The sequence below is a fragment of the Somniosus microcephalus genome, chromosome 4, assembly GCF_052327205.1.
Source record: "Somniosus microcephalus isolate GS21.2 chromosome 4, FLI_Smic_1.0, whole genome shotgun sequence".
NCBI lineage: Eukaryota > Metazoa > Chordata > Chondrichthyes > Squaliformes > Somniosidae > Somniosus > Somniosus microcephalus.
The window spans coordinates 70389911-70461999 of NC_140990.1; the positions used below are offsets into that span (position 1 = coordinate 70389911).

The window sequence follows — 72089 nt, forward strand, 5'->3', positions numbered from 1 at the left end:
CCTTCGACCATCACTCTCTGCCTTCTGCCACTAAGCCAGTTTTGGATCCAATGTGCCAAGGCACCCTGGATCCCATGGGCTCTTACCTTCTTGACCAGTCTCCTGTGCGGGACTTTATCGAAAGCCTTACTGAAATCCATGTAAACCTCATCCACTGCACTACCCTTATCCACACACCTAGTCACCCCCTCGAAAAATTCAATCAAATTGGTCAGACATGATCTTCCCTTGACAAAGCCATGCTGACTATCCCTGATTAATCCTTGCCTCTCCAAGTGGAGACTAATTCTGTCCCTCAGAATTTTTTCCAATAATTTCCCTACCACTGATGTTAGGCTCACTGGCCTGTAATTCCCTGGTTTATCCCTACTACCCTTCTTGAATAATGGTACTACATTAGCTGTTCTCCAGTCCTCTGGCACATCCCCTGTGGCCAGAGAGGTTTTGAAAATTTGTGTCAGAGCCCCTGCAATCTCCTCCTTTGCCTCACACAGCAGCCTGGAATACATTTCGTCCGGGCCTGGGGATTTATCCACTTTTAAGCCTGCTAAAACCGCTAGTACCTCCTCACTCTCGATGCTAATATGTTCAAGTATATCACAGTCCTTTCACACTCTGACTATCCCAGTTAATATTGGGGAAGTTGAAATCCCCCAGTATTATTACCCTATTATTTGCACATTTCTCTGAGATTTGCCTACATATCTGTTCCTCTATCTCCCCCTGACTGTTTGGGGGCCTATAGTACACTCCCAGCAAAGTGCTTGCCCCCTTTTTGTTTTTAAGTTCTACCCATATGGCCTCATTAGAGGAACCTGTTAATATATCATCCCTCCTTACAGCAGTAATTGACTCCTTAATTAATATTGCGACACCCCCTCCTCTTTTACCCCCCCCCCCCTCTGTCTTACCTGAAGATTTTATACCCCGGAATATTGAGCTGCCAGTCATGCCCCTCCCTCAACCATGTCTCCATGATAGCAACAATATCTTACTCCCACGTGTTCATCAACACCTTCAGTTCATCCACCTTATTCGCAAGACTCCTTGCATTAAAATAAATGCCATCCAGCCTTGCCCTACTCCCTTGTGCCATTACATATTTGCTCTGCCTTCCAAGCTGACTTGTTTTTTCCTCTATATTTGGCTGTACATCACACCCTAGTATAGCTCCACTTTGTATCCCATCCCCCTGCGAAGTTAGTTTACAGACCGGTAAGCCTGACATCAGTAGTGGGGGGAATGCTAGAGTCCATTATAAAGGATGTAATAGCAGAGCACTTGGAAAAAAGTGACCGGATCGGACAAAGTCAACATGGCTTTACAAAAGGTAAGTCGTGCTTGACTAATCTACTGGAATTTTTTGAGGATGTAACTGGTAAAATAGATAAGGGAGAACCAGTGGATGTGGTGTATTTGGATTTTCAAAAGGCTTCCGATAAGGTCCCGCATAAGAGATTAGCGTGTAAAATTAAGTCACATGGGATTGGAGGGCAAGGTATTGACTTGGATAGAGAACGGGTTGGCAGACAGAAAGCAAAGAGTTGGAATAAACGGGTCTTTTTCCGAGTGGCAGGCAGTGACTAGTGGGATACCACAGGGATCGGTCCTTGGACCCCAGCTATTCACAATATATATTAATGATCTGGACGAGGGAACTAGATGTAATATCTCCAAGTTTGCAGACGACACAAAGCTGGGTGGGCGTGTGTGCTGTGAGGAGGATGCCGAGAAACTCCAGGATGATTTGGACAGGTTGGGTGATTGGGCAAAAGCATGGCAGATGCAATATAACGTGGATAAATGTGAGGTTATTCACTTTGGTGGCAAAAACAGGAAGGCAGATTATTATCTAAATGGCAATAGATTGGGAGAAGGGTAAGTGCAACGAGACCTGGGCGTCCTTGTGCACCAGTCGCTGAAAGTAAGCATGCAGGTGCAGCAGGCGGTTAAGAAGGCAAATGGTATGTTGGCCTTTGTAGCAAGACGGTTTGCATAAAGGAACAAGGATGTCTTGCTGCAGTTGTACAGGGCCTTGGTGAGGCCACATCTTGAGTATTGTGTGCAGTTTTGGTCGCCTTATCTGAGGAAGGATGTTCTTGCCATGGAAGGAGTGCAGCGAAGACTCACCAGACGGATACCTGGGATGGCAGGAATGACATATGAGGAGAGATTGGGTCGATTGGGCTTGTACTCGCTGGAGTTTAAAAGAATGAGAGGGGATCTCATTGAAACTTATAAAATTCTAACAGGACTAGACAGACTAGATGCTGGGAGGATGTTCCCAATGGTCGGGAAGTCCAGAACCAGTGGTCACAGTCTAAGGATAAGGGGTAAGCCATTTAGGACAGAGATGAGGAGGAATTTCTTCACCCAGAGAGTGGTGAACCTGTGGAATTCTCTGCCAAAGAAGGCCGTAGAGGCCAATTCATTAAATATATTCAAGGAGGAGTTAGATATATTTCTTAAGGCTAAAGGGATCAAGGGATATGGGGAGAAGGCAGGGACAGGGTCCTGAATTTGGATGATCAGCCATGATCTCATTGAATGGCGGAGCAGGCTCGAGGGGCCGAATGGCCTACTCCTGCTCCTATCTTCTATGTTTCTCCATGTCCACCCTATATAGCCTTTTCATAATCTTAAAGACCTCGATCAGGTCACCCATCAGCCTTCACTTTATTCTAGAGAAAAGAGCCCCAGCCTGTTCAGCCTTTCCTGATAAATATATCCTCTCAGTTCTAGGATCAACCTTGCAAATAATTTTTGCATCTTCTCCAGTGCCTCTACATCCTTTTTATAATATGGAGACCAGAACTGCTCACAGTTCTCCAAGTGTGGTCCAACCAAGGTTCAGTACAAGTTTAAAATAACTTTTCTGTTTTTCAATTCTATCCCTCTAGAAATGACCCCAGTCCATTGTTTGCTCCTGTTATGGCCTCATTAACCTGCGTCGCTGCTTTTAGTGATTTGTGTATCTGGACCCCGAGATCCCTTTGCTCCTCTACCCCATTTAAACTCTTATTTTCAAAATAGTGTGTGGCCTCCTTATTCTTCCTACCAAAACACACCACCTCACACGGATCTATATTGAAATTAATTTTCCAATTACACTCCCATTCTGCAAGTTTGTTAATGTCTTCTTGAATTTTGTCGCAGTCTTCCTCAGTATTAACTTTACCTCACAATTTGTTGTCATCGACAAAGTTTGAAATTGTACCTCTGATTCCCGAGTCCAAACCGTTTCTGTAAATGGTGAACAGTGGTCCCAACACCGATCCCTGTGGAACACCACTGCCCACCTTTTGTCAGTCTGAGTAGCTACTCCCAACCCCTACTCTCTGTTTTCTGTTTTGTGACCAGCTTGCGATCCATAAACAGTCTGTAAGATCGACAAGATGACCAAGGTCAGGCCGTGTGGAGTGAAGGGCCAGGCAGCAGAATGGATGGAAAGATGGCTACAAAACAGAAATCAGAGGGTTGGAGTTCAGGGAAGTTTGTAGCAACCTTTGTGTGTGTGTGTCACAAATAGATTTTGTACTATTTTGAATAGAAATACAAAAGCTCTACTCGACATGTTAAACTACTAGTTATTTAATCAGCTGCTGAAAGGTTGACTGTACTGAGGTTTGTGGCCAGAGCTGGCAGACGTGTTGTTCTGAAGTCTGATGTCTCACACCTGAAGAGTCTGTTTATCTCGTGTTGTAATGACCTTTTTCTGTTGCCTGGTGTCAGAAATGGAAATCAAAGGGAGATGATGCCCCATTCTGTTAATCAACTCTTTGACACATTTCCATGCATTTCCATTTCTTAATTTACAAAGATCACAACTCCATTAGTGAACAATTGATTGCCAGTCTGCCACTTTTTAGTGAGGCTTGAAAGGATTCGCTGTGAAGCTACACCTGCCCATCTGTCTGTGTGTCACTGTGTTTGGATTGTGTTAGACAACAGTCCTAATATCGCGCCTACATCCATTACAATTTTTGAATGTTAGATTGTACTTGGAAGAAGTTGAGTTTGAATCTGACAATTCTGAAATTGGGAGCTGTTAATGATTTCTGTTTTTCACATAACTGTATAGTGGTGTGATCAGTCAAAGCAAATTAAAAGATGCTGCTATTTACTGAACACAACTGAATAATTCTACAAGGATGTTATCACAGTCTTCCTCAGTATTAACTACACCCCCCAATTTAGTGTCATCAGCAAATTTTGAAATTGTACCTTTGATTCCCAAGTCCAAATCATTCATTTAAATGGTGAACAACAGTGGTCCCAGCACCGATCCCCGTGGAACACCACTTCCCACCTTCCGCCCATCTGAGTAAGTACCTTTAACTCATCCCGTTACTATAACTGGACTTGTCTCCATTCCCGTGCCGAGGGGATTGCTGTACCAGACGGGCGGGGCAACACTTGGGGACTCTCGATTCTCCACCAATTCCCATTCCCCTTCTTTCTGGTGGATAATGGAGGTGCCACTGTGTGTAATGTGCAAGTCAGTAAGAATTGTCAGCGAGGATAAATCTGCACTTTCAAATTGGAGATGTTAATCAGTGGAACCTTTCAGGCACTGAATTGTAGATTTTATACTAAAGATTAATATACGATTGAAGTAAAAGTTCATAATTTTATTGTAAAATAATTCAGGGACTCTCATCAGAAATTAAGGGGAAGATCAGACAGCGGTTCTTAAATGAACACTGCAGCCTCGACAAGTCAATCAGCTATATGTCCAGAATATTGATCTCCAGCCAAGTTATAGGGGTTATTAACATCAGCAAAAACAAACTCCGACTGTCAGAATGAACATGGTTCAGTCCTGGATGTGATTAACAGCAGCAATAACAGCAGAATCCAACCCCTGCACTCACTTGTGAACTCGCTGGTGTCTCAGCAGGTTGGATGACTGATTGAATCCCTTCTCACACACTGAGCAGGTGAATGGTCTCTCCCCAGTGTGAACTCGCTGGTGTGTCAGCAGGTTGGATGACTGAGTGAATCCCTTCCCACACACGGAGCAGGTGAATGGCATCTCCCCAGTGTGAACTCGCCGGTGTGTCAGCAGGTGGGATGGCCGAATGAATCCTTTCCCACACACGGAGCAGGTGAACGGTCTCTCCCCAGTGTGAATGCGCTGGTGTCTCAGAAGGTCGGAGGAATTAGTGAATCCCTTCTCACACACGGAGCAGGTGAATGGCATCTCTGCAGTGTGAATATGCTGGTGTATCAGCAAGGTGGATGAATTAGTGAATCCCTTCCCACACACAGGGCAGGTGAACGGCCTCTCCCCGGTGTGAACTCGCTGGTGCGCAATGAGGTGAGATGACTGCCTGAACCTTTTCCCACAGTGAGAGCAACTGAACGGTCTCTCCTCTGTGTGAACTCGCTGGTGTGTCAGAAGGTGGGATGACTGACTAAATCCCTTCCCACACTCGGAGCAGGTGAACGGCCTCTCCCCAGTGTGACTGCGTCGATGAGTTTCCAGCCGGGACGGGGAGCTGAATCCCTTCCCACAGTCCCCACATTCCCACGGTTTCTCCATGGTGCAGGTGTCCTTGTGTCTCTCCAGGTTGGATGATCTGTTGAAGCCTCGTCCACACACAGAACACATGTACGGTTTCTCCCCGCTGTGAATGGTGTGATGTTTTTTCAGACTGTGTAACTGGTTAAAGCTCTTTCCACAGTCAGTGCACTGGAACACTCTCACGCGGGTGTGTGTGTCTCGGTGCTTTTCCAGTCACACTGATCTGTGAAATTTTTTCCCACAGACAAAACAGACAAACATTTCTCCTTCCACATTCAAAGGCCGATGATATTCCCTGTAAAAGCAGTTTACAAAAGACATCACTGTAAGTTCAGGATTAAAATGCAGTACAGATAATTCCAGTTTCTATGGAACATTCTTTCCTCTCTTATTACCTAGAATTACATAGATTGTACAGCACAGAAACAGGCCATTCGGCCCAACTGGTCCATGCGGTGTTTATTCTCCACACGAGCCTCCTCCCATCTCCTTCTATTCCTTTCTCCCATGTGTTTATCCAGCGTCCTCTTAAATACATCCCTGCTCTTCGCCTCAACTACTCCCTGTGGCAGCAAGTTCCACATTCTCAGCACTCTCTGGGTGAAGCAGTTTAATCTAAATAGGACTTTCCTGGGCAGACAATCAGCGCTGCTGCCTCTTTTGTGCATTTCCTGGTGAGGCGAAACAGTTGATATTTTCTGATCAAAAAGAGCTGAGCTCGGCAGCATTAGTCCTGTTTTGCCTCCTTTGGAGATCAGGTGTACGAGCAGAGTGAGCGCAGCCTTCACAGCAACCGCAATAAAATTGTTACAGTTGTGAAGGAACTTTGTGTAACTGCACTGGACCACAAACAAAGTATGTGTGTCAATTATTGTCTTATTACACTACTGTAAAGTGCCTTGAGATGTTTTAAAAGCTCTATATAAATGTAAATTGTTATTGGTATGTAGAGTACTCTGTTGAAATATAGTGAAATGATCAATAACCAAGGAAGATCATTTCTTTGTTTGGTTCTGTTAGTTTTCACAGAATCATGGAAACGTACAGCACGAAGGAGGCCATTCGGCCCATCATGCCTGTGCTGGCTCTTAGAATGAGCACTCGTGCTTAGTCCCACATCCCTGCTTGTTGTCCGTAACCCTGTAAGATCCTCATCCTCAAGTACCCGCCCAACTCCCTTTTAAAATCATTGATAGAATCAGCTCATGACCTTTTCAGGTAGAGCGTTCCAGATCCCGACAACTCTCTGAGTTTTATTCAATTGTTACCACAGTTGCCTTCTGTGAAGGTTTAATAATAAATGCATTTTGGTATGAAAGCAATTAAAACACTCCTAGTATATAAATAGACAGATGCATCAAAATATTAAAATTGTGGGAGGGAGGGCAGTGCTCGCCAGGGCCAATAAACAATGGAATTCTTGTTTCCCAACCCAATGCTCAGAAGATGAAGTCCCAGAGCTGCCTCTGGCTCGGTTCCACCTGCCCTATTCTGACAAGGTGAGGTGTCGGTCAGTGCACTGTGATTGACCTGTGGGCAGAAAATTGCAAACCTAGAAATATGACCAAAATAACACATTTTAACCCCAAAGCTGTAAATCCCCATCCCACACACTCTCCCTCCTCCCTGTGCTGAAATCCAAACCCATCACACCATCTCCATTTCTTTCCTCCACTCCCAGTTTTCCCCCTCCCTCTACTCTGGTTGGGTTCAGTTCTGCACCCGCTGCGTGCAGAGTGAGAATAAAATCAATGAGTCAAATATTGTCTCTCCTGGTCACTGGGACCCTGAAGCCCCGCCCACTCTCTGTTCCTGCCAAAGATGGCCGCGCATGCGCCGTAATCCCGCCCTGTCCAAGATGGCGGCCAGTGACCCCGCTGACCTGGGCGGCTGGGCCTGTAACCGCGGGACAAACACGGGGCCTCTGGGCTCTTATTCGGGGCCTGATGCCTGCACCGGGTGTTTATGAAGCTTTCCAGCCCAGCCGCGGGTCCAATTCCTCCCCGAGCCCACAATCTCCTACCGCCTCCCGGAACCTTTAATTCCGCGTCCGACCATCGCTACCACTGGCACTGCGCGTGCCCACAGCACAGCCTGTCTTGCGCCTACGCACTGAGCTCCTGTGGTCATTGATGGGGCACATTCTGCCGCGCGGGGGATTCTGGGTAAACGCCCCACTATGGAAAGCCCCAATTGTAAATATTTGTTTACCATATACTGCACTCAGAAATTGGAGGTATATTGTCGCAATTTGAAGATGACGCCAAATTGGGCGATAAATAGCTAATAATTTTGACTGCGCAGAAATGCAGGAATACATAAACAGGCTTTCAGACTGTGCAGATAAATGGGAAATTCAATATAGTGAAATGTGAGGTGGTTCATTTTGGTGGGAGGAATAAGGAGGCCACCTATTCCTAAGAAGGTAAGAAACTAAATGGAGTAAAGTAGCAAAGAAATCTGGAAACACACACACATAAATTGCTAAAAGTAGTAACGCAAGTTGATAAGGCCATAAAGCGTGGAAAGAAAACACTGTGGTTCATTTCTAGAGGAATATAATACAAATGCAGGGAAGTAATGTTACATTTATATAGAACCTTGGTTAGACCACACCTGAAGTACTGTGGGCAGTTCTGGTCTCCATATAACAAATGATATTGAAGCACTGAAGAAAGTGCAGAATAGATTTACAAAGGTGTCACCAGAGAGGATGCAACTAGCAAGCAAGATTGAGCAAGCTGGGGCTCTTTACTCTGGTAAAGAGAAGACTAAGAGGAGACCTGTTAGAGGTCTTTAACATTATGTCAGGGTTCGAAACCGCGGAGAAGGAGAAACTTTCCATTTATCGGTGAGTCTGATAGTAGCTGCATTGTGGTCGTTGTCAGTATTTGAAGAAAACCCTTTAAAACATGACGTGTTTGGCAAAAGTAAAAATAAACTCCATTGGAGGTAAACACAATCAGCAGAATTTTTACCTGACCCTTCACCCTTTGATTAATTTGACATATACCTAGAATATTGAATTCCAGCCCAGTTTTTGGTGTTATTAATATCAGCAGAAACATACATCAACTGCCAGAATGAACATGGTTCAGTCCAAGATTTGATTAAGAGCAGCAATAACAGCAGCTTCCAACCCTTGCCATCACATGTGAACTTGCTGGTGCGTCAGCAGGTTGAATGAACAAGTAATTTATTTCCCACACATGGAGCAGGTGAACGGCCTCTCCCCTGTGTGAGTGTGTTGGTGTGTCTGCAGATTGTTTTTGCTTTTGAAGCTCTTCTCACAGTCCAGACATTTAAAAGGTCTATCACCAGTGTGAACCAGCCATGATCCTATTGAATGGCAGAGCAGGCCCGAGGGGCCATATGGCCTACTCCTGCTCCTACTTCTTATGTTCTTATGTCTCTCAATGTGCAAACATTGGGGCATGACTGTGTGAATCGATTCCCACACACTGTCTCTTTAAAAAATGACCTCAATCCCACAGGCAAGCAGAGGCACTCTACCTTTACCAAAAAAAACACACAACATAGAGAAGGGTTAATTATCCGCCCCACTATAATGGTGAACTCTCCGTCCTCTGCCTCCTACACTGTTCCAATGAAGCTCAACATAAGCTCGAGGAACACCTCATCTTTCTATCAGGAACTCTACAGCCTTCCAGACTTAACATTAACTTCAACAATTTCAGATCATAACCTCTGCCCCCATTTTTTCGGATGGTAATTGTTGCTGATGATTCCGATATTCCCATTTACACGTCCTCTAGACCCATCTTTTGTTTCTTTACTTGTCCCTTACCATCTCCTTTTGGCTTGCACCAACATCCCTTTTGTCATTTAATCTCTGCTGTCTTCCATCCTATCTCAGACCTTCCGTTTTGTTCTTTCCTCCCCTTTCCCTACCTCTAATTTCATAAAACCTGTTACATCTCCAACTTTTTCCAGTTCTGACGAATGTTCATTGACATGAAACGGTAATAGAATCATAGAAATTTACAGCACAGAAGGAGGCCATTCAGCCCATCCTGTCAGTACCAGCCAAAAAAGAGCTACCCAGCCTAATCCCACTGTCCAGCTCTTGGTCCGTAGCCTTGTAGGTTACAGCACTGCAAGTGCATATCGAAATACTTTTTAAATGTGATGAGGGTTTCTGCCTCGACCAGCCTTTCAGGCAGTGAGTTCCAGACCTCCATCACCCTCTAATTTTATACACCGCAATTAAATCTCCCCTCAGTCTCCTCTCTTCCAAAGAAAACAACCCAGCCTATCCAATCTTTCCTCGTGGCTAAAATTTTCCAGTCCTGGCAACATCCCTGTAAATTGCCTCTGTACCCTCTCTCGAGTGCAATCACATCTTTCCTGTAATGTGACCAGAACTGTACTCAGTATTCTAGCTGTGTCCTAACTAGTGTTTTATACAGTTTTAGCATAACCTCGCTGCTCTTTTGGGACATACAATGACAGGAAGGGAATCTTCCTCCACAAAGCAATGCAGATAATTTAATAATTGAAGCCGCACCATATTTTGTCGATAAAGTCACACTTGCTTTTTTTTAATAGGAACAGGTGCATAAAGCAGTTCAATTATCGTGTTAACATCAAATATTAAATAAATACAGCCCTTCATGTTCGCTGACACAACATAAACAGCCTTGTAAAGTGGCTGTAAACTAAACCCAAGGTTATGAGGATTTCAAACAGCAAGCTGTGAGAGTGACTGGCAATGATGTGACGACATGGGAATTTTGGCTACAGATCTAGTGGCCCTGTTGGAGACTAATAACCAAATGTAATGTTGCTCGAAGGAGGAGGGAACACCCACAGGACCACTGACTACTGGCAACCGAACAAGACAAATTCTATTTTACTACATGGGATTCTGGGAATGTTACCAGAGTTTTCAAGGCTGATTTCTGCAATTCATCCATTTTTTTCCTGTGAAAGCCATAAAATCATTTGCTATAATGTTCTTATATTTAGACAGATGGTACACATTGGCTATTAGCAGCTTTAAGAAGATGCCTGACTTACTGGCATCTAAAGCAAACAGTAGTTTATCTTTTCAATTCCTGGTGGAATATTCTAGATTTTGTTTGTACAAGATCACAGGATAGGTTTGGATGAAGATGGCCCTTCAGCCCATTTAATCTCCTTCTAGAATACCAACCAACCTTTCCATTACAGCATCTGTTTCTTAATTACTCCAGTGTCCTGGCATAAACCACCCTGCTGGCAACTCATTTCAGCTGTTGATCACCCTCTGAGTAAAGAAAGATTTCCTGCCATCTATCCTAAATTTGCTCTTCACACCCATGAACCCTGTGCCCTCATGTCCTGCTGCCCAGATGTATCTGAAAGTATTGTTCCAGATTTACTTTCTCTATCCAGGTAAGTATTTATCTATTAATGTTGCTTCTAAGACCTGTCTTCTTGAGGTTGAAGAAGAGGACTTGCTGATCAAGTTGTACATCATAACTCTTCCCTCTAACACCATGGATCACGGCTTGTTGCTTTCTTCTGGATTGCCAGTAAAGCCTGGATGGCTCCCATAATAGCACGGTGACCAGGACTATATGCAGCATAGCAAGTGCAGTGTGACCAGGGCGGCTTCGGCATTAGCTCTAGGTATTTGAACTGAACTGATTGGACCATATGATCCAGCATGCTATTTCCTTTGTTTATTGATGAGCCACACCTTTTAGGAATGATCAGTGATGACTCATCTAACACCCTAAGGTTTGTCTCAACTTCCCACTTGACAAGTTCTATCCCACCTGTTGTGTATGTAACCGTTTACCTTTAAGGGAACTATAGAATGTAACCGTTCGCCTTTAAGAGCACTACTTTAGGGTGGCACTATCTATTGGCTCATGTATACTGTAATACCGATAGTGACCACACCAGTATATAAGGGTTGTGATACGTTAACTAGGGCAGAATCGCCCGAGCCTCTGAATAGTAAAGACGTGTTTTATTTTGTTAACAGTGGAGTCTGTGATTATTTATAATACAACCCACAGACTTAACATTGGCGACGAGTCAGGATTTGAACCCTGCGGCAGTTGTTCCACGGCGGCTTCGTCCGAAGACAGGACGTTGAAGAGAGGTTTCAATCCTCACCAGTCTGGAACCGACAGGCTGGAAGCGACAGGCATTAGGACCCTGAAGCCTCCATAACCTCGTGGGTAAGCCGCAGCGTTGGCTGCAAAGACAGGGCGATCGCAATCCCTGATAAGAGCCGCGGTGAAACGCGCGAGCGGGTGAGCCAGAGGCCGGGGGCCGCTTTCAAGTGCGAGGCGCAGCCGGGCCATCGATCGCATCCGCTGATAAGGCCCGCACTCGGGCTGAAAGTCAGCGTCGGGGAACGGGTGATAACCGCCATTGAAGTGGGCGGAGAGCGCCGAGAAGCGCGGGAAAACCGCCATCGAAGTGGGCGGGGAGAGCGAGAAGCGCGGGAAAGCCGCCATTTTTCGCGGGGAAACCGCTGAAGAAGAAGGAAGAAGCGGGAAACCGCCATCTTGGAAATTATTAAGAATTTCAGGAAAGTAATAAGATTTTTCAGAAAGGCTGGTGTGTTCTCAAGAAGAGAGGGAAAATAAGTATAAGTACAGCAATACTTGTGGTGTTCTCAAGAAGAGAGAAGAAAATTAATAATAAGTAAAGTAATACTTGTACTGTACTCGAAAAGAGAAGAAGATGCCTAAGCGAGGAAATATTAATGACTTTAATGCTGAAATAGAAGACTGGGCCACGTATGTGGAACGCATAGAAATATATTGCGTAGCCAACGACATTGAGGATGACGACAAGGCAATAACTTTGTTAAATTCGATGGGAGCAAAAACATACGGGCTTTTGAAACATCTAATAGCACCAGTTAAACCAGTGGACCAGACCTTCGAAGAGATCGTAGCAGTGCTGAAGGATCACTTGAACCCCACACCGTTGATACTGGCTGAACGATTTAAATTTTACGCCAGAACCCAGAGGCAAGATGAAAGCAATGCGGAATACTTAGTCGAACTGCGTAAGCTAGCGAAATACTGCCAGCTTGGAGGGAATTTGACAGAGGCGCTGCGGGACAAGTTCGTATGCGGCTTGGCCAAAGAAGGAACGCAGAAGCGACTCCTGGAGGAAAACGACCTCACACTGGACAGGGCTGTCCTCATAGCTTCATCGCACGAAGCCGCAGTGAAAGGAACGGCGGAAATGCAGCTAAAGGCGGCGGCACTCGGGGTGGACCAAATGACTGCAAGCATTTCCAAATGCTACCGTTGTGGAAAGACAACGCACGACCAGAATCAGTGCTGGTTTAAGAATCAAGAGTGCAGGAAATGTGGCAAACTGGGTCACATCGCGAAGGTATGCAGGTCCAGAAAGAAGACCAACAAACAAAGGAAGCCACCACCACAAGAAAAGTACAACAAGGTGCATCAGGTGGCTGAAAAGAGTTCAGACGAACAAAATTCAGACTCAGACCCAAACAGCCAGGAGTTGGATAGTCTGAGAATCCACAATGTGGGTAAAGTAACTGATCTACAGACGATCTGGGTCACACTAAAAATAGCTGGAGTCCAAGTACGAATGGAGCTGGACACGGGATCAGCTGTATCAGTCATCAACCAAAAGGACTACCACTGACTATTCTCTCACATACCCTTAAGAAATAACAAGTTCGTATTACAGACATACACGGGGCATCGCGTATACCCCATGGGGAAAATAAGAGTCAAGGTGAGAGATAGGGGTAAAGTACACCCAAGAATGAATTTGTACGTACTACCTGAGGGAGGACCACCACTTCTAGGACGGGAGTGGATCAAGAAAATAGACATGGAATGGCACTACCGACAAGCAATGACGAGTGAGGACTCGGTGCAGACAAGCAGCTCAGACTCTGAGCCGGAAGACGATAAGTCCAGCTTATGTATGAAAAACAAGGTTAACATTAACTCATGGACTAAGGTTGGAAAATCGATGGCGTGCATAAAGACAGAGAATTCTGAGTCTGTTCAAGCTACAGACATATGCATTACGGAGGAACACCGGGCTCGAACTCAACGCTATTTCAAAGTACAACAACAATTAGAACAATTAAGTTACCGCCTCGTACAAGAGATGAAAACAATGAAAAAGTTCTATGACACCGAATGGGAGAGTCTGGAAAGACAACAGAACCTACTGGCTCAAGCAGAGAGCGACCATAGAGCCATCGTGACCAATTACCGATCACATCTCCCTGATGATGTTCAGGGGTTAGAATATTTGCATGATCTAGAGATACAGCAGAAGGGCAAATCACGCTGCACTGAGGATTTTGTTCTGCAATTAGAGACGGAGCTAGTGCAGGCAAAGTTAAGAGAAGTTGAATCACAGGGTGCTCTTAAGGAGATGCAGAAACAAATCTTGGACATGGAAAAGAGAAACGCTTCTTTACCTGATGAGAATAATGTGGCCATGTTGCAAGAGGAGCTTATAGGGGCGAAACTGAAAGAAGCTAAGCAAAGGATGTTGGAACTTGAAACGCAGAACCAAATCAGCGGTAATCAGCTATGTCAAGCAGAGAAGGAGTGCAAGGGTCTACATGAGAAGGTGCAATATCTCTCAGCCCAAAATAAGGGACTACTCACTCAGTTAAATGAAAGTAAACGGGAAATGGCTGAGATGGACTGCAAGAATAAAGAAGAGTTGATGGCAGTGAGACTTCGAGAGGCAGATAGCATAGCAGCCTTGGCTGAACTCCAACAGGAAATTGCGAAAGAAACAAATGAAGAGGAATCTTCAGGAAGCCAGGATTTTATTCCAGTTCTTCTCTACGACTCCTTACAAGCAGAGTGCGAGAAGTTGAAAAAACAGTATGAACAGGCCCAGACTACAATTCTGGAGGGGGTTAACTCAGCAACCTCCGAAAAGCTAGTTTCGTTGGAAGTATATGAGCAACTAAAGGTTGAACATGAGCAAGAAGTCCAAAGGCTGCAGGAAATTCTTGAGGAGCTCAGGGCCAAGACAGACTCATCGGTAGAAGTTCCATACATAGATGAGGATGTAGAGGTGAAAGACATGGCAGAACTCATAAAAATATGGAAGGAAGCCCAAGACAAATATGAGGCGGCAATTACCGAGGTTGACCGACTTGAAGAACAGTTTCAACTGGGAATGGGCCCTGAACATGAGCTAGAGAGCATCGAGGCGCAACTTCTCCAAGCACTGGAAGCCAAAGTACAAGAGGAAGAGAAGATGAAAGCATTGGAGAAAATGATGGATGAAATGGAGGAGTACGCTGAATTACGTCCAGGGGAACAGGAGAATGGGGAAACAGCTACTTCAGTAGAAGGATTAAATAGCCTGATAACGAAATCCCTGAAGGAAGGGAAAGGATTGAACGCACAAATGAGGCCAGGAGGGAAGGAAGGGCAGACATCCGAGGAAGAGCAGGATGAATATGATTGCTTGAAGAAGGGTTTTGACCTGTTGAGTGACACCGAATGTTATGAGGATGTGGTCTGCCCAAATTGTGATGGGAACTCCCAAAGTGCTGAAATCCTGAGGAAGCACTTAAGGTCTAAGGAACATAGAGAGTTGGTGGCGCTACAGATGGCAGCTGGGAAAAGAGCTCGGAGAGTTTCAAAAAGGCAGAAAAGAAAAAGAAGAAGCAGAAAATAATAACTGTTTAAAATATTATTACTTCTACTACCTCAGTCCGAACACTACGAAAGGTGCTAAATTTGTAAAAAAAATCCAGGGACATTATCAAGACAGCCAGTGGGTTGTATAAGTCCGCACTGCTGGTTCAACAGGACGAAAGTACAAGCTGTTAAAAAAAAAAAAAGGCTATGGAGGATGCTGTCTGGAACGAATTAATACCAGAGACTGAATTTATGAACTGTTCCCACAGAGACTGAACCTGTAAACTGATTCCACTGAGAGTATGTTTGTAAACTGTTATATGACGTTGACTCCATTGAGAGTATATCTGTAAATTGTTATATGACGTTGACTCCATCGAGAGTATATCTGCAAACTGTTTATATAAAGTTGAAGATTGTATGTTTAACGGGATTCTGTAAGTAATAAGCTAGGAAGGGAGGAGTGTTGTGTATGTAACCGTTTACCTTTAAGGGAACTATAGAATGTAACCGTTCGCCTTTAAGAGCACTACTTTAGGGTGGCACTATCTATTGGCTCATGTATACTGTAATACCGATAGTGACCACACCAGTATATAAGGGTTGTGATACGTTAACTAGGGCAGAATCGCCCGAGCCTCTGAATAGTAAAGACGTGTTTTATTTTGTTAACAGTGGAGTCTGTGATTATTTATAATACAACCCACAGACTTAACACCACCCATTTCTATTTTTCCCTAATAAGCAGTATCTTGCCTTTTTCTATATTGAGTTTCATCTGCCAATGGTCATTCTTTGAAAGCTCCCTTTATAAGATCCTAGTTGCCTTGTCTGAATTCACATTCTTTCCTAGCTTGGTGTCATCTCCAAATGTAACTGTTTTATATTCTGATTATGATTCCAGGTCACCTTTGTAGACCAAGACCAGGAGGGATTCCCAGCAAGGACCCCTGGGGTAACCCACTCAGTATCCTCCCTTTGCAAACCAGCTTCACCTCGACAGTAATTAATCAATATGCAAGGAAATGGCAGAAACGTTAAACAAATATTTTATATCTGTCTGCACAGTAGAAGACACAAAGTGCATACCAAAAATGGTGGGGAACCAAGGGTCTAATGAGGGTGAGGAACTTAACATAATTAATGTAAGTAGAGAAAAAGTACTAGAGAAACTAATGGGACTAAAAGCCAACAAATCCCCTGGACCTGACGGCCTACATCCTACGGTTCTGAAAGAGGTGGCTGAAGAGATAGTGGATGCATTGGTTTTGATCTTCCAAAATTCCCTAGATTCCGGAATGGTCCCAGTGGATTGGAAGGTCACAAATGTAACACTACTATTCAAGAAAGGAGGGAGAGGAAAAACAGGGAACTACAAGCCAGTTAGCCCGACATCAGCCGTCGGGAAAATGCTGGAATACATTGTTAAGGAAGTGGTATCAGGGCAATTAGAAAATCATAACATGATTAGGCAGAGTCAACATGGTTTTATGAAAGGGAAATCGTGTTTGACAAATTTATTAGAGTTTTTTGAGGATGTAACTAGTAGAGCAGATACAGGGGAACCAGTGGATGTAGTATATTTGGATTTCCAAAAGGTATTTGATAAGGTGCCACACAAAAGGTTATTACTCAAGATTAGGGCTCATGGGGTTGGGGGTAATATAGTAGCATGGATAGAGGATTGGTTAACGGACAGAAAACAGAAAGTAGGGATAAACGGATCTTTTTCAGGTTGGCAGGCTGTAACTAGTGGGGTGTCGCAAGGATCAGTGTTGGGGCCTCAGCTATTTACAATCTATATTAATGACCTAGATGAAGGGACCGAAAGTAATGTTTCCAAGTTTGATCTTATTGAATGGTGGAGCAGGCTCGAGGGGCCGTATGGCCTACTCCTGCTCTTATTTCTTATGTTCTTATGTTCACCTTGAAACCTACTGACATTAGGTTGTAAAGAAGTCCCTCATGCAATACTTTATCAAAGGCCTTTTGGATGTCCAGGTACACTACACCATTTAATTTGGGATACGCCCCATTTAATTCGGGACGTCACCTCTTTCAAAATAAATGTAAGAAGTTGGTTAGGCAAGATCTATCTATTAACACTGATTTCTGCTCCACAGATGCTGCCTGACCTGCTGAGTATTTCCTGTTTTTATTTATAATAGAGTTATATAAAAAACCTGCAAGGGGACATCGACAGGCTAAGTAAATGGGCAGAGATTTGGCAGATGGAATAAAATACTGGAAAGTGTGAGGTTATGCACTTTGGCAGGAAAAATCATAGAGCAAGTTATTATCTTAATGGCAAGAAACTGGAAAGTACTGAAGTACAAAGGGATCTGGGGGTCCTGGTGCACGAAACTCAAAAGGTTAGTATGCAGGTGCAGCAAGTGATTAAGAAGGCCAATGGAATGTTGGCTTCCATTGTTAGGGGGATAGAATATAAAAATAGGGAGGTATTGCTTCAGTTGTACAAGGTATTGGTGAGACCGCACCTGGAATACTGCGTACAGTTTTGGTGTCCATACTTAAGAAAGGACATACTTGCTCTCAAGTCAGTACAAAGAAGGTTCACTTGGTTAATCCCGGGGATGAGGGGATGGACATATGAGGAGAGGTTGAGTAGATTGGGACTCTACTCATTGGAGTTCAGAAGAATGAGAGGCGATCTTATTGAAACATATAAGATTGTGAAGGGGTTGGATCGGGTGGATGCGGGGAAGATGTTCCCGATGATGGGTGAAACTAGAACTAGGGGGCATAGTCTTAGAATAAGGGGCTGCTCTTTCAAAACTGAGATGAGGAGGAACTACTTCACTCAGAGAGTGGTAGGTCCATTGAATATGCTGCCCCAAAAAGCTGTGGAAGCTACATCATTACATAAATTTAAAATAGAAATAGACAGTTTCCTAGAAGTAAAGGGAATTAAGGGTTACGGGGAGCGGGCAGGAATTTGGACATGAGTCTAGGTTCGGATCAGTCATGGCCCTGTGGGTAGCGGAGCGGGCCCAGGGGCCGTGTAGCCTGATCCTGCTCCTATTTCGTGTGTCTAATTCTGTTAGATTCAGGAGATGGTTCTGTGATAGTGGATTGGCGGTTAGGATCAGATCAGCCATGATCTTATTGAATGGCGGAGCAGGCTCAAGGGGCCGATTGGCCTACTCCTGCTCCTATTTCTTATGTTCTTATGTTCTTATTTTCTTATGTAAGGGTGAAGCTGTGTCTGTGCCTTTAATGACAGCTGCCCAGACACAGGGTGCTGTCCCTTTAAGACTGAGTGATGGGGACAATCCAGATACCTCTTTCAGGCTTTCTGGGGATGTCAGGAGCCCAGCGCGCAGGCGCGAGACAGGCTCTGCACAGTCGCTGGACAGAGCTGCAGGTCAGCGGGAGCGGGGTCGGGAGATTAATAAACTGCGGGTAGGCCACGCCGCAGGGGTTATAAAGTTGGAGAACGGCCTCAGGCCCGAATGAGATCCCACGGCCCGGTCTGTGTTCCACCGGCCAGCAGCGGTGAGGCTTTTCTCGGTGATAGGCCCGGGTTACACGCCACCATCTTGCTGCAGGAAAGACAGACCGGTTCCACCTGCAGCACGGCGCTGCGCGGCCATCTTGGTACAGGAACAGAGAGTGGGCGGTGCTTCAGGGTCCCAGTGACCAGGAGAGACAATCATAGACTCATTGATTTTATTCTCACTCTGTACACAGCGTGTGGAGAACTGAACCCAACCAGAGTCAGCACCTTCAGGGGAGGAGAGAGAGGGGAACCAGTGAGTGTAGAACTGAACCCAGCCAGAGTCAGCACCTTCAGGGGAGGAGAGGGAGGGGAACCAGTGAGTGTAGAACTGAACCCAGCCAGAGTCGGCATCTTCAGGGGAGGAGAGAGAGGGGAACCAGTGAGTGTAGAACTGAACCCAGCCAGAGTCAGCACCTTCAGGGGAGGAGAGAGAGGGGAACCAGTGAGTGTAGAACTGAACCCAGCCAGAGTCAGCACCTTCAGGGGAGGAGAGGGAGGGGAACCAGTGAGTGCAGAACTGAACCCAGCCAGAGTCAGCACCTTCAGGGGAGGAGAGGGAGGGGAACCAGGGAGTGTAGAACTGAACCCAGCCAGAGTCGGCACCTTCAGGGGAGGAGAGAGAGGGGAACCAGTGAGTGTAGAACTGAACCCAGCCAGAGTCAGCACCTTCAGGGGAGGAGAGAGAGGGGAACCAGTGAGTGTAGAACTGAACCCAGCCAGAGTCAGCACCTTCAGGGGAGGAGAGAGAGGGGAACCAGTGAGTGTAGAACTGAACCCAGCCAAAGTCAGCACCTTCAGGGGAGGAGAGAGAGGGGAACCAGTGAATGTAGAACTGAACCCAGCCAGAGTCGGCACCTTCAGGGGAGGAGAGAGAGGGGAACCAGTGAGTGTAGAACTGAACCCAGCCAGAGTCAGCACCTTCAGGGGAGGAGAGGGAGGGGAACCAGTGAGTGTAGAACTGAACCCAGCCAGAGTCGGCACCTTCAGGGGAGGAGAGAGAGGGGAACCAGTGAGTGTAGAACTGAACCCAGCCAGAGTCAGCACCTTCAGGGGAGGAGAGGGAGGGGAACCAGTGAGTGCAGAACTGAACCCAGCCAGAGTCAGCACCTTCAGGGGAGGAGAGGGAGGGGAACCAGGGAGTGTAGAACTGAACCCAGCCAGAGTCGGCACCTTCAGGGGAGGAGAGAGAGGGGAACCAGTGAGTGTAGAACTGAACCCAGCCAGAGTCAGCACCTTCAAAGGAGGAGAGGGAGGGGAACCAGTGAGTGTAGAACTGAACCCAGCCAGAGTCAGCACCTTCAGGGGAGGAGAGGGAGGGGAACCAGTGAGTGCAGAACTGAACCCAGCCAGAGTCAGCACCTTCAGGGGAGGAGAGGGAGGGGAACCAGTGAGTGTAGAACTGAACCCAGCCAGAGTCAGCACCTTCAGGGGAGGAGAGGGAGGGGAACCAGAGAGTGTAGAACTGAACCCAGCCAGAGTCAGCACCTTCAGGGGAGGAGAGGGAGGGGAACCAGGGAGTGTAGAACTGAACCCAGCCAGAGTCAGCACCTTCAGGGGAGGGAGAAAAGTTGGCTGAAAGGAAAAATGTTGGAGATGGTGCGATGGGTTTAGATTTCAGCACAGGGAGGAGGGAGAGTGTGTGGGATGGGGATTTACAGCTTTTGGGAAACAAGAGAGGAAAGAATGTTCCATTGAAACTAAAATTGCCTGTTCTGAATTTCTATCCTACTTGCAGTGATGACTTTTGTAAACTCCTTTTACAGGGTTTTAGAAGGGGAGGATTTTCAGACGGGAAACTCAAACCAATCATCAGGTCAAGATCTGACAGAGTCACTCCATTCATCAGGAGCTGAATATCATCGGCCTTTGAATGTGGAAGGAGAAATGTTTGTCTGTTCTGTCTGTGGGAAAATATTTCAAACATCAGTGTGACTGGAAAAGCACCGAGACACACACACCCGAGTGAGAGTGTTCCAGTGCACTGACTGTGGAAAGAGCTTTAACCAGTTACACAGCCTGAAAAAACATCGCACCGTTCACAGCGGGGAGAAACCGTACACGTGTTGTGTGTGTGGACGAGGCTTCAGCTGATCGTCCAACCGGGAGAGACACAAGGGCACTCGCACCATGGAGAAACCGTGGAAATGTGGGGACTGTGGAAAGGGATTCAATGCCCCATCCCAGCTGGAAACTCATCGACGCAGTCACACGGGGGCGAGGCCGTATACCTGCTCCGTGTGTGGGAAGAGATTCACTCAGTCATCCACCCTGCTGAAACACCAGTGAGTTCACACTGTGGAGAGGCCATTCACCTGCTTTGAGTGTGGGACGGGATTCATTCAGACATCTGACCTTCAGACACACCAGCGAGTTTACACTGGGGAGAGACTGTTCGCCTGCTCCGTGTGTGGGCAAAATTTTGCTCATTCAGCCAACCTGCTGACACACCAACGAGTTCACACTGATAAGAAACCTTATTAATGTTCTGACTGTGAGAAGAGCATTAAAAGCACAAAAGATCTGCTGAAACACCAACACACTCACACTGGGGAGAGGCCGTTCCCCTGCTCCGTGTGTGGAAAGGGATTTGCTAATTCATCCCACCTGCTGACACACCAGCGAGTTCACACTTGGGAGAGGCCGTTCACCTGCTCCGTGTGTGGGAAGTGATTCACTCGTTCATCCAACCTGCTGGCACACCAGCGAGTTCACAAGTGACTGCGGGGGTTGGATTCTGCTGTTTTTGCTGCTGTTAATCACATCCAGGACTGAACCATGTTCATTCGGACAGTTGGGGTTTAATTCAGCTGATGTCAGTAACCCCTATAACTGGGCTGGAGTTTAATCTGTATCAGTGCCAAGTAAATGAGCTTTGTTTCCCACACACGCAGTGTGTCGGGTACTTGATATCTGGACAATAAGACGAGCTGATTGAGGACTTGTTACAAACTGAGTGGAATCCATCTGAGAACTGAGTTCCCACAACTTGTTAAAAGATGGATCTACAAGATGTCCAAGTCTGACAGGACAGAAAATTCTATTATATCACAGGGTCCACTTCAACCCTCCAGGGCAGTGAGCCCCTGTAACATTGGATTTTAACCTATGGGAAATATTCTGATAATCTGTTATTGTCACGGGGCAAAGCAGCCTTGTTACTTTAACATCAGTTTAATCAAACTCAATGGGCAATCCGATCCCCAAAGGGAAACGTCTCCTTAAAGCTGACGGTGTCGACAGTTCTGCAGCTCATTTCTCAGTGTGAGCATGTCAGAATGAAAAGCTTTAACAACAGCCGATGTTTCACAAAGGGAGACCTCACCAGACCAAAGGCCATTGGTGGAGTTTAATGGGCTGTTTGTGTCACTGGGCTACAGGAGGCCATTTTTAACCGAAGGAAAACTGGTCACAGCAAACAGAGAGTTTAACAGACTGTCCCTGTTCCACTCGAACCCCACCTTCTCTCTCTCTCACTATTTATGGGCACTGCTGCAGTAATTGCTCCTCTGACCTTTCCTCTCTTGTCCCTCCTACACCCCTAATACACGGCCCAACACAATCTCCCTCCCCCTACATCCTCACTGTGCTGGAATCCACACCAGTCTCCCCATCTGCTCCTTGTTCTCTCCCTGGATCCTAAAACTACTGAACTCACTCTTCCCCTCCTGAAGTCTGCAGGCTCTGAAACTGAAGCTTGGTGTCCCTCAGTCCCGACTCCTTGATTTACCTCCCCTTCTCCCCTCCTCTTTCCCCCTTGGTTGTGTTCCACACTCTGGGCCTTGGGCCTTCCCCGGGGATTCTCAGTATGAACAGGTGGGATGTGTTTGGAGACAGGGTGTCCCGGCTCTCCACCTTTAAAGGGGCAAGGAGACGACCAGCTGGGCTGAATGGCCCTGCTTTATGACATCACTGCAGTGCCTAGCAACCAGCCTCCCTGAGCCCTGCTCATTATGGGCTGGGTTTAGCTCAGTGCTGTTACAGGAAGGGAAACAGGAGCAGGATTCGCCCCGTGTGGAGCCCAGGATTAATGGGGAGAGGTACAGGATCAATTTATACCTTATTGTGAGAACTGTCATTGTCCCGGACACTCCCTGTCCCTCAGCATCTGTGTCGGGGAGCAGCTGATGGATTTACTCTGTATCTAACCCGTGCTGTACCCGACTGGAGAGTGTTTGATGCTGACACTAGGGGCTCAGCTCCACGAGCACAACATTTAACCCAAAGATGATCTGATAAACCCATCAGCTTCTCCCCTAGACACAGGTCCTGAAGGACAGGGAGTGTCTCCTGATATTTTGGTCGGTGTCGTTGATCAAGTTTAAACACCTCGCTCACATCTCCTCTCACCCTGCTTTATTCTAATGAGAAGTGCCCCAGTTTCTCTCGTCTCTCCTCCTGGGAAAGAGAAGTTCGCCTCAGTTAGAAACTCAAACAGGTGCTTCACTGCAGACAGGTCATCATGAGGAAACATTTCTTTACCCAGCGAGTTATTATGATCCGAAATGCACTGCCTGAAAGGGTGGAGGAAGCAGATTCAAGAGTAACTTTCAAAAGGGAATTGGATAAATATTTGAAGGGAAAACATTTACCGGGATATGGGGAAAGAGCAAGGGAGTGGGACTAATTGGATCGCTCTCCCAAAGAGCTGGCACAAGTATGATGGGCCGAGTGGTCGCCTTTTGTGCTGTATCAATCTATGATTCTCTGATAACTAAAGCCTCTCATCCGTGGTATAACCTCAGTGAATTTATTCTGCAGCCTCTCTGTGGCCCCGACATCCTTCCTAGTGTAAGATGCCCAAAACTTATTCTAACTGCAGCCGAACCGATGGTTTTGTTTTCTACGCCCCATTTATAAAAAACCTCGGGTAACATTTTTAAACCACTTTATAAACTTGTCCTCCAACTTTTAAAGATTTGTGTATCTGATCTCCCTGTAGATTTTAGAGATATTAACATAACATGGTTAAAATACATTGACATCAAATGTCTGATATAATGTGTATTATGGGAAAGAGAAGTTTAGTCTGAGTTAGAAACTCAAACAGGTGTTTCACTGCAGACAGGTCGCCATGGCAACACTGATAAGATATTCCATTCACTGAATCGACTGGTTGGAATCTGTAATCAGAGCCGGGGAAAAAAAACAGGTTTTGTCTGTTACTAATCACAATATAAGCTTAGAATCATAGAATGGTTACAGCACAGAAGGAGGCCATTCGGCCCTTTGAGCCCATGCCGGCCCTCTGCAAGACCACTTCAGCTAGTCCCACTCCACCACCCTTTCCCCGTAGCCCTGCAAATGTTTTTCTTTCAGGTACTTATCCAATTCCCTTTTGAAAGCCGTGATTGAATCTGCCTCCACCACCTTTTCAGGCAGTGCATTCTAGATCCTAACCACTCGCTGCGTAAAAAAGTTTTTCCTCATGTCACCTTTGGTTCTTTTGCCCATCACCTTAAATCTGTGTCCTCTGGTTCTCGACCCTTCTGCCAATGGGAACAGTTTCTCTCTATCTACTCTGTCCAGAACCCTCATGATTTTGAAAACCTCCATCAAATCTCCTCTCAACCTTCTCTGCTCTAAGGAGAACAACCCCAGCTTCTCCAGTCTATCCACGTAACTGAAAACCCTCATCCCTGGAATCATTCTTGTAAATCTTTTCTGCACCCTCTCTAAGGCCTTCACATCCTTCCTAAAGTGCGGTGCCCAGAATTGGACATAATACTCCAGTTGAGGCCGAGCCAGTGTTTTATGAAGGTTCATCATAACTTCCTTGCTTTTGTACTCTGTGCCTTCCTTGCTTTTGTTGCCTCTTGTTGCTGGCTCCAGGCACTGGAGCGGTTCCTGTGTGTTCAGCTCTCAGGTTCAGTCAGTACCTGGGCTGGGCTCAGCACTTTACCCAGCACATCTATGTCCACGTTGTCATACTTGACACAGAGGGGCTGCGCAAGCTTCTCGTCCACCTCGGTCAGGGCGAGAGGTCCCGACCACTCGTGCAAGTCTACGGGCATGTTGCGGCCGCACTGCGGACAGCCCGGGCTTAGGCTGCACGAGCTGGAGCCACGTGAGCTACACTGGAGAAGGTTGAGATTCCAGAAATAGTGGGGAACCGAGGGGCTAATGAGTGAGGAACTTAAAGTAATTCATATCAGTCGAGAAACAGTACTTGAGAAACTAATGGGACTAAAAGCCGACAAATCCCCATGACCTGACGGCCTACATCCTAGGGTTCTAAAAGAGGTGGTTGCGGAGATAGTGGATGCATTGGTCATGATCTTCCAAAATTCCCTAGATTCTGGAAAGGTCCTAGTGGAATGGAAGGTAGCAAATGTAACCCCGCTATTCAAGAAAGGAGGGAGAGAGAAAACAGGGATCTACAGGCCAGTTAGCCTGACATCAGTCCTCAGGAAAATGCTGCAAACCATTATTAAGGAAGTGGAATAGGGCACTTAGAAAATGATGATATGATTTAGGCAGAGTCAGCATGGTTTTATAAAAGGGAAATTGTGTTTGACAAATTTATTACAGTTTTTTGAGGATGTAACTAGCAGGGTAGATAAAGGGGAACCAGTGGATGTACTTGGATTTCCAAAAGGCATTCGGTAAGGTACCACATAAAGGGTTGTTACGCATGGGGTTGGGGGTAATGTATTATCATGGAGAGAGGAATGGTTAACGGACAGAAAACTGAGAGTAGGGAGAAATGGGTCAATTTCCTGTTGGCAGGCTGTAACTAGTGGGGTGCCGCAAGGATCAGCGTTGGGGCCTCAGCTATTTACAATCTATATTAATGACCTAGATGTAGGGACCGAGTGTAATGTATCCAAGTTTGCTGCTGATACAAAGCTAGGTGGGACAGTAAGCTGTGAGGAGAACACAGAGTCTGCAAAGGGATATAGATAGACTGAGTGAGTGGGCAGTAAGGTGGCAGATGGAGTATAATGTGGGGAAATGTGAGGTTATTCACTTTGGTAGGAAGAATAGGAAAACAGAATATTGTTAAGGTGAGAAACTATTAAATCTTGGACCTGAAACGTTAACTCTGTTTCTCTCTCCACTGATGCTGCCTGGCCTGCTGAGTTTTTCCAGCGTTTTCTGTTGTTATTTCAGATTCCCAGCATCCGCAGTATTTTGCTATTGTATTAAATGTTGGTGTTTAGAGAGATTTAGGTGTCCTCGTACAAGAAACTCAGAGAGTGTAGCCAGTTCCTGCAGCAAGAACGCATTCAACTCAAATGATACCAACATTAAAGTCAAACGGCTGGTCTGTAAAGGCAGTTTTGTGAAATTGACCAATCATAAAAAACTGACCAAACTTCGTATCCCAGCATCACCTGAGGGACCAGTGAGACTTTTAAAGGGAACGTGTAATACACGCTCTGGATTAAACAGCATAAGAACCACAGACACGACTCCTTTTACTTCATGAATATGCTAATCAAGGAAATGGCTGGAACAATCGAACCACACAATGGCCTGTGTTTGTGTAAATTCAACTGACTGTCCTGTCCAGCGAAACTCCTCGCTCCAGCTGTTAACCACACTTACAATTGGCTCCACCGAGTCTGGAACATCTTTTGGAAATGTTAATTCCAGGATTGTTGCTGGATTGAAACCCATTCACTAACCTTTAGTGTGGAAGCAAGTCATCCTCGGTTCCGCGGGACTGCCTAAGAAGAAGAAGAACCTTTCAAACTGATGATAAGCAAGGAAGTGTCTAATCAAGACATTTCTTTGTGTGATAATGGTCGAACATCCAACAGGATGAAGACATTTCCTTTTTTTATTGTATGGTTTGAAATCAAACAGAATGGCAGAAAAACGAGATTAAGATGGTACAATCAAAAGGGGAAGGGTTTGTGTCAATCTATTGTCACAGACTTTGATCTTTTGTATTATAAAAGGGTGTTTAGAAAGGGAAAAGGTCAACTTGCGAGGAAAACTGCGGAGGGTTTAATCACCCGTACAGATGGAAACAGACTCCTCCACTTGATCGCCGGGGTGAGTGGTGTTTGAAATTAAATAGTTAAAGGGAACGGTGTATGTTGGTATTGTTTGGAGTTATAAGGGAATAGTGCATTGATGTTTGTATGTTATTGGTAGTACAATAAATAGTTAAAGACAGACTGAGTTGTACTGAGTTTGTGAGCCTTGACCATTTTACTCCACCCAGAAGGGGTTCAAGTCGGATTCTGGAATTATAAGACGGGAGGTGCGCGTTCACCTACCTACAAGAGTTAGCATGCAGATACAGCAAGCAATTAGAAAGGCAAATGGCATGTTGGCCTTTATTGCAAGGGGGTTGGAGTATAAGAGTAAGGAAGTCTTGCTCCAATTGTACAGGACCTTGGTGAGACCACACCTGGAGTACTGGGCACAGTTTTGGTCTCCTTATCTAAGGAAGGAGATACTTGCCTTGGAGGTGGTGCAACGAAGGTTCACTGGATTGATTCCTGGGATGAGAGGGCTGTCCTATGATGAGAGATTGTGTAGAATGGGCCGATACTCTCTGGAGTTTAGAAGAATGAGAGGTGATCTCATTGAAACATACAAGATTCTGAGGGGGATTGACAGGGTAGATGCTGAGAGATTGTTTCCCCTGGCTGGAGAGTCTAGAACTAGGGGCCATAGTCTCAGGATAAGGGGCCGGCCATTCAGGACTGAGATGAGGAGGAATTTCTTCACTCAGAGGGTTGTGAATCTTTGGAATTCTCTGCCCCAGAGGGTTGTGGGTGCTGAGTTGCTGACTATATTCAAGGCTGAGATCGAGATTTTTGGACTCGAGGGAAAGTAAGGGATATGGGGATATGGTGGGAAAGTGGAGTTGAGGGCAAAGGTCAGCCATGATCTTATTGAATGGCGGAGCAGGCTCGAGGGGCCGTATGGCCCACTCCTGCTCCTAATTCTTACGTTAATGTTCTTATACTCCCAACATCTGATAGGCTCTGTGCTGCTTACCCTCAATCCTGATTGGTTTACACTGAGCTGTTTTCACACAGCTCCGTCCTCCCGCTATAAATTAGGGCATCGCTGCCAGTCAGTAATAAGAGGTGGTGCTGGGCGGAGGGCTGTGTCAGACCCACCTCCCTTATCCTGTAACAGACCAGGGTTCCTGTGGACAGACCCCACAGACCCTTCTCCCTTATCCTGTAGCAGACCAGGGTTCCTGGGGACAGACCCCACAGACCCATCTCCCTTATCCTGTAGCAGACCAAGGACCCTGGGGACACTCCCCACAGACCCATCTCCCTTATCCTGTAACAGACCAGGGTTCCTGGGGACAGACCCATCTCCCTTATCCTGTAACAGACCAGGGTTCCTGGTGTTGTGTCCGTGTGTTAATAGAGACACTGAAGGCAGGAGTTGGTTTCACAGGTGTTTACTGAACAAAGTCTGGAGGTTAACTAACTGATACAACACAATATACAGGCTTATATAGCCTGAGTGGCCATTACCAGCATTACAGTACACAGGGGGCTTTAAAGGCACATACACTACAATTCCTCCCCTTTTAGCCAACCAGTGCATAATAGTTTAAGTAATCATTAATTACATGTTACAAGAACAATAATCTACACATTGCTGCAGTTAATCAATTATAAGTCAGTCTCTCTGGAGGCTTCCTGACTCGGTCCGGATAACGCCTCGGTGGTGTAGTAGATTCTGGTGGTGTCGTAGGTTCTTTTGGCAAGGCTGATTCGGCTTGAATGCCAGTGTCGGGTTCATCGTGTTCCAGTATCACCGGATCGGAGGTAGATACTATGGGTATCTCTACTTCATCATTAGGCGTATAGAGTTGTGGTGTAGGTTGTCCCTTTTCGGATGACTCTATGATTTGGTCAGCATGGCGCCTTATTATGCTTTCTCCAATGTCCACGGTATACATCAGCGGTCCTAGTCGTGTGCAGATAGTTCCAGGCTGCCATTTCTCGGTACGGTAGTCCCGGGCCAAAACTTGTTGACCTATCTGGAAGGTTCTAGTTGGCCTTTCATTCATGCCTTGAAATTGCCGGTTCTCCACGTCCCTTCTGATGTTTGGCTTGATCAAATCCAGCCGGCATCTTAGGCTTCTATTGAAGAACATCATGGCGGGAGTTTGGTTTGTAACCATATGTGTTGCATTCCTGTATGCAAACAAGAAGTTATCTACCTTATGCTGAAGTTTTATGTCTTCATTACCCATGGCCTTTATGGCCTTCTTGAAGGTCTGGACAAACCTTTCAGCCAATCCATTGGTGGCGGGATGGTATGGGGCGGACGTGTAGTGCTTAACCCCATTTTTTTTAAGAACTTCCTGAATTCTTCGGACACAAATTGCGGTCCATTATCAGAACAGATCTGTTCAGGCAGCCCATTCCTGGCAAATATGGTCCTTAATACTGTGATGGTTTTTTCCGTGGTGGTGGAAGACATCTTTATTACCTCCGGCCACTTGGAGTGTGCATCAACCGCGATTAAGAACATTGAGTCCATAAATGGACCAGCAAAGTCGATGTGTACCCTTTTGCCATGGAGATGAGGGCCACTCCCATGGATGTAGAGGGGCTTGTGGTGGAGCGTTTTGGACCTTCTGGCATCCTAGGCAGCTCTTGGTCATTTCTTCGATGTCTCCATCGATACCTGGCCACCATACAAACGCTCTGGCTCGGTTCTTCATTTTCACTCCACCCAGATGCCCCTCGTGAAGCTCCTTTAGAACTTTATCCTGGAGTTTGTGTGGAATCACCACTCTGGATCCACACATCAAGGTTCCTCGGCACACTGACAGCTGTTCTCTTCTTTGCGAGAATGCTGGCAACAGTGGTTCGCCATGTGCTGGCCATCCCTTCACTGTTAAATCGTAGACTCGTGAGAGAGTCGGGTCATTTCTAGTTTCCCTTTCAATGGCAGAATTTGTTACTGGTAGACATTCGACTATGGTAGAGTGGAAAATCTCCACTGGGTCTACGGTAGGTGCCTCTTCTACCGTTGGCAACGGTAGGCGTGATAAACCATCAGCATTCCCATGCTGTTTTGATCCTTTGTATTCTATGTTATATTGGTGTGCCCCTAGAAAAAGGGACCACCTCTGTAGCCTTTGCGCTGTCATAATGGGAACACCCTTTTTAGGGTTGAATATGGAGATGAGGGGTTGATGGTCAACAAGGTAAATTTTTGTCCGTGTGTTAATAGAGACACTGAAGGCAGGAGTTGGTTTCACAGGTGTTTACTGAACAAAGTCTGGAGGTTAACTAACTGATACAACACAATATACAGGCTTATATAGCCCGAGTGGCCATTACCAGCATTACAGTACACAGGGGGCTCTTAAAGGCACATACACTACACCTGGGGACAGACCCATCTCCCTTATCCTGTAACAGACCAGGGTTCCTGGGGACAGGCCCCACAGACCCATCTCCCTTATCCTGTAACAGACCAGGGTTCCTGGGGACAGGCCCCACAGACCCATCTCCCTTATCCTGTAACAGACCAGGGTTCCTGGGGACAGGCCCCACAGACCCATCTACCTTATCCTGTAACAGACCAGGGTTCCTGGGGACAGACCCCACAGACCCATCTCCCTTATCCTGTAACAGACCAGGGTTCCTGGGGACTGACCCCACAGACCCATCTCCCTTATCCTGTAACAGACCAGGGTTCCTGGGGACAGACACACCTCCCCTCTCAATGGTGATTCAAAGGTATTGTGTAAACCTTCACCTGAATGGGTCTGATTCGCCGATCCCCACCTGATCAGACAGACTCTGCCTGAAGGAGTCTCAGATAAAGTCTGATTTTCTTCTTTCGTATGATAGTAGGAAAGCAAATCAAATGTCAATATTTAAGTCAGATATCCAGGCCAAAGCTTCCTGTGTAACAGTGTGGATATCTTGTCGGCTGCCTGTGAATTTCCTCTGAGGGCAGTGCTCAATGATGGGCTCCAGGGTCTGATCAGGAGCTCCACAGTCACATGATGGGGATGCTTTAATCTTCCATCTATGGAGAAGGTGGCAGCATCTACCATGACCGTTTCTGAGGTGGTTGATGGTTGTCCACTGTTTGTGAGGAAGGTTTGATCCGATGACTATTAAACGCTCCCCAGGCTGCAGGTTCTGTGGCTGATCCCAGCCCTTGCCCTCTCCGTTCGTTCTCAGAAGACTTTGTCCCGAGTTGAGAGTCTCTCTGGAGATGGTGCTGGAGCCGATGGGGTTTGAAACATTCACTCAGTGGGTCTCCTCACTGTGCTCTCACCCTCCACCTTTAATGATCACCAATGGGATTGGGTCGGTCCCTTTTGAACCATTCAGGGTTCTGGGCAGGGGATCCATTACCCCCCTGGTGTTTCCATTGACTGTCGAACCCTTAGCTGTGAGTCTGTGCACTTCCCCAGATATCTGAGGGATTCGAGTGGTGGGAGAGAACACAAGGAGTCTCTTTATACAGAGGGTGTCCTTCTTTCACCCGATTGGGCTTCAAGGGGTGGAGGAGGTGAACCCGGGGCGGGGGGCTGATGCTGATCTGGACTTGTGTGGAGGGAGTGAGATATCGGGGCTGAAACTCCACTCCTGGTCCATCGCTGCCACTGGTACATTTCGCCCGGTGAATACGGCGGACTCCCCGGGTTTACACTCTCCCCTCATTTAAACATAGATGGTGCAGTGTGGGAGGTGAGGGAGGAGTCTGCTCATTCCCGGGGGCAGATCAGACAAAGTGCTTTGAGTGGTGGGTCCAGCAGTGAAACTGAAACCAAACCAAAGGGAACAAATAAAGATCCAATCCAAGGGAACAAGCAACGGGACAATGGGAAGAAACCACAACCGGCCCAAAAGTGGGATAATCTCCCTAAAAGGTCGGTCTGGACAGTTAGAAACTCCTCCTGGTGACTGTGTGCCTGCAGGACTCGGCTTCACTCCAGTGTTTAAAGGCACAGAGCGCTGGCTCACACCCAGGGGGCAATGTGTGGGAATTCCAGGGGCAGCGAGGACATGCCCGGAAACATCCCGGAGCAGTGAAAGCCCACTGGGCCCCAGGACAAGCTCATCGGAAAACCCAGGGCAAGGGCAAATTCAAAACGCAGTTTGCAGGCGTGATGCTCTATTCACACATCGAAGGTGAGAGAGATGCTGTGGGTCACACACTAAGTCCAGTGGCTGAAAGTGATTAACAGTTTTGTGTTTAGTGATCCCGGGCGTGTTATCGATACCTTCCCTGGATACCAAGGCTGGGAGAGGCACTCTGGAATGTATGGGGAGCTGGGACTTGTCCATGAGAGTAACCAAAGGTCTGAGAACTGAACTCATCTAGAGTTAGAAAGGAGAAAAGGCCCAAAAATGGAGCAGTCAGTAACAGGACATCAAATAGTCTCCTCTTATCTTGAAGACGTCAAGGACTCGACATATTGTGTTTGAAACAAAGCTGATTTATTCGACATATATAGAATCATAGAATGGTTACAGCACAGAAGGAGGCGATTTGGCCCGTCGAGCCCGTGCCGGCTCTCTGCAAGATCACTTCAGCTCGTCCCACTCCCCTGCCGTTTCCCCGTAACCCTGCACATTTCTTTACTTCAGGTACTTATCAAACTCCCTGTTGGAAGCCACGATTGAATCTGCCTCCACCACCCTTTCAGGCAGTGCATTCCAGATCCTAACCACTCGCTGAGTAACAAAGTTTTTCCTCATGTCGCCTTTGGTTCTTCTGCCAATCACCTTAAATCTGTGTCCTCTGGTTCTCGACCCTTCCGCCAATGGGACGTTTCTCTCTCTCTACTCTGTCCAGATCCCTCATGATTTTGAACACCTCTATCAGATCTCCTCTTGTTAGATCGGGTAATTAATTTCAGTGGACCACACTGATCTGAAGTCAACACACTAAAATTAAAGTTTGCGAGTCCGGTGGTAAGTTTTAAATAGTCGATTTATTGCATCACTTGATTTACACTGTTTGACTTCCTTTATCCGACTAACATCATATTCAAAATGGCTGGTTTTTATACAGCAGCAGATGTACCCGCCCCCTTTATTACCATTGGCTCAGCAGCATGCATGCAGAGCTATGGTTGGTTCAACTACATCACACTGATTGGATCTCTGGTACATCAATCATTCCTTTGTTCTCTAGTTAAGCAGAATCATCACTTTCACTTTTAAGCTAAGATCAGCACTTTCACAGTTTAAGCTAAATCAGCATTTTCATTGTTCTCAGTTTTTAAGTCAGCCGATGTGACGTTACCAGCTGTGATTGGATCTGATACATCACACCATCCTTTGGCACGTGGTCAGCTTAAGCATAATCAGATTTTTTTAAATCATTAGTTAAATCATATTAAAATCTATGTTATTAAAATATATTCCCGAACACCTCTCAACCTTCTCCAGTCTATCCACGTAACTGAAGTCCCTCATCCCTGGAACCATTCTTGTGAATCTATTCTGCACCCTCTCTAAGGCCTTCACATCCTTCATGAAGTGTGGTGCCCAGAATTGGACACAATACTCCAGTTGAGGCCGAACCAGTGTTTTATAAAGGTTCATCATAATTTCATAGAAACATAGAAGATAGGAGCAGGAGTAGGCCATTCGGCCCTTCGAGCCTGCTCCGCCATTCAATGAGATCATGGCTGATCATCCGAATTCAGTACCCTGTCCCTGCCTTCTCCCCATATCCCTTGATCCCTTTAGCCTTAAGAAATATATCCAACTCTTTCTTGAATATATTTAATGAACTGGCCTCCACCGCCCTCTGTGGCAGAGAATTCCACAGGTTCACCACTCTCTGGGTGAAGAAATTCCTCCTCATTTCAGTCCTAAATGGCTTACCCCTTATCCTTAGACTGTGACCCCTGGTTCTGGACTCCCCGGCCATCAGGAACATCCTTCCTGCATCTAGTCTGTCCAGGCCTGACAGAATTTTATAGGTTTCGATGAGATCCCCTCTCAATCTTCTAAACTCCAGTGAGTATAAGCCCAATCGACACAATCTCTCCTCATACGTCATTCCTGCCATCCCAGGTATCAGCCTGGTGAATCTTTGCTGCACTCCCTCCATGGCAAGAACGTCCTTCCTCAGGTAAGGTGACCAAAACTGCACACAATACTCAAGGTGTGGTCTCACCAAGGCCCTGTACAACTGTAGCAAGACATCCTTGTTCCTGTACTCGAACCCTCTTGCTACGAAGGCCAACATACCATTTGCCTTCTTAACCGCCTGCTGCACCTGCATGCTTACCTTCAGCGACTTGTGCACAAGAACACCCAGGTCTCTTTGCACTTCCCCTTCTCCCAATCTATTGCCATTCAAATAATAATCTGCCTTCCTGTTTTTGCCACCAAAGTGGATAACCTCACATTTATCCACATTATAGTGCATTTGCCATGTTTCTGCCCAATCACCCAACCTGTCCAAATCGTACTGGAGTTTCACGACATCCTCCTCACAGCTTACCCTCCCATCCAGCTTTGTGTCGTCTGCAAATTTGGAGATATTACATCCAGTTCCCTCGTCCAGATCATTAATATATATTGTGAACAGCTGGGGTCCTAGGACCGATCCTTGCGGTACCCCACTAGTCACTGCCTGCCACTCAGAAAACGACCCGTTTATTCCAACTCTTTGCTTTCTGTCCGCCAACCAGTCAATACCTTGCCCCCAATCCCATGTGCCTTAATTTTGCACGCTAATCTCTTATGCGGGACCTTATCAAAAGCCTTCTGAAAGTCCAAATACACCACATCCACTGGTTCTCCCTTATCTATTTTACCAGTTACATCCTCAAAAAATTCCAGTAGATTAGTCAAGCATGATTTATCTTTTGTAAATCCACGTTGACTTTGTCCGATCCTGTCACTGCTTTCCAAGTGCTCTGCTATTACATCTTTTATAATGGACTCCAGCATTTTCCTCACTACCAATGTCAGGCTTACCGGTCTATAATTCCTTGTTTTTGTACTCTGTGCCTCTATTTATGAAGCCCGGGATCTTTGTGCACACATCCCCCCAGGTCTCTCTGTTCATGCACACACTTTAGAATTGTACCCTTTAGTTTATATTGCCTCTCCTCATTCTTCCTATCAAAATGTACCACTTTGCACTTTTCTGCGTTAAAGTTTATCTCCCACGTGTCCGCCCATTCCACCAGCCTGTCTATGTCCTCTTGAAGTCTATCACCATTCTCCTCACTGTTCACTATACTTCCAAATTTTGTGTCATCTGCAAATTTTGAAATTGTGCCCTGTACTCCCAAGTCTAAGTAATTAATATATATCAAGAAAAACAGTGATCCTAGTACCGACTCCCCAGCCAAGGGAAACATTCTCCCAGCATCCACCCTATCAAGCCCTGTAATAATTTTGTATGCTTCAATGAGATCCCCTCTCATTCTTCTGAATTCAAGAGAATACAGGCCTAGTTTACTCATGATGTGAAGCTAACAGGTCTGTAGTTCCCCGTTTTCTCCCTCCCTCCTTTCTTAAATAGCAGGGTTACATTTGCTATCCTCCAATCTGCAGGAATCATTCCAGAATCTATAGAATTTTGGAAGATGACAACCAATGCATCCACTATCCCAACGGCCACCTCTTTCAAAACCCTAGGATGTAGGTCATCTGGTCCTTGAGATTTATCGACTTTTAGTCCCATTAATTTTGCTAGTACTGTTTTTTTTACTAATAATAATTTCTTTAAGTTCCTCATTCTCGCCACACCCTTGGTTTTCTCGTATTTCTGGGAGGTTTTTTGTGTCTTCCTCCGTGAAGACAGAAACAATTTATTTAATTTCTCTGCCATTTCCTCATTCCCCATTATAAATTCTCCCATCTCTGACTGTAAAGGACCTACATTTACCTTCACCAGTCTTTTCCTTTTCACATACCTATAGAAGCTTTTACAATCCGTTTTTATATTTTTTGCTAGTTTGTGCTCATATTCTATTTTCCCTTTCTTTATCAATTTCTTGGTCCCCCTTTGCTGATTTCTAAAAAAGATCCCAATCCTCAGGCTGACTGCTTTTTCTGGCAACTTTATAAGCTTCCTCCTTTGACTTAATACTAGCTTTAATTTCTTTAGTTAGCCATGGTTGGATCACTTTTCCTTTTGGGTTTTTATGCCCCAGAGGAATATATGTTTGATGTAAATTATGCATTATTTCCTTGAATGTTAGCCATTGTATGTCCACCTTCATACCTTTTAGTGTAGTCTCCCAATCTACCATGGCCAACTTGTCCCTCATACCCTTGTAGTTTCTTCTGTTTAGATTGAAGACCTTAGTTGCAGATTGGACTACATCACTCTCAAACTTAATGTAAAATTTAATCATATTATGGTCACTTGTCCCTAAAGGCCCCTTTACCACAAGATTATTGATTAGCCCTTTCCCATTACACAGTACCAGATCCAAAATAGCCTGTTCCCTGGTTGGTTCCTCCACATACTGATCCAGGAAACCATCTCACATGCATTCTAAGAATTCGTCCTCCACACCATTAGTGGTAATTTGATTTGCCCAGTCAATATGTAGATTAAAGTCCCCCATGATTACCGTATTGCCCTTGTTACATGCACTTCTAATTTCTTGATTGATACTGTGCCCTACATTACCATTACTATTTGGTGGCCTATACACAACTCCCACCAATGTTTTCCACCCTTTGCTGTTTCTCAGCTCCACCCAAACTGATTCCAGTTCTACATCACGATCTGCCAAGCCAAGATCTTTTATCTCTACCGTACCGATCTCATCCCTTAACAGCGCTACGCCACCTCCTTTTCCTTTCTGTCTGTCCTTCCTAAATGTTGAGTACCCTGGAACATTCAGTTCCCAGCCTTGGTTACCCTGCAACCATATCTCTGTAATGGCAATTACATCATACCGATTTACTTCTATTTGTGCCATTAATTCATCCACCTTGTTGCGAATGCTACGTGCATTTAGATAAAGTGCCTTCAACTTTGCCTGTTTAATATTTTTCTGCACGTTGAACCTCTTTACTGTTGGCCTTTGTTTCTGCTCCCTACTAGTTTTGCTGACTACTTTTCTAACTTTCACTTCCAGCTTTGTTTCTCTCCATTCTGGGCCTAGTTAGGTTTCCAGCCCCCTGACAAACTAGTTTAAATCCTTCCCAACAGCACTAGCAAACCTCCCTGCGATCATGGCTGATCCTCTATCTCAATGCCATATTCCTGCTCTCTCCCCATACCCCTTGATGCCTTTTGTGTCTAGAAATCTATCTATCTCCTTCTTCTTAAATATATTCAGTGATTTGGCCTCCACAGCCTTCTGTGGTAGAGAATTCCACAGGGTCATCACCCTCTGAGTGAAGAAATTTCTCATCTCAGTCCTAAATGGCTTACCCCGTATCCTGAGACTGTGACCCCTCATTCTAGACCCCCCCAGCCAGAGGAAACATTCTCCCTGCATCCAGTCTGTCAGACTTTTATACGTTTCAATGAGATCCCCTCTCATTCTTCTAAACTCTAGTGAATACAGGCCTAGTTGACCCAATCTCTCCTCATATGACAGTCCTGCCATCTCAGGAATCAGTCTGGTGAACCTTCGCTGCACTCCCGCTATGGCAAGTATATCCTTTCTTAGGTAAGGAGACAGTACTCCAGGTGTGGTCTCACCAAGGCCCTGTATAACTGCAGTAAGACATCCTTGCTCCTGTACTCAAATCCTCTTGCAATGAAGGCCAACATACCATTTGCCTTCCTAACTGCCTGCTGCATCTGCATGTTTGCTTTCAGTGACTGGTGTACAAGGACACCCAGGTCCCTTTGTACATCAGCATTTCCCAATCTATCACCATTTAAATAATACTCTACCTTTCTGTTTTTCCTACCGAAGTGGATAACTTCACATTTATCCACATTATACTGCATCTGCCATGTATTTGCCCACTCACTCAACTTGTCTAAATTGCCTTGAAGCCTCTTTGCATCCTCCTCACAACTCACAATCCCATCTAATTTTGCGTTGTCAGCAAACTTAGAAATATTACATTTGGTTCCCTCATCCAAATCATTGATATATATTGTGAATAGCTGGGGCCCAAGCACTGATCCCTGCGGTACCCCACTAGTCACCGCCTGCCACCCCGAAAAAGACCCATTTATTCCTACTCTCTGTTTCCTGTCTGTTAACCAATTTTCAATCCATTCCAGTATATTACCCCCAATCCCATGTGCTTTAATTTTGCACACTAACATCTTATGTGGGACTTTATCAAAGGCCTTCTGAAAATCCAAATACACCACATCCACTGGGTCTCCCTTATCTATTCTACCAGTTACATCCTCAAAAAACTCCAGGTTTGTCAAACACGATTTCCCTTTCATAAATCCATGTTGATATTTTCTAAGTGTCCTGTTATCACATCCTTTATAATACTCTAGCATTTTCCGTACTACTGATGTTCGGCTAAACAGCCTGTAGTTCCTGGTTTTCTCTCTCCCTCCTTTTTTTAAATAGTGGGGTTACATTTGCCACCCTCCAATCTGCCGGAACTGTTCCAAAATTTTATAGATTATGGAAGATGATAACCAATGTATCCACTATTTCCATGGCTACCTCTTTTAGGATTCTGGGATGCAGATTATCAGGCCCTGGGGATTTATCAGCTTTCAGTCCCATTAATTTCTCCAGCACTATTTTTTTACTAATACTAATTTCCTTTAATTCCTCCTTCTCACTAGATCTTTGGTTCCCTCGCATTTCTGGGAAGTTATTTGTGTCCTTTTCCATGAAGCCAGAACCAAAGTATTTGTTTAATTGCTCGGCCTTTTCCTTGTTCCCCATTATAAATTCTCCCGTTTCTGACTGTAAGGGACCTACATTTGTCTTCACTAATCTTTTTCTTTTTACATACTTGTAGAAGCTTTTACAGTCCACTTTTATGTTCCTTGCAAGTTTACTCTCATACACTATTTTTCCCCATTTAATCAATCTCTTGGTCCTTTTTTGCTGAACTCTAAACTGCTCACAATCCTCAGGCTTGCTACTTTTTCAGGCAACTTTATATGACTCCTCCTTGGATCTAATACTGTCCTTAATTTCTTTTGTTAGCAATGGCCGCTTTTCCTTTTGTGTTTTTGCACCAGAAAGGAATGTATAACTGTTGCAATTCATGAATTGTCAGTGAGGATTAATCAGCACTTCCTAAATGGAGATGTTAATCAGTGGAACTTTTCAGACAATAAATTGTAGATTTTGTACCAAAGGCCAATTTAGGGTTAAAGTAAAATTCATAATTTTATTGTCAAATAATTTCTTATGAAAGTCCTGAATTAAGGGGAATGATCACAGACAGCGGTTCTTAAAGGGACACTGCAGCCCCGACAACTCAATCAGCTATATATCCAGAATATTAAACTCCAGCCCAGTTATAAGGTTATTAACATCAGCAGAAACAAACCCCAACTGTCAGAATGAACATGGTTCTGTCCTGGATGTGAATAACAGCAGAATCCAACCCCTGCAGTCACCTGTGAACTCGCTGGTGTGTCAGCAGGTTGGATGACTGAGTGAATCCCTTCCCACACACTGAGCAGGTGAACGGCCTCTCCCCGGTGTGAACTCGCTGGTGAGCCAGCAGGTTGGATGACTGAGTGAATCCCTTCTCACACACTGAGCAGGTGAATGGCCTCTCCCCAGTGTGAACTCGCTGGTGTGTCAGCAGGTGGGAGGAATTAGTGAATCCCTTCCCACACACGGAGCAGGTGAACGGCCTCTCCCCGGTGTGAACTCGCTGGTGAGCCAGCAAGTTGGATGACTGAGTGAATCCCTTCCCACACACGGAGCAGGTGAACGGCTTCTCCCCGGTGTGAACTCGCTGGTGTGTCAGCAGGTTTGTTGATTTAATGAAGCCCTTCTCACACATGGAGCAGGTGAACGGCCTCTCCCTAGTGTGAGTGCGCTGGTGTACAATGAGATTGGATGAACTCCTGAACCTCTTCCCACAGTGAGAGCAAGTGAATGGTTTCTCGTCAGTGTGAACTCGCTGGTGGTGAATCAGTTCCTCAGAGCTTTTAAAGCAGTTCGCACAGTCGGAGCATTTAAAAGGTCTCTCGTCAGTGTGAACTCGCTGGTGTCTCAGAAGGTGGGCTGAATTAGTGAATCCCTTCCCACACACGGAGCAGCTGAATGGCCTCTCCCCGGTGTGACTGCGTCGATGAGTTTCCAGCTGGGACGGGTAACTGAATCCCTTCCCACAGTCCCCACATTTCCACGGTTTCTCCATGGTGCGGGTGTCCTTGTGTCTCTCCAGGTTGGACGATCGGTTGAAGCCTCGTCCACACACACAGCACGTGTACGGTTTCTCCCCGCTGTGAATGGTGCGATGTTTATTCAGGCTGTGTAACTGGTTAAAGCTCTTTCCCCAGTCAGTGCACTGGAACACTCTCACTCGGATGTGTGTGTCTCGGTGCTTTTGCAGTCACACTGATGTTTGAAATCTTTGCCCACAGACAGAACAGACAAACATTCCTCCTTCCACATTCAAAGGTCGATGATATTCAGGTCCTAATGAATGGAGTGGCTCTGTCAGATCTTGACGTGATGTTTAGTTTGAGTTTCCTGTCTGCAAATCCTCCCCTTCCACTACCCTGTAAAAGGAGTTTACAAAAGTCATCACTAAGTACAGGATAGAAATTCAGAACAGACAAGTCTAGTTTCTATACAACGTTCTTTCACACGTGGTACTGTACATGGTGATCACTAAACACAAAACCCAGGCTGTTAATCATTTTCAGCTACTGGACTTAGTGTGTGTCCCATCGCATCTCTCTCACTTTTAATGTGTGAATAGAGCATCACGCCTGCAAACCTGGATTTAAATTTAAATTCACTCACCAAACGCATTCAACAAAAGATGAACAAGTAAACACGTCACAGCCCACTAATCCAGCTCTACATTCACAGGAGGAAGTCTGTTATCTAACTCCTCATAGAAAGTTACAGCACAGAAGGATGCCATTTCGGCCCATCGTGTCCGCGCCGGCCAACAAAGAGCTATCCAGCCTAATCCCACTTCCCAGCTCTTGGTCCATAGCCCTGCAGGTTAGAGCATCCCAAGTGCACATCCAGGTACTTTTTAAATGTGGTTAGGGTTCCTGCCTCTACCACCCTTTCAGGCAGTGAGTTCCAGACCCCTACAACCCTCTGGGTGCAGATATTTCCCCTCTAAACCTTCCCCCAAGTACTTTAAATCTGTGCCTCCTGGTTTTTGACCCCTCTGCTAAGGGAAATAGGTCCTTTCTATCCACTTTATCTAGGCCCCTCATAATTTTATACACCTCAATAAGGTCTCCCCTCAGCCTCCTCTGTTCCAAGGAAAACAAACCAAGCCTATCCAGTCTTTCTTCATAGCTATGATTCTCTACTCCCAGCAACATCCTTGTAAATCTCCTCTGTACCCTCTCTAGTGCAATCACATCCTTCTTGTAATGTGGTGACCAGAACTGCACGCAGTACTCTAGCTCGGGCCTAACTAGTGTTTTATACAGTTGAAGCATAAACTCCCTGCTCTTGTATTCTATGCCACGGCTAATAAAGGCAAGCATTCCGTATGCCTTCTTAACCACCTTATCTGCCTGGCCTGCTACCTTCAGGGATCTGTGGACATGCACTCCAAGGTCCCTTTGTTCCTCCACACTACTCAGTGTCCTACCATTTAATGTGTATTCTCTTTCCTTGTTAGCCCTCCCCAAATGCATTACCTCACACTTCTCCGGATTGAATTCCATTTGCCACTGATTTGCCCACCTGACCAATTTATTGATATTGATATCTTCCTGCAGTCTACAGCTTCCTTCTTCAGTATCAACCACACAGCCGATTTTAGTATCATCTGCAAACTTCTTAACCATACCCCCTATATTCAAGTCTGGATCATTGGTATATACCACAAAAAGCAAGGGACCTAGTACTGAGCCCTGCGGAACCCCACTGGAAACAGTCTTTCAGTCACAAAAACACCCATCAACCATTACCCTCTGCTTCCTCTCTCTGGACCAGTTTTGAATCCAACTTGACACTTTGCCCTGGATCCCATGGGCTTTTAACTACGTGACCAGTCTGCCATGTGGAACCTTATCAAAAGCCTTGCTCAAGTCCATATACACTATATCGAACGCACTACCCTCATCTACCCTCCTTGTTACCTCCTCAAAAAATTCAATCAATTTTGTCAGACACGACCTTCCCTTAACAAATCCATGCTGACTATCCTTGATCAATCTGTGTCTTTCTAAATTAAGATTTATCCTGTCTTTCAGAATTCTTTCCAATAATTGTCCCACCACCGAGGTTAGGCTGACTGGCCTGTAATTACTCGGTCTATCCTTTTCTCCCTTTTTAAACAAGGGTACCACATGAACAGTGGATGAAATAAAGAAAGATCCCAAATGTAAGAGTCCCTCGAATCCTTTGTAAAGACCATTCAAATCCTGACCGGTTCCTTCCTTATTCTAGAATTCCCCATCCCTGTGGGAGTCGATATTGGTCAAAAACTTCTATTAGGACATTTTTAACCGATTTTTCAGTTGTTTCAAGCTGACCAGGTCCTTCACTCAGAGAATCTCCAAGGAGAGTCTTTGATTTAAACACAATTCTCCCCTCGGTTATATCCGGGATTAGAGTTACTGAGAATTTTAATACCTGACCACTCAAATTTAAAAGGACCCATCACTGATATACAGACGGAACCAATCACACAGCTCTGGGTCAGTTTGAATTATTCCTCTCTCCAGCCTGTAACCGACGAAACTTGTAACACTGAGGCTGAAATTCCACTTCCGGGTGCCAGTTTGGAACCCTGCGACTGTACATGGGGATTCTAACCCTGGGACTGTACATGGGGATTCTAACCCTGGGGCTGTACATGGGGATTCTAACCCTGGGACTGTACATGGGGATTCTAACTCTGGGACTGTACATGGGGATTCTAACCCTGGGACTGTACATGGGGATTCTAACCCTGGGACTGTGCATGGGGATTCTAACCCTGGGACTGTGCATGGGGGTTCTAACCCTGGGACTGTACATGGGGATTCTAACCCTGGGACTGTACATGGGGATTCTAACCCTGGAACTGTACATGGGGATTCTAACCCTGGGACTGTACATGGGGAATCTAACCCTGGGACTGTACATGGGGATTCTAACCCTGGGACTGTACATGGGGATTCTAACCCTGGGACTGTACATGGGGATTCTAACACTGGAAATGTACATGGGGATTCTAACCCTGGGACTGTACATGGGGATTCTAACCCTGGGACTGTACATGGGGATTCTAACCCTGGGACTGCACATGGGGATTCTAACCCTGGGACTGTACATGGGGATTCTAACCCTGGGACTGTACATGGGGATTCTAACCCCGGGACTGTACATGGGGATTCTAACCTTGGGACTGTACATGGGGTTTCTAACCCTGGGACTGTACATGGGGATTCTAACCCTGGGACTGTACATGGGGATTCTAACCCTGGAACTGTACATGGGGATTCTAACCCTCGGACTGTACATGGGGATTCCAACCCTGGGACTGTACATGGGGATTCTAACCCTGGGACTCTACATGGGGATTCTGACCCTGGCACTCTACATGGGGATTCTAACCCTGGGACTGTACATGGGGATTCTAACCCTGGGACTGTACATGGGGATTCTCACCCTGGGACTGTATATGGGGATTCTAACCCTGGGACTGTACATGGGGATTCTAACCCTGGGACTGTACATGGGGATTCCAACCCTGGGACTGTACATGGGGATTCTAACCCTGGGACTGTACATGGGGATTCTGACCCTGGCACTCTACATGGGGATTCTAACCCTGGGACTGTACATGGGGATTCTGACCCTGGGACTGTACATGGGGATTCTGACCCTGGGACTGTACATGGGGGTTCTAACCCTGGGACTGTACATGGGGATTCTAACCCTGGGACTGTACATGGGGATTCTAACCCTGGGACTGTACATGGGGATTCTAAACCAGGGACTGTACATGGGGATTCTAACCCTGGGACTGTACATAGGGATTCTAACCCTGGGACTGTAAATGGGGGTTCTAACCATGAAACTGTACATGGGGAATCTAACCCTGGGACTGTACATGGGGATTCTAACCCTGGAAATGTACATGGGGATTCTAACCCTGGGACTGTACATGGGGATTCTAACCCTGGGACTGTACATGGGGATTCTAACCCTGGGACTGTACATGGGGATTCTAACCCTGGGACTGTACATGGGGATTCTAACCCTGGGACTGTACATGGGGATTCCAGCCCTAGGACTGTACATGAGGATTCTAACCTTGGGACTGTACATGGGGATTCCAGCCCTGGGAATATAGAAACATAGAAGATAGGAGCAGGAGTAGGCCATTCGGCCCTTCGAGCCTGCTCCGCCATTCAATGAGATCATGGCTGATCATCCAAATTCAGTACCCTGTCCCTGCCTTCTCCCCATATCCCTTGATCCCTTTAGCCTCAAGAAATATATCCAACTCTTTCTTGAATATATTTAATGAACTGGCCTCCACCGCCCTCTGTGGCAGAGAATTCCACAGGTTCACCACTCTCTGGGTGAAGAAATTCCTCATTTCAATCCTAAATGGCTTACCCCTTATCCTTAGACTACGACCCCTGGTTCTGGACTCCCCGGCCATCAGAAACATCCTTTCTGCATCTAGTCTGTCCAGACCTGACAGAATTTTATAGGTTTCGATGAGATCCCCTCTCAATCTTCTAAACTCCAGTGAGTATAAGCCCAATTGACACAATCTCTCCTCGTACGTCATTCCTGCCATCCCAGGTATCAGTCTGGTGAATCTTCGCTGCACTCCCTCCATGGCAAGAACGTCCTTCCTCAGGTAAGGCGACCAAAACTGCACACAATACTCAAGATGCGGTCTCACCAAGGCCCTGTACAACTGCAGCAAGACATCCTTGTTCTTGTACTCGAACCATCTTGTTACGAAGGCCAACATACCATTTGCCTTCTTAACCGCCTGCTGCACCTGCATGCTTACCTTCAGCGACTGGTGCACAAGAACACCCAGGTCTCTTTACACTTCCCCTTCTCCCAATCTATTGCCATTCAAATAATAATCTGCCTTCCTGTTTTTGCCACCAAAGTGGATAACCTCACATTTATCCACATTATAGTGCATTTGCCATGTTTCTGCCCAATCACCCAACCTGTCCAAATCGTACTGGAGTTTCATGACATCCTCCTCACAGCATACCCTCCCACCCAGCTTTGTGTCATCTGCAAATTTGGAGATATTACATCCAATTCCCTCGTCCAGATCATTAATATATATTGTGAACAGCTGGGGTCCTAGGACCGATCCTTGCGGTACCCCACTAGTCACTGCCTGCCACTCGGAAAACGATCCGTTTATTCCAACTCTTTGCTTTCTGTCCGCCAACCAGTTCTCTATCCAAGTCAATACCTTGCCCCCAATCCCATGTGCCTTAATTTTGCACGCTAACCTCTTATGCGTGGGGATTCTAACCCTGAGACTGTACATGGAGATTCTAACCCTGGGACTGTACATGGAGGGCCCAGCTCTGGGGCTCTTCTGTTATATTTGTGTGGGATGCAAACCGTAAGCTCGGCACTTACCAGCGCCTTTAGGACAGATGGGGAGAAATCCGATGTGTGGAGAGTGAGATAAACGAGTCAATTTGTTTCTCGCGAGGCGACCCAGTTGGGAACAGACCCTGAAGCCGCGCCCCTCCTTGTTCCTGTACCAAGATGGCCGCGCAAGGGCTGCGCTACTTCCTGAATCATGTGGGCTCGATACTGAACATTCCCGCTTTCCTGCACAAAGATGGCGGCCGTCAACCAAGGCCTTTTATCGGGAGAAAGCCCCGAATCGGCAACCGGGGAACTTTACGTTATTCGATAGCAAAATACTGCGGATGGTGGAAATCTGAAATAACAGAAAAAGCTGGAAACACTCAGCAGGCCAGGCAACATCCGTGGAGAGAGAAACAGAGTTAATATTTCAGGTCGAAACACTTCTTCAGAACTTCTACTGAGTTTTTCCAGCTTTTTCTGTTGTTATTTCCACTTTACGGTATTGTTCGGAGCTTGCGGCCTGCACCAGTTGTTTATGAAGCCTCCACGCCCATCCAGCGGGTCCGTTCCTCCCCTGCGCCCTCCCGCTTCTTACCAGCTGTCCGGGGCCCGTCTCCACCATCGGTCCTTCGCCAGCCTGTCTCCCGTACAGTGCACTGCGCATGCTCCAAACACTGCCCGGAACCGCGCCTGCGCACTGGGCTCCTGCTGTCTGAGTGCGGCACATTCCCTACCGCATGGAGTGCTGGGTAAAAACGCTTTACTGTGATTGCATTGAGGACTGAACCATGTTCATTCTAGCAGTTATGGTTCGTTTCTGCCGATCTATAACCCCAATACTTGGGCTGGAGATTAATATTCTGTATAAATATTGAATACATCAGCTTTCTTTAAAATACTAATATAAAAGGAATATACTGCAGATGCTGGAAATCTGAAATAAAAACAAAATGCGGGAAATACTCAGCGGGTCAGGCAGCATCTGTGGAAAGAGAAACAGAGTTAACATTTCAGGTCGATGACCTTTCATCAGAACTGGAAAAACTTAGAGATGTAGCAGGCTTTAAGCAAGTGAAGAGGCAGGGAAAGGGGGGAGGAAAGACCAAAAGGGAAGGCCTGTGATAGGGTGGAAGGCAGGAGAGATTAAATGACAAAAGGGAGGATATTACAAAGCAAAAGGAGATGATAATGGGACACGTAATGAAACAAAAGATGAGTCTAGATGAGTTGTAAATTGGAATGGCAGAATCATCAACAACTGCCATGTGAAGAAATAGGGGCCGAGGTTATGGTCTGAAATTGTTGAACTCGATGTTGAGTCCAGAAGGCTGTAAAGTGCCTAATCGAAAGATGAGGTGCTGTTCCTCGAGCTTATGTTGAGCTTCATTGGAACAGTGTAGGAGGCCGAGGACAGGGAGGTCAGAGTGGGAATGGAGCGGAGAACTAAAGTGACAGGCGACCGGAAGCTCGGGGTCACCCTTACAGACTGAATGGAGGTGTTCCGCAAAGCGATCACCCAATCTGCGTTTGGTCTCCCCAGTGTAGAGGAGACCGCATCGTGAGCAGCGAATACAGTATATTAAATTGTAAGAAGTACAAGTAAATCGCTGTTTCACCTGGAAGGAATGCTTGGGGCCCTGGACCGGGGGAAGGGAGGAGGTAAAAGGGCAGGTGTTGCATCTCGAATGTTTGAATGTGTGTTCCGTTTGAGTACATGGCTTGTGGGTGTCATAGACTGAACTGTAGTGTTTCACTTTACACTCACCTGAAATTCCTTTGAACCACCCCCTTTATAGAACGATCTTGAATAAGATTTGAAATCTGTTATTTTCTGCATCATTTAACATTGTTTGGATACGATTTAATAAAACACCAACACACATATTGCACATAATAGCCTTTGAAATGTTCTGATCTTTGTGACTGTCATTGGTGATTTTGATGGTCTCATTGATTTAATCTGGTGTTACTAACACTACTTCTTTAATCAAGATAATTGTTTCAAATACTTCCTTTATCAGATCATCAGCTCCTCCATTGATCTCTGTCAATAATCCATGGTTAGGGGCTGGGGTTAGGGGTTAGTGGTTGGGGCTCGTGGTCATTGGTCAGGATTGGGATTAGTGGTTGGGGCTCGTGGTTATTGGTTAGGATTGGGGTTAGTGGTTGGGGCTCGTGGTCATTGGTCAGGATTGGGATTAGTGTTTGGGGCCAGTGGTTATTGGTTACAATTGGGGTCAGTGGTTTGGGGTAGTCGATAGGATATTTGGCTTAGGAGACAGTGATTAAGGTTAGAAACCACTATTGACAATGCCAGTGTCACTGGACGCATCCTTTCTCATTCATGTTTTTTTAACCTCACGCAGACGAGTCACAAAACAGCCTCATGAATTGTTCATTCAAGGAACCTTCTGTCTGGCCTGAGTCCGATTTCCGCCCTTCTTTCACATCTCGACATTTCCCAAAGAAAAAGACATCCGGGACATTAGACTTTGGGAATTGGGGACAAAAACAGGCGGATCCAGTTGTTGCTCTGGTTACACCCAATCGTCGGCCTGCCTGAAAAGGGCTTCTGACAACAACCTGTCACCAGGCCCCACCAGTCGCCACCTGGTTCCACTGTCACATCTTCATCTATTACCCACCTTTCACCCTCACTACAGCAGGTTTCACCACCATGACCATTCACCATACTGAGGCTCTCTGATTCCCATTTGCAGTCTCTGTGTAAGTGGTCCCTGGATTTGGTGTCTCAGTGTAAGTGGTCCCTGGATTTGGTGTCTCAGTGTAATTGGTCCCTGAATTTGGTGTCTCAGTGTAAGTGGTCCCTGGATTTGGTGTCTCAGTGTAATTGGTCCCTGAATTTGGTGTCTCAGTGTAAGTGGTCCCTGGATTTGGTGTCTCATAGAAACATAGAAGATAGGAGCAGGAGTAGGCCATTCGGCCCCTCGAGCCTACTCCGCCATTCAATGAGATCATGGCTGATCATCCAAATTCAGTACCCTGTCCCTGCTTTCTCCCCATACCCCTTGATCCCTTTAGCCTTAAGAAATATATCCAATTCCTTCTTGAATATATTTAATGTATTGGCCTCTACTGCCTTCTGTGGTAGAGAATTCCACAGCTTCACCACTCTCTGGGTGAAGAAATTCCTCCTTAATTCTGTCCTAAATGGCCTACCCCTTATCCTTAGACTGTGACCCCTGGTTCTGGACTCCCCGACCATTGGGAACATCCTTCCTGCATTTAGTCTGTCCAGTCCTGTCTCAATGTAAGTGGTCCCTGGATTTGGTGTGTCTGTGTAAGTGGTCCCCGGATTTATTTACCCCTGTCCTAATATTTGGCTCAGTGTCAAACTTTGTTTACTAATACTCCTGTGGCATGTCTCAGGACTTTTTATTACAAGTGAACAAGTTGCTGTGAAGTGAGGTTGGTTGAACAAGTGAGCAGGTAAAAGGAATTTTCATAGAGTTGTAGAGCTGGAGGAGGTGACAGAGATAGGGAGGGGCAAGGCCATGGAGGGATTTGAAAAGAAGAATCAGAATTTAAAAATCGAGGATGTAGTAAAACATCCGAAGGCGCTTCACAGAAGCAATATCAAACAAAATATGACACTGAGCCACATAAGGAGATATTATGGCAGATGACAAAAAGCTTGATCAAAATGTTAGGTTTTAAGGAGCATCTTAAAGGAGGAGAGGCGGAGAGGTTTAGGGAGGGAGCTCCAGAGCTCAGGGCCTTGGCAGCTGATGGTGTGGCCGCCAATGGTGGAGTGAATCAGGGATGTTCAAGAGGCCAGAATCGGAGGTGCGTAGATATCTCGGAGGGTTTTAGGGCTGGAGGAGATTACAGAGATGGGGAACAGCAAGGCCATGGGGGGTTTGGAAAACCAGGATGAGAATTTTAAACTTGACGTGTTGCCAGACCAGAAACAGTACCCATGGATTGGAGGGTAGCTAATGTGACCCCACTATTCAAAAAAGGTGGTAGAGAAAAAATGGGGAATTATAGACCGGTGAGCCTGACATCGGTAGTGGGGAAAATGCTAGAGTCCATTATAAAGGATGTAATAGCAGAGCACTTGGAGAACAGTGACAGGATCGGACAAATTCAACATGGATTTACAAAAGGTAAGTTGTGCTTGACTAATCTACTGGAATTTTTTGAGGATGTAACTGGTAAAATAGATAAGGGAGAACCAGTGGATGTGGTGTATTTGGAATTTCACAAAGCTTTTGATAAGGTCCCGCATAAGAGACTAGCGTGCAATGTTAAGGTACATGGGACTGGGGGCAAGGTATTTACTTGGATAGAGAACTGGTTGGCAGACAGAAAGCAAAGAGTCGGAATTAATGGGTCGTTCTCCAAGTGGCAGGCAGTGACTAGTGGGGTACCGCAGGGATTGGTCCTAGGACCCCAGCTATTCACAATATATATTAATGATCTAGACGAGGGAACTAGATGTAATATCTCCAAATTTGCAGATGACACAAAGCTGGGTGGGCGTGTGTGCTGTGAGGAGGATGCCGAGAAACTCCAGTATGATTTGGACAGGTTGGGTGATTGGGCGGAAGCATGGCAGATGCAATATAATGTGGATAAATGCGAGGTTATCCACTTTGGTGGTAAAAACAGGAAGGCAGATTATTATCTGAATGGCAATAGATTGGGAGAAGGGGAAGTGCAACGAGACCTGGGTGTCCTTGTGCACCAGTCGCTGAAGGTAAGCATGCAGGTGCAGCAGGCGGTTAAGAAGGCAAATGGTATGTTGACCTTCGTAGCGAGAGGGTTCGAGTACAGGAACAAGGATGTCTTGCTGCAGTTGTACAAGGCCTTGGTGAGACCACACCTTGAGTATTGTGTGCAGTTTTGGTGGCCTTATCTGAGGAAAGATGTTCTTGCCATGAGGGAGTGCAGCGAAGATTCACCAGGCTGATACCTGGGATGGCAGGAATGACGTATGAGGAGAGATTGGGTCGTTTGGGCTTGTACTCGCTGGAGTTTAGAAGAATGAGAGGGGATCTCATTGAAACTTATAAAATTCTGTCAGGACTAGACAGATTAGATGCAGGAAGGATGTTCCCGATGGCCGGGGAGTCCAGAACCAGGGGTCACAGCCTAAGGATAAGGGGTAAGCCATTTAGGTCTGAGATGAGGAGGAATTCCTTCACCCAGAGAGTGGTGAACCTGTGGAATTCTCTACCACAGAGGGCAGTAGAGGCCAATTCATTAAATATATTCAAGAAGGAGTTGAATATATTTCTTAAGGCTAAAGGGATGAAGGGATATGGCGAGAAGGCAGGGACCGGGTACTGAATTTGGATGATCAGCCATGATTGCATTGAATGGCGGAGCGGGCTCGAGGGGCCGAACGGCCTACTCCTGCTCCTATCTTCTATGTTTCTATGTTTCTAAGCCAATATAGGTCAGCGAGCACAGGGATGATGGGTGAACAGGATTTGTTGCGAGTTAAGATATGGGCAGAAAAGATTCGGATGAGCTGAAGTTTATGGAGGGTGGAAGATGGGCAGGAGAGCATTCGAATAGTCAAGTCTGGAGGTAACATAAGAACATAAGAACATAAGAAATAGGAGCAGGAGTAGGCCAATCGGCCCCTCGAGCCTGTTCCGCCATTCAATAAGATCATGGCTGATCTGATCCTAACCGCCAATCTACTATCACTGAACCATCTCCTGAATCTAACAGAATTAGACACACGAAATAGGAGCAGGATCAGGCTACATGACCCCTGGGCCCGCTCCGCTACCCACAGGGCCATGTCCGATCCGAACCTAGACTCATGTCCAAATTCCTGCCCGCTCCCCGTAACCCTTTATTCCCTTTACTTCTACGAAACTGTCTATTCCTGCTTTAAATTTATGTAATGATGTAGCTTCTACAGCTTTTTGGGGCAGCATATTCCATGGACCTACCACCCTCTGAGTGAAGTAGTTCCTCCTCATCTCAGTTTTGAAAGATCAGCCCCTTATTCTAAGACTATGCCCCCTAGTTCTAGTTTCACCCATCATCGGGAACATCCTCCCCGCATCCACCCGATCCAACCCCTTCACAATCTTATATGTTTCAATAAGATCGCCTCTCATTCTTCTGAACTCCAATGAGTAGAGTCCCAATCTACTCAACCTCTCCTCATATGTCCATCCCCTCATCCCCGGGATTAACCGAGTGAACCTTCTTTGTACTGACTCAAGAGCAAGTATGTCTTTTCTTAAGTATGGACACCAAAACTGTACGCAGTATTCCAGGTGCGGTCTCACCAATACCTTGTACAACTGAAGCAATACCTCCCTATTTTTATATTCTATCCCCCTAGCAATGAAAGCCAACATTCCATTGGCCTTCTTAATCACGTGCTGCACCTGCATACTAACCTTTTGAGTTTCGTGCACCAGGACCCCCAGATCCCTTTGTACTTCAGTACTTTCCAGTTTCTTGCCATTAAGATAATAACTTGCTCTACGATTTTTCCTGCCAAAGTGCATAACCTCACACTTTCCAGTATTGTATTCCATCTGCCAAATCTCTGCCCACTTACTTAGCCTGTCTATGTCCCCTTGCAGGTTTTTTATGTCCTCCTCACTCACTACTTTCCCTCCCATCTTAGTATCATCTGCAAACTTTGATATGTTACACTCGGTCCCCTCCTCCAAATCGTTAATATAGATTGTAAAGAGTTGGGGACCCAGCACTGACCCCTGTGGAACACCACTAGTTACTGATTGCCAGTCCGAGAATGAACCATTTATCCCAACTCTCTGCTTTCTGTTAGATAGCCAATCCTCTATCCATGCCAGAATATTACCCCCAATCCCGTGATTTTTTATCTTAAGCAATAATCTTTTGTGTGGCACCTTGTCAAATGCCTTTTGGAAGTCTAAATACACTACGTCCACTGGTTCCCCTTTATCCACCCTATATGTTACTTCCTCAAAGAACTCCAGCAAATTTGTCAAACATGACTTCCCCTTCATAAAACCATGCTGACTTTGTCCTATTAAATTATGATTATCCAAATGTCCTGTTACTGTCTCCTTAATAATGGACTCCATTATTTTACCTACCACAGATGTTAGGCTAACCGGTCTATAGTTTCCAGCCTTCTGTCTTCTGCCCTTTTTAAATAAGCAGTTTACATTAGCAGTTTTCCAGTCTGCCGGGACCTTTGCTGATTCCAGGGAGTTTTGGAAAATTATTACCAATGCATCCACAATCCCTACTGCCACTTCCCTCAAGACCCTAGGATGTAAACCATCAGGTCCAGGTGATTTATCTGCCTTGAGTCCCATTATTTTACCGAGTACCACTTCCTTAGTGATTTTGATCGTGTTTAGCTCCTCCCCCCCTATAGCCCCCTGTTTGTCCAGTGTTGGGATATTCTTAGTGTCTTCTACTGTAAAGACTGATACAAAATATTCATTCAGTGTTTTTGCCATTTCCATATTTCCCACCATTAATTTCCCGGTCTCATCCTCTAAGGGACCAACATTTACTTTAGCCACCCTTTTTCTTTTTATATAACTATAAAAACTCTTACTATCTGTTTTTATATTTTTTGCTAATTTACTTTCATAATCTATCTTCCCTTTCTTAATCAATCTTTTTGTTATTTTTTGCTGTCTTTTAAAGTTTTCCCAATCCTCTATCCTCCCACTAGATTTGGCTACCTTATATGCCCTTGTTTTCAGTCGAATACTATCCTTAATTTCTTTACTTAGCTACGGATGGCTGTCTTTTCTTTTACACCCTTTTCTTCTCAGTGGAATATATATTTTTTGGAAGTTGTAAAATAACTCCTTAAATGTACACCACTGATCATGTATCGTCTTACCCTTTAATCTATTTTCCCAATCCACTCTACTCAATTCCGCTCTCATACCTTCATAGTCTCCTTTATTCAAGCTTAGCATGCTTGTTTGAGATCCAGAGGCATGGATGAGGGTTTCAGCAGCAGATGGGGAAGCAGGGATGGAGATGGGCGATGTTTGGTATGAAGAATGAGGAGAAACAATATAAACTAAATGATACAATTTTAACGGGGGTGCAGGAACAGAGAGACCTGGGAGTGTCTGCACACAAATCTTTGCAGGTGGTAGGACAAGTTGAGAAGGCTGATAAGGATCCTAAGCTTTATAAATAGAGGCATTGAGTACAAAAGCAAGGAAGTTAGGCTAAACCTTTCTGAAACACCGGTTAGGCCTCAGTTGGAGTATTTTGTTCCATTCTGGGCACCACACTTTAGGTGTGATGTCATGGCCTTGGAGAGGATGCAGAAGAGATTTACTGGAATGGTACCAGGGATGAGGGACTTCAGTTATGTGGAGAGACTGGAGAAGCTGGGGTTGTTCTCCTTAGAGCAGAGAAGGTTGAGAGGAGATTTGGTAGAGGTGTTCAAAATCATGAAGGGTTTTGACAGAGTAAATAAGGAGAAAGTTTTTCCAGTGGTGGAAGGGTCAGTTTCCAGGGGAGACAGATTTAATGTGATTGGCAAATGAAGCAGAGGCGGCATGAGAATTGTTTTTAAGCAGCGAGTTGTTGTGATCTGGAATGCGCTGCCTGAAAGGAGGAACATGATTCAGTCCTAGATGTGATTAACAGCAGCAACAACAGCAGAATCCAACCCCTGCAGACACTGGTGAACTCGCTGGTGTTTCAGCAGGGTGGATGACTGAGTGAATCCCTTCCCACAGACGGAGCAGGTGAACTCCTCGCCCCAGTGTGACTGCATTGATGAGATTCCAGCTCAGATGGATAATTGAATCCCTTCCCACAGTCCCCACATTTTTGTGGTTTCGCCGAGCTGCGGGTGTCCTTGTGTCTCTCCGGGTTGGACGATCGGTTGAAGCCTCGTCCACACACAGAACACGTGTACGGTTTCTCCCCGCTGTGAACGGTGCGATGTTTTTTCAGGCTGTGTAACTGGTTAAAGCTCTTTCCACAGTCAGTGCTCTGGAACACTCTCACTCGGGTGTGTGTGTCTCGGTGCTTTTCCGGTCACACTGCTCATAGAATCATAGAAAGTTACAGCACGGAAGGAGGCCATTTCAGTCCATCGTGTCCACGCCGGCCAACAAAGAGCTTCCGACCTATAGGGAGCGAGTGGGGCGGGGCTGGAGGAGCGAGCCGGCGGCGGGTCCTCCAACCAATCGGGGAGCTCGAGAGGCGGGACGTACGCCCGCTGATTGTCTGATCCACAGGGCAGCGAGTTTCTCCAGTCCCTTGTTCGGGGCCCGGGGAGGCCACAGATAGAACAGAGAAACATTTCTCCTTCCACATTCAGAGGCCGATGATATTCAGGTCCTGATGAATGGAGTGACTCTGTCAGATCTAGATGTGATGTTTGGTCTGAGTTTGCGGTGTGTAAATGCTGCCCTTCTCACAGCCTGTAAAAGGAGTTTACAAAAGCCATCACTGTGAGTCCAGGATAGAAATTGACAAGATTCTCTCCTCCTGGTTCCTGGCCAAGGGGGCCGCGCATGCTCAGCTCACACTGCCTGGGTGATTGACGGGAGCTCCGGACCAATAGGAAGAGCGCGGCGGAGCTGGAGGAGCGTACTGGCGGCGGGACCTCCAACCAATCGCAGTGTGTGAGGGGCGGGGCTTGCGGCACCCAGTGGGCGGGGCTCAGCCCGGAGCTCCCTCATTGGCTGAAACTCTGCATCATTTTCAAACCTGATTTCTCTCAAACTCCAGGAGAAAACTGGTCCTTTCTGTTGTGGCTTTAAACAGATGAAACCCTGTGGGGTGGAGCAAACATTGCAACATTTGGTAGTGAAATGGATTCATTCAGGACAGACAGCAGGGATTATTTCAGGAAATAACACAGTGTAGTGAGAAAGGAAATGCAGTGGATGTTGTGTAGATGGATTGTCCAAAGGTGTTTGATAAGGTGCCGGACAGGAGGCTTGTTGATCAAATTAGGGCTCACAGTGTTAAAGGGAGTGAGGCAGCGTGGATAGGAAGTTGGGTAAAGGGCAGAAAACAGAAAGAAGTGGTTAATGGAAAATAAGAACATAAGAAACAGGAGCAGGAGTCGGCCATTTGGCCCCTCGAGCCTGCTCCGCCATTTAATGAGATCATGGCTGATCTGATCTTGGGCTCAGCTCCATTTCCCCGCCCGCTCCCCATAACCCATCACTCTCTTATTGTTCAAAATCTGTCTATCTCCACCTTAAATATATTCAATGACCCAGCCTCCACAGCTCTCTGGGGTAGAGAACTCCACAGATTTATGACCCTCTGAGAGAAGAAATTCCTCCTCATCTCAGTTTTAAATGGGCGGCCCCTTATTCTGAAACTATGCCCCCGAGTTCTAGATTCCCCCACTAGGGGAAACATCCTCTCAGCATCCACCCTGTCAATCCCCCTCAGAATCTTATATGTTTCAATAAGATCCCCTCTCATTCTTCTAAACTCTAATGAGTATCGGCCCAACCTGCTCAACCTTTCCTCATAAGTCAACCCCTTCAACTCAGGAATCAACTTAGTGAACCTTCTCTGAACTGCCTCCAATGCAAGTATATCCTTCCTTAAAAAAACTGTACGCAGTACTCCAGGTGTGGTACAGTTGTAGCAGGATTTCCCTACTTTTATACTCCATCCCCCTTGCAATAAAGGCCAACATTCCATGAGCCTTCCTAATTACTTGCTGTATCTACATGCTAACTTTTTGTGTTTCATGTACGAGGACCCCCAGATCCCTCTGTACCGCAGCGTTCTGTCGTCTCTCTCCATTTAAATAATATTTTGCTTTTTATTCTTCCAACCAAAGTGGATAACCTCACATTTTCCCACATTATAGTCCATCTGATGTTCTTCAGACTGGTGGATGTAAACAGTGGTGTCCCCCGGGGTCAGTGTTGGGACCATTGCTCTTCTCAATATAGAGAAATGATCAGGGCTTGAGTTTATGGGGCACAAGTGCAACATTTCCAGATGAAACCAAAAAAGGGACCATGGCCAACTGTGACATGGACTGTAAGTGACTTCACTGAATACACAGGTTAGTAAATGGGGCAGGTAGATATCAGATCATAGAAACATAGGCCTAGAAATTCAGTTGCCTTAGCGCCGCTTTTGAGGCGCTAGAGGGACTAGCGCCAGAGTTATGGCCAGTTTAAAAATTCCCTGGGGCCCTAAATCGGCGTTGCACCGGTAGCGCTGCACCGGTAGCGCTGCGCCGGCACCGATGACGTCATCGGTGTGCGCAGCGTCCCGGTTGCCGTGGTAACCCGCCCGAACTCCGAAATTGAGTTGCGGCCGCCTCGCCCGTGGCAGCCGCAAGCAACGTTCTGTCAGAGGTGCCTTACTCCAGTTTGCGCCGGCGCATTAAAGGCCCCGTGGCGGCCGGCCACTTTCCCGCCGGCCGCCTGCCCGCAGCTCCCTCCCCGGACTTCTCCCCCCCCCTCCCCCCCCCCGGAACAGATGCAAGCCCGGCACTTGTCCGAGGTGCCGGGCTCATTTTTAAGCTGATTTGCGCGGGCCGCGGCCGGGTGCAGGCAGCTCCTCCTTAACGGGAGGAGGAGGCCTGCATGTCCCCAGCCTGCCGCACTGCATCGGGTGCCGCAGCGCCGGAACAGCGCCGCAATGGGGCAGTTAGCGCCCATTGGGAGGCGCTGAAACCCTCCAGTAGCGCCGGCAGCCGTTTGGGCGCGGCGCTACTGAATTTTTGGCGCGCGCAGGGGGACTTAGCGCCGGCACTAACTTCCGGCGCTAAAGCCCTGGCTGCGCCAAAACTCAATTTCTAGGCCATAGAAGATAGGAGCAGGAGTAGGCCATTCGGCCCTTCGAGCCTGCTCCGCCATTCAATGAGATCATGACTGATCATCCAAATTCAGTACCCTGTCCCTGCTTTCCCCCCATATCCCTTGATCCCTTTAGCCTTAAGAAATATATCCAACTCTTTCTTGAATATATTTAATGAACTGGCCTCCACTGCCCTCTGTGGCAGAGAATTCCACAGGTTCAACACTCTTTGGATGAAGAAATTCCTCCTCATTTCAGTCCTAAATGTCCTACCACTTATCCTTAGACTATGACCCCTGGTTCTGGACTCCCTGACCATCGGGAACATCCTTCCAGCATCTAGTCTGTCCAGGCCTGACAGAATTTTATAGGCTTCGATGAGATCCCCTCTCAATCTTCTAAACTCCAGTGAGTATAAGCCCAATCAATGCAATCTCTCCTCATACGTCATTCCTGCTATCCCAGGTATCAGCCTGGTGAATCTTCGCTGCACTCCTTCCATGGCAAGAACGTCCTTCCTCAGATAAGGCAACCAAAACTGCACAAAATACTCAAGGTGCGGTCTCACCAAGGCCCTGTACAACTGTAGCAAGACATCCTTATTCCTGTACTCGAACCCTCTTGCTACGAAGGCCAACATACCATTTGCCTTCTTAACCGCCTGCTGCACCTGCATGCTTACCTTCAGCGACTGGTGCACAAGAACACCCAGGTCTCTTTGCACTTCCCCTTCACCCAATCTATTGCCATTCAAATAATAATCTGCCTTCCTATTTTTGCCTCCAAAGTGGATAACCTCACATTTATCCACATTATAGTGCATTTGCCATGTTTCTGCCCAATCACCTAACCTGTCCAAATCATACTGGAGTTTCATGACATCCTCCTCACAGCATACCCTCCCACCCAGCTTTGTGTCATCTGCAAATTTGGAGATATTACATCCAATTCCCTCATCCAGATCATTAATATATATTGTGAACAGCTGGGGTCCTAGGACCGATCCTTGCGGTACCCCACTAGTCACTGCCTGCCACTCAGAAAATGACCCGTTTATTCCAACGCTTAGCTTTCTGTCCGCCAACCAGTTCTCTATCCAAGTCAATACCTTGCCCCCAATCCCATGTGCCTTAATTTTGCACGCTAATCTCTTATGCGGGACCTTATCGAAAGCCTTCTGAAAGTCCAAATACACCACATCCACTGGTTCTCCCTTATCTATTTTACCAGTTACATCCTCAAAAAATTCCAGTAGATTAGTCAAGCATGATTTACCTTTTGTAAATCCATGTTGACTTTGTCCGATCCTGTCACTGCTTTCCAAGTGCTCTGCTATTACATCTTTTATAATGGACTCTAGCATTTTCCCCACTACCGATGTCAGGCTTACCGGTCTATAATTCCCCGCCTTTTCTCTGCCACCTTTTTTGAATAGTGGGGTAACATTAGCTACCCTCCAATCCATGGATACTGTTCCAGAGTCTATCGAGTTCTGGAAGATGACCAGCAATGCATCTAATATTTCTAGGGCCACTTCCTTAAGTACCCTGGGATGTAGATTATCAGGCCCTGGGGATTTATCGGCCTTCAGTCCCATCAATTTTCCTAACACCATTTCCCTACAAATACTGGTTTCTTTCAGTTCCACCCTTTCATCAGACCCTATGTTCCCCGGTATTTCTGGGAGGTTATTTGTGTCCTCCTTTGTGAAGACAGAACCAAAATATGTATTTAGTTGGTCTGCCATTTCTTTGTTCCCCATTATAAATTCCCCCGATTCTGACTGCAAGGGACCTACGCTTGACTTCACCAATCTTTTTCTCTTCACATATCTATAAAAGCTTTTACAGTCAGTTTTTATGTTCCCTGCATGCTTACTCTCATATTCTATTTTCCCTTTCTTAATTAATCCCTTTGTTCTCCTTTGTTGAATCCTGAACTGCCCCCAGTCCTCAGGATTATTGCTTTTTCTGGCCAATTTGTATGTCCTCTCCTTGGATCTTATGCTATCCCTAATTTCCCTTGTTAGCCACGGTTGAGTCACCTTTTTTGTTTTATTTTTATGCCAAACTGGGATGAACAACTTCTGTAGTTCATCCATTCGGTCTTTGAATGTTTGCCATTGCCTATCCACCGTCAACCCTTTGAGTGCCAATTCCCAATCAATCCTACCCAACTCGCTCCTCAGACCATCGTAGTTTCCTTTATTTAAATTGAGGACCCTAGTTTCTGAGTCAACTACTTCATTCTCCATCTTAATGAAGAATTCGATCATATTATGATCGCTCCGACCCAAGGGGCCTCGTACAACAAGATTGCTAATTAATCCTTTCTCATTACATAATACCCAGTCTAAGATGGCCTGATCTCTGGTTGGTTCCTCGACATATTGGTCCAGGAAACCATCCCATAAACACTCCAGGAATTCCTCCTCCACAGTATTGTTACTAATCTGGTTAGCCCAATCTATATATAGATTAAAGTCACCCATGATGACTGCTGTGCCCTTATTGCACACTTCTTTAATTTCCCTTTTAATGCCATCCCCAACCTCCGCCTTACTGTTTGGAGGTCTATATACCACTCCCACTAATGTTTTTTTCCCCTTAGTATTTCTCAATTCAAATGTAACACAGAGAAATGTGAGGTGATAGATTTCGGGAGGAAGAAAATAGTAAGAAAAGTGCATTAAATGGAAAAAGTTTAAAAGGAGCAGAGGAGTAGAACAGTAAAGAGGTGTAAGATTCTAGCTAACGCCTTGTCTTATTAATTAGCAGGTTTGAGAGTCTAGACTCAGCATCTTTAACACCTCATTAAGAAATATAAGATGAGCAGATTCTCTGTCCTCTACCGTACCTTATATTGATCCATCTATCAGAGTAAACATGCAAGTCCCGCGAATCCACAGTAACTTACACGAGGTCTGCCCGCTGGATGGAACCTCGGGCGCCCTGAGCTTGATCTCCGGTGTCTGCAGTCCTGACTGTCCACTTACATCAGGATCCCCTCGCTTTTATACCCTGCAGTGATTCATCTCTGGCACCGGACTCCTCTTTGTCTTCTCTGCTGGGTTTTGGCAGGAAGTGAGGAAAAGACAGCTGGAAGTTCTGTAAACTGTGGTTTACAGGGGCACATTCCCTGGTTCCCAGCAGTTACTTTTCTTCAGTAATTTTCTCATTATCCCTAAACTACCCTGCCTGCTGTTAATTATATTATTTCTTATAGTTTCACAATTCTAGGTATAAACATCACACATTATAATCTAATGTATTTTATTACTCACTTTGGTTAATAACAGCAAACCCTGTCCTTTCTCCTGACCTGATTACAGTTTCCAACCAGTCGATTCAGTGAATGGAATGTCTTATCCGTGTTGCCATGGCGACCTGTCTGCAGTGAAACGCCTGTTTCAGTTTCTAACTCAGACTAAACTTCTCTTTCCCGTAATACACATTATATCAGACATTTTATGTCAATGTATTTTAGCCACGTTATGTTATTATCTCTAAACCCGACAAGGGGTTCATGTACGTAAAAAGTGAGAGATCAAGTTGTTTAAAAATATTTATAAATTGGGTGTTAAGCACAAAGCATTGATTAGGCTGTATTTAGAATATTGTGTCAAGTTTTGGCACATTTTACTCTGGGACGGATGTCAAAGCCATGGAGAGGGTGCAGAAGAGATTCACTGAGATGATACCAGGGACAAAAGGCTTTAGTTATGAGGAGAGAGATTAGAAAACTAGAGCTCTTTTCATGAGAACAAAGAAGGGTAAGAGGAGATGTAAGTGGGGGTGGAGGGGGGTTAAAATGTTCGGGCCACTCACTGTCCCTCAGGGTCTGTGTCCAGGGGAGAAGCTGATGGGTTTATCTCATATCATTTTCAGTTAAAAGGTGTGTTCATCAATGTGAGCAACTGGTGTCAGCATGAAACACTCCCAGGACAGGGACAGCATGGGTTAGATACAGAGTAAAACTCCCTCTACACTGTCCCATCAAACACTCCCAGGGCAGGTACAGCATGGGTTAGATACAGAGTAAAGCTCCCTCTACACTGTCCCGTCAAACACTCCCAGGGCAGGTAAACCACGGGTTAGATACAGAGTAATGCTCCCTCTACACTGTCCCATCAAACACTCCCAGGGCAGCTACAGCACGGGTTAGATAGAGAGTAAAGCTCCCTCTACACTGTCCCATCAACCACTCCCAGGGCTGATACAGCCTGGGTTAGATACAGAGTAAAGCTCCATCTACACTGTCCCATCAAACACTCCCAGGGCAGGTACAGCCCGGGTTAGATACAGAGTAAAGCTGCATCTACACTGTCCCATCAAACACTCCCAGGGCAGGTACAGCACGGGTTAGATACAGAGTAAAGTTCTCTCTACACTGTCGCATCAAACACTCCCAGGACAGGTACAGCACGGATTAGATACAGAGTAAAACTCCCTCTACACTGTCCCATCAAACACTCCCAGGGCAGGTACAGCCCGGGTTAGATACAGAGTAAAACTCCCTCTACACTGTCCCATCAAACACTCCCAGGGCAGGTACAGCATGGGTTAGATACAGAGTAAAGCTCCCTCTACACTGTCCCATCAAACGCTCCCAGGGCAGGTACAGCCCGGGTTAGATACAGAGTAAAGCTCCATCTACACTGTCCCATCAAACACTCCCAGGGCAGGTACAGCGCGGGTTAGATACAGAGTAAAGCTCACTCTACACTGTCCCATCAAACGGTCACAGGGCTGGTACAGCACGGGTTAGATACAGAGTAAAGCTCCCTCTATACTGTCCCATCAAACACTCCCAGGGCAGGCACAGCATGGGTTATATACAGGGTAAAGCTCCCTCTACACTGTCCCATCAAACACTCCCAGGGCAGGTACAGCACGGGTTAGATAGAGAGTAAAGCTCCCTCTACACTGTCCCATCAAACACTCCCAGGGCAGGTACAGCCCGGGTTAGATACAGAGTAAAACTCCCTCTACACTGTCCCACCAAACACTCCCAGGGCAGGTACAGCAGGGGCTAGATACAGAGTAAAGCTCCCTCTACACTGTTCCATCAAACACTCCCAGGGCAGGTACAGCACGGGTTAGATACAGAGTAAAGCTCCCTCTACACTGTCCCATCAAACACTCCCAGGACAGGTACAGCACGGGTTAGATACAGAGTAAAGCTCTCTCTACACTGTCCCATCAAACACTCCCAGGGCAGGTACAGCACGGGTTAGATACAGAGTAAATCTCCCTCCACACTGTCCCATCAAACACTCCCAGGGCAGGTACAGCACGGCTTAGATACAGAGTAAAGCTCTCTCTACACTGTCGCATCAAACACTCCCAGGACAGGTACAGCACGGATTAGATACAGAGTAAAGCTCCCTCTATACTGTCCCATCAAACACTCCCAGGACAGGTACAGCACGGGTTAGATACAGAGTAAAACTCCCTCTACACAGTCCCAGCAAAGACTCCCAGGGCAGCTACAGCATGCGTTAGATACAGAGTAAAGCTCCCTCTACACTGTCCCATCAACCACTCCCAGGGCCGATACAGCCCACGTTAGATATAGAGTAAAGCTCCCATCAAACACTCCCAGGGCAGGTACATCCCGGGTTAGATACAGAGTAAAGCTGCATCTACACTGTCCCATCAAACACTCCCAGGGCACGTACAGCACGGGTTAGATACAGAGTAAAGCTCCCTCTACACCGTCCCATCAAACAATCCCAGGGCAGGTACAGCCCGGGTTAGATACAGAGTAAAACTCCCTCTACACTGTCCCATCAATCACTCCCAGGGCATGTACAGCATGGGTTAGATACAGAGTAAAGCTCCCTCTACACTGTCCCATCAACCGCTCCCAGGGCAGGTACAGCCCGGGTTAGATACAGAGTAAAGCTCCATCTACACTGTCCCATCAAACACTCCCAGGGCAGGTACAGCACGGGTTAGATACAGAGTGAAGCTCACTCTACACTGTCCCATCAAACGCTCCCAGGGCTGGTACAGCACGTTTTAGATACAGAGTAAAGCCCCCTCTATATTGTCCCATCAAACACTCCCAGGGCAGGCACAGCACGGGTTATATACAGAGTAAAGCTCCCTCTACACTGTCCCATCAAACACTCCCAGGGCAGGTACAGCACGGGTTAGATACAGAGTAAATCTCCCTCTACACTATCCCAACAAACACTCCCAGGGCAGGTACAGCACGGGTTAGATACAGAGTAAAACTCCCTCTACACTGTCCCATCAAACACTCCCAGGGCAGGTACAGCATGGGTTAGATACAGAGTAAATCTCCTTCTACACTATCCCATCAAACACTCCCAGGGCAGGTACAGCACGGGTTTGATACAGAGTAAAGCTCCCTCTACACTGTCCCATCAAACACTCCCAGGGCAGGTACAGCCCGGGTTAGATACAAAGTAAAACTCCCTCTACACTGTCCCATCAAACACTCCCAGGGCATGTACAGCATGGGTTAGATACAGAGTAAAGCTCCCTCTACACTGTCCCATCAAACGCTCCCAGGGCAGGTACAGCCCGGGTTGGATACAGAGTAAATCTCCATCGACACTGTCCCATCAAACACTCCCAGGGCAGGTACAGCACGGGTTAGATACAGAGTAAAGCTCACTCTACACTGTCCCATCAAACGCTCCCAGGGCTGGTACAGCACGTTTTAGATACAGAGTAAAGCTCCCTCTATATTGTCCCATCAAACACTCCCAGGGCAGGCACAGCACGGGTTATATACAGAGTAAAGCTCCCTCTACACTGTCCCATCAAACACTCCCAGGGCAGGTACAGCACGGGTTAGATACAGAGTAAATCTCCCTCTACACTATCCCAACAAACACTCCCAGGGCAGGTACAGCATGGGTTAGATACAGAGTATAACTCCCTCTACACTGTCCCATCAAACACTCCCAGGGCAGGTACAGCATGGGTTAGATACAGAGTAAAGCTCCCTCTACACTATCCCATCAAACACTCCCAGGGCAGGTACAGCACGGGTTTGATACAGGTAAAGCACCCTCTACACTGTCCCATCAAACACTCCCAGGGCAGGTACAGCCCGGGTTAGATACAGAGTAAAACGCCCTCTGCACTGTCCCATCAAACACTCCCAGGGCAGGTGCAGCACGGGTTAGATACAGAGTAAAGCTCCCTCTACACTGTCCCATCAAACACTCCCAGGACAGGTACAGCACGGGTTAGATACAGAGTAAAGCTCCCACTACACTGTCGCATCAAACACTCCCAGGACAGGTACAGCACGGGTTAGATACAGAGTAAATCTCTCTCTACACTGTCCCGTCAAACACTCCCAGGGCAGGTACAGCACGGGTTAGATACAGAGTAAAGCTTCCTCTACACTGTCCCATCGAACACTGCTCGGGCAGGTACTGCACGGGTTAGATACAGAGTAAAGCTCCCTCTGCACTGTCCCATCAAACACTCCCAGGGCAGGTGCAGCACGGGTTAGATACAGAGTAAAGCTCCCTCTACACTATCCCATCAAACACTCCCAGGGCAAGTACAGCATGATCCAGATACAGAGTAAAGCTCCCTCTACACTGTCCCATCAAACACTCCCAGGACAGGTACAGCACGGGTTAGATACAGAGTAAAACTCCCTCTACACAATCCCATCAAACACTCCCAGGGCAGCTACAGCACGGGTTAGATACAGAGTAAAGCTCCCTCTACAATGTCCCATCAACCACTCCCAGGGCCGACACAGCCCGCGTTAGATACAGAGTAAAGCTCCATCTACACTGTCCCATCAAACACTCCCAGGGCAGGTACAGCCCGGGTGAGATACAGAGTAAAGCTGCATCTACACTGTCCCATCAAACACTCCCAGGGCAGGTACAGCATGGTTTAGATACAGAGCAAAGCTCCCTCTACACTGTCCCATCAAACGCTCCCAGGGCAGGTACAGCCCGGGTTAGATACAGAGTAAATCTCCCTCTACACTCTCCCATCAAACACTCCCAGGGCAGGTACAGCACGGATTAGATACAGAGTAAATCTCCTTCTACACTATCCCATCAAACACTTCCAGGGCAGGTACAGCACGGGTTTGATACAGAGTAAAGCTCCCTCTACACTGTCCCATCAAACACTCCCAGGGCAGGTACAGCACGGGTTAGATACAGAGTAAAGCTTCCTCTACACTGTCCCATCAAACACTCCCAGGGCAGGCATAACACAGGTTAGATACAGAGTAAAGCTCCCTCTACACTGTCCCATCAAACACTCCCACAGCAAGTACAGCACGGGTTAGATACAGAGTAAAGCTCCCTCTACACTGTCCCTTCAAACACTCCCAGGGCAGGTACAGCACGGGTTAGATACAGAGTAAAGCTCCCTCTACACTGACCCATCAAACACTCCCAGGGCAGGTACAGCACGGGTTAGATACAAAGTAAAGTTCCCTCTACACTGTCACATCAAACACTGCCAGGGTAGGTACAGCACGGGTTAGATACAGAGTAAAGCTCACTCTACACTGTCCCATCTGTAATGTATATACCTTTAAGGGGGGAAATATCTTTTACAGCTCATGTATACTGCAGTACCGGCAGTGACCATACCTGTATATAGCACTGAGTAGTAATTTGTACACATCAGTTCCACTGTGAGCCACGTTGAGTAAACTTCTGTTGTACCGTTCTCCTGCAGTCTGTGTCTTATTATACACAGACACAACATTGGCGACAAGGCAAGTTCGAACCTACCTGCAACTCTGCATCACCTCCCGGGGATTCGTTCCTCGAGATCAGTGGATTGGAGGTCAAGGCCAGAGACTCGGGCATCGACCACGGGCAACCGCCCAGTCATCCAACAGAGACTTGAGAATTGCGGGGGAGGCTGTCGAGAGCCAGGCTTGGCTTTCCAGTCGAGGTGGTCCAGCGAAACGGGCTGGCAACAGGTAGTGGGCAGACCCTTCCCGGACAGCGGCGGGCTAGAGCCCGACCAAGCGGCACAGCAAAGGGCCAAGCAGCGTCAACGGGGGAGAGAGAGGGATGGCAGAGCGCACAGGGCACAGCCAATGTCAGGGGCCGAGCAGCATCGAAGAGAGGGAGAGAGAGACGCACAGAAACCCGCGAAGCGCCGCCATTGCCACGAGCATCGCCGAGAGCGGCGTTGGCAGCAGCGCAGGAGAAGCGCGCGAAATCTACAGGGTGCCGCCATTGCCACGAGAACCGCCGGGAGCGGCGTTGGCAGCAGCGGGGGAGGAAGGAAAGCGTGGGAGATGCCATTTTTAGCCATTGGGAGACGCCATTTTAAACCACACCCAAAATGCCGATGAGTGGCAGTATCACCGCATTTGACAATGAAGTCGAAGATTGGACTACATATGTCGAACGAATAGAGGTATACTGCAAGGCAAATGAGGTGTCAGATGACAAGAATGCGTCGGTATTGTTAAATTTAATGGGTGCAAAGACGTATGGTTTATTACGAAATCTAGTAACCCCAACGAAGCCAATGGAAAAGAGTTTTGAAGACATAGTAACGATACTACAGGAACATTTAAACCCCACACCGCTGCTGATAGCAGAAAGATTCAAGTTTCACAAACAGAACCAGCATAAGGATGAAAGCAATGCTGATTATTTAACAGAACTGCACAAACTATCGAAACACTGCCAGTTTGGAGCGGGACTGGCAGATACCTTAAGGGACAAGTTTGTGTGTGGGCTTCAAAGTGAAGGAACCCAGAAACGGCTTTTATCTGAAGAGGACCTTACGCTGGAAAAGGCTTTCAGCATTGCGGTATCATATGAAGCAGCAGCACGGGGCGCTGCAGAGATACAACAGAGACCGCAAGAATATGGCGGAAAAGGCTTTCAGCATTTCGGTATCATATGAAGCAGCAGCACGGGGCGCTGCAGAGATACAACAGAGACCGCAAGAATATGGCACAAATGAAATGTCATATGGAACAGAGAAGTGCTATCGCTGCGGCAGAACAACACACGACCAGAATGATTGCTGGTTCAAAGACAAAGTGTGCAGACAGTGTGGAAAAGTAGGACACATAGCACGAGTCTGCAGGTCGGGAAAGAAAACCAGCAATAAGAAACCTACCAAAGAAAAGTACAAGAAGGTACATAAGATGACGGAGAATAGTTCAGATGAACAAAAGAGTGATAACGACTCCGAAAGCAGGGAACTGAGTTGTCTGAAACTACATAATGTGATCACAACAGAGGATCACCGAACCATTTGGGTCACTCTCAAGATAGCAGGAGTCCAGGTAAAGATGGAATTGGACACAGGATCAGCCCTAACAGTCATAAACCGACGGGACTACGAGCGGCTATTCTCACACATACCCTTGAGAGACACAAAAATTATTTTGAAGACGTACACGGGGCAAAAAGTCTACCCCAAAGGAAAAATAAGGGTGACCGTTATATATAACGGTAAGGAAACACCAAAACTAGACCTGTATGTATTGCAAGATGGAGGACCACCATTACTGGGACGTGAATGGATCCGGAAAATACAACTGGATTGGCATTCCATACAGGCACTGACTGTGGCTGACAAAAAGGATGACGACGTCACACCTGGGCGACTGTCAAAGATCCTAACTAACGTGAAAGAAGTGTTCCAGCAAGGACTCGGAACACTAAAAGGCACAACAGCGACGATTAAAATTGAAGAAAACGCAAGCCCCAAATTTTTTAAGGCCAGACCGGTACCTTATGCGATCCGCCCAGCCATCGAAGCAGAGCTGGAGAGTCTGGAACGTTCAGGTGTACTGTCCAAGGTAGACTGGAGCGAGTGGGCTACACCCATTGTCCCTGTGATGAAAAAGTCGTTGAGCAGCACGCCTGGGGAACCAAGGAAGGTTTGCATCTGTGGGGACTTTAAGGTAACAGTGAACCCGGTCCTTCACACCGTACAATATCCACTTCCGCGGATTGAAGATATTTTCGCCTCGCTATCTGGAGGGAAATGCTTCACTAAGATTGATCTGGCCCAGGCGTATCTGCAAATGGAGGTAGAAGAAGCATCAAAAAAATACCTCACAATCAACACGCATAAAGGTCTCTACCAATACAACCGGCTGGTATTCGGGGTAGCATCAGCTCCGGCTATTTGGCAGAGGGCAATGGAACAAGTCCTGCAACGAATCCCAGGGACCCAGTGTTATTTGAACGACATCCTGGTCACGCGCAAAAATGACAGTGATCACCTTGCCAACCTGGAGCAGGTGCTCACTAGATTGCAGGAATATGGGCTCCAAGCTAACCGCCCCAAATGCGAGCTTTTTAGAAAACAGATCTCGTATTGTGGCTACGTTATCGATAAAGAGGGGTTACATAAGTCCCCAGAGAAGATTGAGGCAGTAGTCAAGGCTCCAGCACCGGAAAATGTGTCACAACTGAGGTCGTTCCTCGGGCTGGTAAACTACTTCCATAAGTTCTTGCCAAATTTGTCTACAATACTACACCCACTGAACACCCTACTGCAAACTGGGGTGCCATGGAAGTGGAGTGACGAATGTAGACGAGCTTTCCAGAAGAGCAAAACACTAATCACATCGAAAGAGGTATTGGCCCATTACAACCCGGCATTACCAATTCGGTTGGCATGTGATACATCACCCTACGGCATTGGAGCGGTGCTGTTGCACAAATTCTCAGATGGCTCAGAGAGGCCAATAGCCTTTGCGTCACGATCACTAACCTCAGCCGAGCGTAACTACGCCCAGATTGACAGGGAGGCCCTCAGCGTAGTGTGGGGAGTGAAAAAGTTCAATCACTATCTGCACGGGCAGAAATTCACCTTGCTGACTGATCACCAGCCTCTTGTCTCCATTTTTAATCCGAAGAAGGGCGTTCCGGTGATGACTGCGCAACGACTACAAAGATGGTCACTTTTTCTAGGGGCGCACCACTATGAGATTGAATATAAGGGCACAAAATAGCATGGAAATGCTGATGGGCTATCACGCCTGCCACTGCCTACTGCGGAGGAAGCACCAGCAGTGGATCCTGTCGAAATATTCCATTCAACTATAGTTGAATACCTACCGGTAACTAACGCTTGTATCGAAAAGGAAACCCGAAATGACCCGACACTGTCTCGGGTGTATGATTTGACGGTGAAGGGATGGCCAGCACATGGCGACTCACTGTTGCCAGCATTCTCGACAAGGAGAGAACAGCTGTCAGTGTGCCGGGGGACCTTGATGTGTGGATCTCGAGTGGTAATTCCACCCAAGTTAAGGGATAGAGTGCTCAATGAGCCTCATGAGGGTCATCTGGGAGGGGTAAAAATGAAAAGCCTAGCCAGGGCTTATGTGTGGTGGCCGGGAATCGATAAACAAATCGAGGACCTGACCAAGAGCTGCTCAGGATGCCAGAAAGTCCAAAATGCACCACCACAGGCCCCTCTACACCCATGGGAGTGGCCCTCATCTCCATGGCAACGGGTGCATATTGATTTTGCTGGTCCATTCATGGACTCAATGTTTTTAATAGCCGTGGATGCGCACTCGAAATGGCCTGAAGTCATCAAAATGTCCTCCACCACCACGGAGAAAACTATTGCAGTCCTACGGACCATTTTTGCCAGGAATGGCTTGCCAGAACAGATTTGCTCCGACAACGGACCACAGTTTGTGTCCGAAGAGTTACGGAGGTTCTTGAAAAAGAATGGGGTAAGGCATTACACATCCGCCCCGTATCATCCAGCCACAAATGGATTGGCTGAGAGGTTCGTACAAACCTTTAAGAAGGCAATAAAGGCTATGTACAATGACAACATTCCGCTGCAGCACAAGGTGGACAATTTCCTGTTCGCCTACCGGAATGCGACACATGCAGTCACCAACCAGGCCCCAGCCATGATGTTCTTTAACCGAAGGTTAAGATCTCGCCTGGATTTGCTCAGACCAAGCGTACGAAGAGATGTTGAGAATAAGCAATTCCAGCACATCCATGAGAAGCCAACAAGGAGCTTCAATGTAGGGCAACCAGTCTTGGCCCGCGACTACCGAACAGAAAAATGGCAGCCAGGAACGATATGCACACGGCAGGGCCCACTAATGTACACAGTGGACGTTGGGGAGAGCATCGTGAGACGCCATGCTGACCAGATCCTAGAGTCACAGGAACAAGTCAAACCCATGCCTCGCCCATACGTACCTGGTGATGAACCCGACGTACAGGTCGCATCTACCCCAGAAACAGTAGCATCGGAAGCTGATGAACCAACTGACGACAGGGGGCCAGATTCGCCTCCGCACCAAGAGCAAGACACTCAGGAAAGGCGCTATCCAGAAAGGATCAGGGAGCCTCCCCAAAGACTGAATATATAAATAGACTATTTTCAGCTAATGTTGCATGTTAAAAGTGTTAATTGTAATTAGTTTGATATTTAATTGTTAAATGAGTGTTATGGTACTGTTAATCTAAAAGGGGAGGAATTGTAAAACCTTTAAGGGGGGAACTATCTTTTACAGCTCATGTATACTGCAGTACCGGCAGTGACCACACCTGTATATAGCACTGAGTAGAAATCTGTACAGATCAGTTGCAGTGTGAGCCACGTTGAGTAAACACCTGTTGTACCGTTCTCCTGCAGTCTGTGTCTTATTATACACGGACAAAACACCATCAAACACTCCCAGTGCAGCTACAACACAGGTTAGATACAGAGTAAAGCTCCCTCTACACTGTCCCATCAGACACTCCCAGGGCAGCTACAGCATGGGTTAGATACAGAGTAAAACTCCCTCTACACTGTCGCATCAAACACTCCCAGGGCAGGTACAGCACGGGTTAGATACAGAATAAATCTCCCTCTACACTGTCCCATCAAACACTCCCATGGCAGGTACAGCACAGGTTAGATACAGAGTAAAGCTCACTCTACACTGTCCCATCAAACACTCCCAGGGCAGGTACTGCACGGGTTAGATACAGAGTAAAGCTCCCTCTACACTGTCCCATCAAACACTCCCAGGGAATGGACAGCACGGGTTAGATACAGAGTAAAGCTCCCTGTACACTGTCCCATCAGAAACTCCCAGGGCAGGTACAGCATGGGTTAGATACAGAGCAAAGCTCCCTCTAAACTGTCCCATCAAACACTCCCAGGGCAGGTACAGCACGGGTTAGATACAGAGTAAAGCTCCCTCTACACTGTCCCATCAAACACTCCCAGGTCAGGTACAGCACGGGATAGATACAGGGTAAAGCTTCCTCTACACTGTCCCATCATACACTCCCAGAGCAGGTACAGCACAGGTTAGATAAAGAGTAAAGCTCCCTCTACACTGTCCCATCAAACACTCCCAGGGCAGGTACAGCAGGGGTTAGATACAGAGTAAAGCTCCCTCTACACTGTCCCATCATACACTCCCAGGGCAGGTACAGCACAGGTTAGATACAGAGTAAAGCTCCCTCTACACTGTCCCATCAAACACTCCCAGGGCAGGTACAGCAGGGGTTAGATACAAAGTAAAACTCCCTCTACACTGTCCCATCGCACACTCCCAGGGCCATGACGAGGGAGCTTTATTCTGGATGTAAACTGTGCTGTCCCTGCCTCGGGAGTCCCAGAGACTAACAAAGGTGCTCTGTCTGATAGAATGTCTCATTCACCGGCTCTGACATCCATCACCTCGATGAGCACAAAGATTCACCTGAAGACGGGAACACTAACCCATCAGCTTCTTCACCGGACACAGATACCGAGGGACAGGGAGTGTCCGGACAATGACATTTCTCACTCAATAAGGTATAAATTGATCCTGTACCTCTCCCCATTAATCCTGGGCTCCACACGGGGCGAATCCTGCTCCTGTTTCCCTTCCTGTAACAGCACTGAGCTAAACCCAGCCCATAATGAGCAGGGCTCAGGGAGGTTGGTTGCTAGGCACTGCAGTAATGTCATAAAGCAGGGCCATTCAGCCCAGCTGGTCGTCTCCTTGTCCCTTTAAAGGTGGAGAGCCGGGACACCCTGTCTCCAAACACATCCCACCTGTTCATACTGAGAATCCCCGGGGAAGGCCCAAGGCCCA

At 46.6% G+C, this 72089-nt stretch overlaps 1 protein-coding gene across 1 annotated transcript; it reads right to left on the reverse strand.

The window, feature by feature from the left end:
- Positions 1–4616: 4616 nt before the first annotated feature.
- LOC147119169 (uncharacterized) lies at positions 4617–46778 on the reverse strand. The gene is made up of 4 exons (XM_085984875.1): positions 45853–46778; positions 39155–40261; positions 12680–12685; positions 4617–5468 (listed from the first exon to the last, which is right to left on the reverse strand). Exons 2-4 carry the CDS (start codon positions 39895–39897, stop codon positions 4871–4873), a joined length of 1347 nt encoding a protein of 448 aa, XP_085841001.1. The 5' UTR covers positions 39898–40261; positions 45853–46778; the 3' UTR covers positions 4617–4870.
- Positions 46779–72089: the final 25311 nt, after the last annotated feature.

What these genes read in the sequence shown, in the direction of transcription:
- LOC147119169 (XM_085984875.1), bottom strand. Translation starts at nt 39,897, where the DNA reads ATGGAGAAACCGTGGAAATGTGGGGACTGTGGGAAGGGATTCAGTTAC.